This window comes from Diadema setosum, chromosome 3 (assembly GCF_964275005.1).
Source record: "Diadema setosum chromosome 3, eeDiaSeto1, whole genome shotgun sequence".
Classification (NCBI taxonomy): Eukaryota; Metazoa; Echinodermata; class Echinoidea; order Diadematoida; family Diadematidae; genus Diadema; species Diadema setosum.
In genome coordinates, this window is record NC_092687.1 from 18,265,607 (window position 1) to 18,337,695 (window position 72,089).

At 39.2% G+C, this 72,089-nt stretch overlaps 1 protein-coding gene across 1 annotated transcript; it reads right to left on the reverse strand.

The window, feature by feature from the left end:
• Positions 1–9,343: 9,343 nt before the first annotated feature.
• Positions 9,344–37,343, reverse strand: LOC140246660 (uncharacterized). Its single transcript, XM_072325998.1, has 10 exons — positions 37,124–37,343; positions 34,863–35,050; positions 18,720–20,506; positions 16,591–16,747; positions 15,616–15,790; positions 15,211–15,304; positions 13,704–13,978; positions 13,030–13,212; positions 10,281–10,527; positions 9,344–9,630 (listed from the first exon to the last, which is right to left on the reverse strand). The coding sequence occupies exons 1-10, from the start codon at positions 37,341–37,343 to the stop codon at positions 9,396–9,398; spliced, it is 3,561 nt and encodes a 1,186-aa protein (XP_072182099.1). The 3' UTR covers positions 9,344–9,395.
• Between the last annotated feature and the right edge of the window lie 34,746 nt (positions 37,344–72,089).

The window sequence follows — 72,089 nt, forward strand, 5'->3', positions numbered from 1 at the left end:
GGATACACAATCTGGAGATAATATTTCTGTTTTTATTACTTTATGTCACACGTCTTTCTCAATAGTACATAAACTTGCACATGTTGATAAATTCATAAGAAAGTTACCTTTACACATAAAAACTGCACATTATATATACATATATATGTGTATACATATATATATATACACATATATACATATTTATATATATGATTGTGCTTTGAAAAATCAAACACTTGGACACTGTACTCGTATACTTATTCATTCTGGGACATTCTTGCCACATAATATACACGGATTGAAATCGATACAGTGTACCAACATAATGCTTACATTGTACTTCAATGTACAACAAAAAAGAAAGAGAGAAAAAAGTGGTAACTGAATATTATTATTTATTTTTAAGATACGCATTCACTAAAACACTGTCATTATTGGTTTCACACAAATAACATTCTTTTTTTGATTTTTGCCATCTCTCTACTGTTTGAAGATAATCATTTCATTGCATTTTTTCCCCTAACCTTATCAATGCCAGTCTTCATATTCACAAACTGAACTGGTTCATTTATTCCGGCAAGAATTTCTGTAAAGGTTGTTTTATATTGATTGCATAAATTATCAATGGATAGATGTCAGGTCCTGTCAGGTTTACACACAGAAATATCCATCTGTCCAGAGGAGTTTTTAAATAATTCTTTTTTTTTAAATTTTACAATACTAATACCTATCATTTGGCTTATTCACAAACTGAACTGGTTCATTCATCCCTGGAAGAATTTTCGTAAAGGTTATTTATCGAATGCGTAAATCATTAATGGATCGACGTCGGGTCCTGTCAGGTTTACACACAGAAGAAAATCTGTCTGTCCGGAGGAGTTTTGTAATAATTTTTATTTTTTATTTTTTATTTTTATTTTTTTATTATTTTACGGCTCTCCTCCGTAGACTATAGGAGGGGATTATGTGAAGCCAGACAAAGTCTCTGCAAAACATATCCCCGACAACAAGATACAGACCGATCTTTTCGCAGAAACACACATTGTGCCAGGAATATATTGGCCAAGCATAAGAGATCTTTTAAAACACAACACTGCTGCCAGCATTGGCGTATACTTTCTTTATAGGGAGTGTGAGATATATTTATATATTATACACCTGTTCAATGTGTAGGGTCTATGGGAAACATTGGTATAATCTTTTCAATAACTTGCAGGTTGTTGTCGTTAATGTTGTTGCAGTAAGCATATACATGTGTCTGAATACATGGTAGTGTGAGGTACACTATTCTGTAATCTAGTGTAGTGACCTAATTTAATTTTTCCTAATTTGCTTTGTTAAATTAGGAAAAAAAAGAAAATGTTAAAGATCCTGACAGAATATCTTTTTTTGGTTTTAACTTGGCAAAAATCCTTTACTAGTTGTATACTTTTGAATATTTGTTTTTATTGTTTCTGTGAAAAACTTTATTGAATTAACTTGAAATAAATAAGACAGCATGGCAGAAATTAGCTTTTACAAGACAAAGCGCCAGCTCTAATTAAATCTTATGTCAGGGAAATGGTTACTGTGAAAACTGTACTCATAATTTCCCTTCTTTGTTTATTGAAGTGTCTTTAATACATTTTGAGTTCATCAGTGAAGTGTGCTGTCATTCATATTCTACACTCATAATACTAGTCTTGGGCATATCTTATTTTGTTTTCATGGAATAAAGTGTTTATAACCTTTCATGTAAGCTATCTTGAATATGAATATACTAAATCACCATTGCAAGGAATTATGATATATACCTATGTACTATGGAAAACAGATCTTGCATATCTCATGTGTGCTTATATAAGATGTTAATTTTTCTCTTCATGTATAGGTTTGTGCCCAGAAACGTTATCTGCCACATTATCTTCACTTAAACTCATACTATCAATGCACATGTGTGGCTGAATTTGTACGAGGACACTTGTGACCACCGTTTCTGCATTGTATCATGTGCGGCCAAATATGTTGCTGCCTTCTGCTGCGATAATATTTGCATGATTTTTGAAAATGAGTGTTCATAGCTACGTACCTGTTATCATCTGATTCAAAACATGGATGTCTCTAGACTCATCAATGAATGCTAGAAATGAAACCTTTAAAGGACAAGTTCACCTTCAGAAACATAAGGATTGAGAGAATGCAGCAATATTAGTAGAACACATCAGTGAAAGTTTGAGGAAAATTGGACAATCGATGCAAAAGTTATGAATTTTTAAAATTTTTGTGTTGGAACCGCTGGATGAGGAGACTACTAAGGCTCATGATGTCATATGAGTACAACAGTGTAAAGAAAATGTAAAGAAAATTCAACATATTTTCACTTTTTTCGCACAATAAAAGAGCACTTGACTTTCCACTTTCTAAAGACAATGGGAATAATATTACCCATAACATATGTCAGTAACAAGTCAAGGGAATGTGTACTTTTTTCAAAAGATGAAATTTTGTGAAATTATTTTTATATTTTCTTTATATTGTTGTACGCATGTGACATCATACACTGCAGTAGTCTTCTCATCCAGCGGTGACTACACAAAAACTTCAAAAATTCATAACTTTTGAACGGATTGTCCGATTTTCCTCAAACTTTCAATGATGTGTTCTACTAATATTGCTACATTCACTCAATCCTTATGTTAATGAAGCTGAACTTGTCCTTTAAGGAAGATGCCTAATGGCAGAGTGTGGGAGCATGTACATGTACACTTTCATTCAAAGTCCCTTTACAATGTTTTCATTGCCTGCTTTAATACTGAAACTTCACACATCATTGGACATAATCAAAGTGGATACACTGGAAATCGAGTGATCGATGTGTAAAACTCAAAAGCATCGTCTAGAGCAGGGATTCACTTGCTATAGCTCAGGCTTAAATCAACATTGACACTTACATATGCATTGCATACATGAGGGAAACTTTCAACTGGTTTCGTGGCAGCAAGAGTGATTACTGGGTGATATTGTTTACCAAAAATGAACAAAACTGATACAGTGTATTAGATGATTCCACTTAATATCTTGTACAATGTAAATTTTCAAACCCAAAGTGACATCACAATGAAAACAGAAATTACCAAACAAATAAACAATGGAATATTTTACACGCCTCAAATGTTCAGAATTCAGCTTGTCATTACTATTTAAAGTTCTGTTCATTAGGCCTATCCATGATTTTGTGAGCAAGAGAACTTAAGAGAAAGAATTTTGAAGAATCTGTGTATTTCAACCCACTCATAATGCAGCTGTTTTGCTTAAAGGGGATGGCTAGTAACTGATCAGTGGGAATCAGTGGGAATGCTGGGGATGATTGTTCCAATCCTTGTGGGATTCATTTAAGAGTACATTATAAATCTCTTGTTGTGAGAAAATTATTTGCCTCAGAATGGTCTCATATTCAAGTACTGTAATGTGCAGTTTAATGTTTCCAGGTTAGCATGCCTGTGCAGTGACATAGCGATGGCCGTTCACGATCGCCCAGTCACTGTACAGGCATGCTAACCTTGAAACATTAAACTGCACATTACTTGAACATGAGACCATTCTGAAGCAATTGATTTTCACTCAACAGTAGATATATAACGTACTCTTAAATGAATCCCACAAGGATTGGAACAATCATCCTCCAGCATTCCCACTGATTCCAACTGATGAGTACTAGCCATCCCCTTTAATTTCTTGTCTCAATGAGGAGCGATACCCTGTATCAAATCAAACTAATCTTTTCTAGTCTCATTATTCATACATCATTTTGCTGTATATCTCGTGAAATGCATATATGAAATAATAGATACATCTTGAAAATCATCTCGAATCTGTTGAGTGAAATACAATCATTCTATGAGTCGGTAACCATGATAAATGAAGTATAAAATGCTCTTCAAATTGGTTTGGTAAATACCACATAGCTTTCATACAATATCTGAAGATAATGAATGTAGTAATCATTTCAATGAACATAGCAATTTTACCCTGATTGAAGGTAGATTTCTTTGACATCTGTCTATAGTTCTTTTGTTTTTCAACACACAAATTTGAATTCCAAAATATGCATTCATTGATAAAATTCAGACATCCGTCAGTAACAAGAGATTTTCTGATTCTGGCAACTGTTTAAACTATTATTAAAATCAATCATGAAAAAAACATTTACAGTTCAAACAAAATTAGGAAAAGTTTTTAAACTTTCTACACAACTCAAACTTCACATTTACATCTCCATAGTAAATGCAATTGAGAATGCAATTCAAATGAATGTGAGCTTTGTATTGTACATCCTGTGTTGGAAATATTCAACCTGCCAAAAAGTTATTTACCACTTTCTTAAACGAGTACTGTATATGCCATACATTTAGCGAGTCTAATTTTTCGCGAATCAGGACTTTCCGACAATTTCAAGATTGTGGAATACAACGCTGAATGGAGAGATGAAAATTGTATGTGTGCACGTCACATTCATGTCAGGATCAGAGTTCAAATTTTCATGTGAATTTGTATTAGCGAATAGTACCCGACTTGCGAAAATTGCAAAAACAGTAACCTCGCAAAATATTTGGCGTATACAGTGTGCAATGGATTCCAGTAAACATGTGACTCCATATAAAAAATGTGCGACTTATCATCCACACGCAGCCTAAGGCTGAACACAGGAGCCTTGTCGAATCATTTTCTGTGAAGATCTTTACAGTCACACATGAAAAATGTCAAATTCTTGAAGAAAAGAAAACAGATACCACCGAGATGGGCTGAGTCCCAAGTTTATGTGAATACATCAGATTTTACATTTAGGCCCTGAACTGTGATTCTCAGAGATACAGTGTAAGTTCGTAAGATCTGGTTTGTGCACGTAATTGGCGTAATGTTCATAACACTACAGCAACTCGCTGCAACTAAATTCTAAAGGCTGCAGACACAGGTGTGTGTGTGTATTTTGAACAGGAAAATGAAAGTCTATATTTGGTATTGTTTGTTTCCAACTAAATAAAGAAAGTAAGTTGGGCATGTACAGAACTGTCAAAAATCTCAGTCGTATCATATCTGTCCCTAGTTAGTCTTACATGTCATGTAGGTTCCTTGCATTTTCTTTCAAATAAACATGATTCAACTGTAAATAATCTCTGTATGTAATCTTAGTTTTTCCTCTTTTTTTGTTGTTGCAATTTTCCTGAATTTATAACATAATTGGCTTTAACCAATGCCTTTTAAACATTAAGAAACCTGTCCAATTCACTCAATCCTAGATAACTGTACAGTGCCGATCATCTCTGCTAGCTACAGAAAAAAAAAAAAATCTCACCATCAATAATATCATCATCATCATTATCATCACATTTGTACCAAATACCTAGATATGTGGAACCAATAACTAAAAAGTGCTCCACGTACATAATTTCTACAAATCATACATTTCAGACTCACCTTTTTGCATAGTGACTAGGCAGTCTCTGCCTTAAAGATCCACGTCAAATGTTACTTTCCCTTTAATACACAATATGCTCATCGATTAAAATGTCATCGGCAAAATATATAAATATATATATATTTATGCAACATTCATTGACACACATAATCATATAAACTGTTCCTAAACAAAACACGATGTGGCATTTGCACGAGAAGTTACCAAAATATATATACGTCTTTGAAAAAAATTTTGAGGATATTTGAAAGTGAATTACAGTAAAGATTGAAAATATTGCTATTCGGAGAGTTAAAAATGAGAAGTTATAAAGAAAAAGAATCTATGTCGAGACACACCATTTCATTTCACTCTGTTTTGTAAAAATCCATCCACAGTGCAGAGCTGCCAACTTTTGTAAAAGCCTTTCAGTACTATGATGGCTGAAAATCAGTAATTTGCACCTTTTTTGAGTGAAAATCAGTAATCCTTAACAGTGTCATAGAATTTATCACAGACAATGATTTCTAAAATCAGTAATTTGCTTGTAACCTTCAGTATTCTTGTCCAATTTCAGTAGAAATTACTGAAAATCAGTACTAGTTGGCAGCTCTGACAGTGCGTCTGTGTTGGCAAAATAAAGCTATTGCAAAAATCTGGGCCTTGGCAACATTCATTCTTTGAGAGATGAACATTCAAATTCATCCAGTCGGATTCCCGGTCTTTCACGGCGACTCCACAATTTGAATTTCATGACAAAAAAAAGAGGAATGGAATTTGTGAAGCAGCAAAATATATCATAATTATGAATACTCCAAATGGTAGAAAATACTCATGCATTGCAAAATTTTACTTGCCCTCTTTTATATTCTATTCTTTATTATTAGTCTACTTTTCCCATATCAGAAAGTATCATCTATCTGTTGCTGATATTAATTCATTCATTTTTTTTTTGGGGGGGGGGGGTTGCCCACAGTGATCAATTGTTTGGCATCTGTCAGGTTTTATATGATTCTTAAGAATAAAACAAAACAAAACAAAACAAGAAAGAACAAAAGGACTTACAATTGTACTTATGGAATGCTGTTTACATCTACATTTGTATTTTATAACAGTTGCGTAACTTGGGCTAGCTCTTGTGACTGTTTAATGATCATTTTTTCCTAGTACAACCACAGGACCATAACTGTCACAGCTCTCTACTCCACAAGCAAGGACTACCCCTTATAGTAACATTCATTTCAGTTTCGCAAAGACTGCATGCTGATTCCATGACGAACCTTCAGCATTTGATACAATCTGATTTGAAAAGATCTGATTTTATGTGACTGTAAAAGAGAATTCTTCTTCTTCTTCTTCTTCTTCTTCTTCTTCTTCTTCTTCTTCTTCTACTTTTTCTTCTTCTCCTTCTTCTTTTTCTTCTTCTTCTTCTTCGTGTGGCACAATGTGCCTGGTTGATACCGTTTGCCGACTAATGCTAATCACCTGGGGCAAACCACTATGAGTTTGGCATCTTTCATCCACTTTTCTTGTATGCCAGACAAAAACGTTCTGTGTTTGTGGTTCTGGGACGTATCCTCTGTGTACTTCCATAACCCTAAATTCAAATCTTTTTAAACAGTGCAGGCATTTTATAAACACACAACATCTGTGTTAGAGAGAACAGATGCATAATTGAAAAAAAAAAATATGTATAAAAATCAAAACACTTACAATAAGTATTCCATTATCTATCACTCAGCCAGATGTCATAATTTGGCAAAACTGGTAAGTAAGTTATAAATATACACATTACAGAGCAGAGAAGTCCTTTGTTTTCCCACATTCAAGAAAACTTCAGTTTTCTTTTCATTTCCATTAGGCATGAGATGTTATGATTAATGTATCAAATATTTGCACTTTGCCCTGTACAACGTGGTTCTGACAAACAAAAATACCTGTTATACACAAAATACTGAATAGTGGGGAATATTTCGGCAAGTACATACCCTTGCCATAACGGACAACAAATGTACTGGTTAGAGAATTACTCTGTGAGTAAACCACAGAAATATTGTATACAAAAACTACTAAATATCCTATAAAAACCTGCATGTTTTTCTTTCTCATAAAATGAAAGTATCTAGACAAGAAAAATACAGGAACTACAAACGATATCTTACATCCAGCCATAGACTCCAAATATGATGCACTATCAAACACAGAGATAAAAAAAAAACTGCTTGTGTGGTGTGCAGCAGTAATGAATAGGAAACAAAATAAAGTATATCTCAACTGAATGAAATCCATAAAAAAGTTCCATGCTTTAATTTCTGTGTATTTTGGTGTGCTAAGTTCAATGTGGACAAATCCTATATTGCCAAGTACCAATGTGTTAGGTTTAGAGGCTTAAAGCCTTTATTCATGAGCTAGGGTTAGATAATCAGCTTATATCTCTACTATTTCACCATCTAGTTAACTTTTTCAATACAAATGCCTTGGAATGTTCTTGTTTTAAAAGAAAGGGGGGGGGGGGGAGAGGGAGGAGGCTTACCATCCAAAGGGTGGGGGTGTAGGATGTGGGGCAGAACCCCTGAAAATCCTGTGTTTCTCTGGGTGTGTTTATTTTTTTTCACATATCAAATTTTTTCTATTTTCTATTTTCATAATGATTCTTTTTTTTTAAATAGCCAAATGTGTGTGTATTGGGGGGGGGGGGGGGATATACCCAATGTGATATACATGTATGTATCAACCTACATATAAATCTATTAGTGAATACATTATATTAATTTCTGGTCAGTTTCCATTTGTCTGCGCTTATAACCTACAAATAAATACAGTTAAAGTCCCATCATTTTCGTGGCAAAAAATGCGACAAATTTGGACTGTATCATTGTTTACTTCAAAAAGAGAAGGTCAAAGGTACTTTTAGTACCAGTGCTCCTCAACTTTGATGAGCACTCTTAAATACATTCTACCCCATGGTTTCACCTAGCCCTCATATTCCTACAGTGCAGCTACCATAACTTACCAATTCCACATGATTGAGTAAATAACCAGGGCTTATTCTTATTTCGAGACGTTAGAAAGGTTAAGAGTACCTTCAGTGCACGATTACAGGAACTGTAGGACGCAAGAAAAGGGCTTGATTGAAAATGGAATGTATCGTTTGCACAACAAAATGATATTTTGAGACTTGAGGTCAATCAGCCCCACTACACTGCTGTCATCAAGTTCAGTTTGGAAATATTCCCTTGCAACCTTTACTCATCCCAAATGCTTATCAACAAATTTGCAACCAAAGTGAAAGAAATTGTTGGAGCAAACCTTTATGCATTATTAATCTGATGTCTGTGTATTTGAAAAGAAGTGGATCATATCTCACTATTTTATGTATAACAAAAACAAATATTGAACTACAATCTGTATAAATGAAAAAAAAAAGGACATATTAACATATCCCGGGGATACACATACTGTTTCAAGAATATATTCCCGTGTGATATATGGCTAAACACAGCCTCAATGATTAGTACGGAGTATGTTGCATATTAATATCATCATTTTCTGTTATGCAAATACACTCGAGGGAAATATGAGCTTGATAGTAAAAGACTACCTCGGCATAACAGGTGGTGTATATTGGATAAAATATGATATTCATAAGACATGATTTCTAGGTCAAATCCAGTCCAGTATTAAGAATGTATTTGCTTGTTCTATCACTATGGCAGGGTAGGAAGTGCAGTTACTGAGTATATTTGTCACAATTTCCTATCAAAACTTGATAAATATATTGCATAACTGGAAGCCTACTCCTTTTCATCACACCGGTGCAGAGGGGAAGAGGTTTGAAAACTGGGAGAAAGAGAATTACTTCCAAAAACCGAACGAGGGGGGCCGGGGATGATGATGATGATGACAGAGAAATATCAGATATTTGGGGGCGGGGCTGGGGGGAAGGCGGAGGCGAGATGCGGAGGGACGAGTCTCATCGTCAATTCTGGAAGAGCTCCTCCTCAATGGGTTTCTCGATCCACGTCCCGTAGCTGGCATGGTTGAGCACGCTCTTCAGGTAGGCCTTGGCCGCGTGGTAGGGCTCGGCGCTGCGCTTGGCCTCGTGGTAGGTCCGCCACGCCAGCAGGTCGGAGCGGCCGAAGAGCTTGCACGTCTGCTGGTACTCGCTGAACATCTCTGCCTTGCACAGCTGGGACTGGAGGACACCTTGTATCCTGTGAGGTAAGATGGGAGTCAAAGGTCAGAAGATGCTTGATCATTACTGTGTTTTGAATTCATTGTTGCAGTATTTTCTTTTTTCAGTCATTCTATGTATAATGTGGTATTTGTCTATTGGCTGCCATTATAAACCTGGGAATAACATGCACACCTGAGATAAATAAACATATCAATCAATGGATATATGAAAAAAATAATTAATTCATAAATAAATAAATTACTAAATTGATCAACACAATAATCACCAATTTGCATCAGGAAACGCGGAAACTACATTCTAAAAGAAAAAAAAAGAATAAATTTGGTGAAATTTTTTACTACGTCTCTCTTATGGTATAGCAAATATTCCTGTACTATCACTGTATTTGGAATTGTATGTTTTCGTTTAATCTTTCCATTTTTTGAGCGTATAGGGACATTACGCACTATGTGTTACGCGCCGTATAAGCACTGTCAATTACTATTATTATTATCATTATTATTATTATTACAGTACTATTATCATTAGCATCATTTTTATTATTATTATTATCATTACTATTCCCGTATGTGGTAGAGTGGGGATGGGATTCATGATTCTTGACCCAATAAGGACAATAGATGTCATCGCCTAGCAAGAACATCCACTGATGACTGGATGACCCACCTTCCCTTGGTACCATCGGTGACTTCCGGCTTCTCACACCCCTTATACCAGTTGATGCTGAGGGATTTGGTCTTCTCCGTCCCGCGAGGGGGGTCGATGGCCTTCACGCACCCCAGCTGCGGGTGGTTGATGTGGAACTCGTCCGGCAGCGAGACGTTGTCCAGCTCCGTCGGGGTGAAGTTGTCGCGGGCCGAGGAGAGCCGGCAGCACACCGCCCTCGCCAGGTGGCCGTGGTGATACAGGGAACCTAAACACGGAGAGACGAATCCAATAAAGAGCAATTCGTGAAATGATATCACCGCTAAACAAGTATCTCGCATACATACTATGAGTAGGGATGCTGGTGAGGATGAGCAGAAAGGGTCTGAAAATTGTCTTCTCTAAATGTGGAAATTTTCATGTACTTTGGGTTAGTTTTCAACAGCACCAATTCTAATACCCATGAAAATATTACAATTTCTCTGCATATGTTGAATGGGTTAACAATTGCACAGTGCAAATTCTTGAAACCCCGAATATGTTGTTTAAGCTGCTCAGCACCACCACCAAAAAAAAAAAAAAAAGGATTAATCGCATGGAAATTTCGACATTTACAGTACTTGAAGCTAGTTTGCTCATAAAAGAGCCTGAAATTTGAACCTGCCTGTACACGTGTACATGTATGTCAGCAAAGAACACAGGGTCAGAATAATTATAAACCATCGATATAAAATCTGTAGTAAACTCCTTGATGAAGTATCTTCCAAGTACAACATATATTGCTATGATTATCAAGGCAATTTGACTGTTTTGTCATTGTATTTTCCTCTTTTATCCTTAATGCAACAATACTGACTTTTTAAAGTGCTAAGCTGCTAACACTCAAGTACTAGATTTAGTAATTGGACACCTAGCTCACATACATGTAACATTATTCACAGCAAAATAGTACAGTCGAACAGTACTTAGAATTACAGGAATAAAACAAAACAAAACTTTTCTGAATGGGTAAGCATTTAAAGCTGGGGTTGCTGGGGAACAAACTCTGTGTATCATGGCGTAAACACACTGTGTGCCATGTTATTCTGAAACTGCAACACGTTAACACTTTTTGAAAGCTTTCTGTTCTTCCAAGCCATGTATCTTTCCTTTAGAAGCATATTTAGGCTAATAATGTAGTGCAGCAAAGTTGAAGAGGAAATAAAATAAAATTTAGGACAAAGCTATAGCTATGTATGATACTTTCAATGTACCCCATGGCATACTGCTATCTATATATCTGCTTGCACGCTGTTGTGCCTTTGAGCAACATGTGCAAAGCCGTCAGCTGAGGCGGGCCTGCAAACGTGGCACGCAAAGATTTAATAAGAGAGAGGAATATTGCCGTTATGCATAAAATGCCATCTGCCCAGATCGACAAGGTGTAATAGACAAAGGCTGTATGCATCTTGTGAGTTAAACCAGGCAGGTGGCTCTCTGATGCAATGTGCACATGTGTAAATATGAACATGGCACTTTGGTATTAAAAGGTTCAGTAAACATGAACCTGGTGCCATACAGGTTATCAGCTGCCAGTGTGTCAACATTCTCACGAGATCATTATTGTCTACATGCTGCTTGGAATTGTATCCATATTTAGATACATTGTGAAAATTACAGTACAAGGTTTCTGTAAAAAAAAAAGTAACAAAAAAGAAACAAAAAAAAAGTTAATCATCTGTTTGGTTGTACTTGTGTCAAGTTGTGTCTGTCTGTCTGTCTGTATGCAACAGGCAAAATGCCAACTGCATATGAGCATGAGATCTCTAATATCTCAGTCAAACTAGGTTTACTTAAGATAAACTCTTGAAATAATCCAAAGGGTAATAACTGTTATATTCAACATATAATCATACGTCAGGATCATTTCCAATAACCTGTCACTGCTCATGAGATACCATTTTAACTGCAATACCACTTCTTACAGGGGTAATTTTCCTAAGTTACAATGTATATTCATGGATTAAGCAAAGCCACAAAGATTTACATTTGATGGACCTGTTAAGAAGCTAAATGAAACACAGTATGATATAGCAGAAAGCATGTGTAAAAAATCACAGTTTGATTAATTTCAATGAAGGAAAAAAGAAATGTCTTGACCTTTTGACTGTGATGTGCTATTGCACACACACAAAAAATGATAATAAAATAAACGAATGGGGACGGACATACGGACTGAAGTACGGACAACTCTAAAACATAATGCCTACGGCAGTTTTCGGGCAGAGGCATAAAAATGACTTTCCTTGCACAATGCAGCTTCATAATACCTATGTTCATAGTCAACCATTCACGTGCCCAGGCATTTACAGGGGCCGTGGAACCGAGGGGGCTGGGGGGGAGGCGGTCTTGACCTTGACAACCCCCTCCGGTCCCGCAGCCCCCCACACTGAAAAATGTCCCGCGGCCCCTGATTTAGATGGGCATGACAAGCTTCTACCATCATTCAGGAATCCATTTAAGCTAGATATTGCTGTAGATTAGAAAAGCTCAATCAAGTATGGCGATGTGCCTCATTCCAACAGAGATTGAAGCCATGGCAGCACAATAGGGATTATGAGGATTACATAGTCCTACAGGTAATCTCTATTTGTTGACAATTAATTTTCAAGATATCGGCGCAAATTAGCGAAACAAGCGCTCTGCCGGGCATGCCAGCTGGGGACACAAAGCACAATAAGAGGGGCTGAATTAATGCAAAGATTTCATTTAGACAGGTACTTTCACTCACCCAGTGTGATAGAACTCAGGTAAATGGGCTCAATGAAATGGGACAACAGCGCCCCCTGGAGTCCAAGCAGGTTCCAGCTGGCGACTTTGTCGCTGCAGCTCATGGTTCGCAGGCGCTCTCCACGCATGATCCCGTCCCAGGTCTGCACCGACTCGCGAGTATTGACCGGAATGGTGCCCTCACCTATGGTGGTCAAAGAAAATTGGGGGGGTGGAAAATAAAGACATAAACACGTCATAATTATTCCCCAAATAATGCACATTCCTTTACATATTCCTGGCCTTAGTAAAATCATCCATTTTCTCTTTAGAGGCTTTGATTATGATCAGCCTAATGATGCTACTTCACAGACTTCTCAATTTAAAACTTAGATTTCTTGTCAATTTTTGTGAAGATATAACCTCATGTACCAACAGGGTATATTTATAATTACAAATCCTTACAATTTGTTAAAACACTTCTTGAAAATTGTTAAAACAATATGATTTGTGAAATGTTTACTTTGTATCATGTATTACCTTGAGTTGGACAGAAATAAAGTATAACTGAATTTAATTGAATTATGCAGAATCACATTTATGTAGAAATGTCTATTGATGAATGCGAATTGTTATTTTGCTCAGAAAATACAGAAATCTAATCATAGCAGAGCAAAATTACGTCAAATTCCTCACCTTGTTCCATTTTCGTCCTGAGCAGTCCCTGGCTGGTCTTGCCAAACGTCGGCAGGTGCTTGGCCGACCCGCTGAAGTCCATCGTCCCCTCTGGCCCTTCCTCGTTCTCGCCGGCGTCGGTGCGGGAGAACTGCGCCCCGTCGCCGCAGGGGGCGGTGCTGATGTAGAGGTGAAGGGTCACGTCGGGCAGCAGCCGCAGCTTGCCGTCCGCCCCTTGGGTGAGGAAGGTCTCCTCCGGCGTCTTCACGTACGTCTGGAGCTGACCGTACAGAAACCTACACAAAATTGGGAATTTAATTTAATTTCATATCACATCTACTTTGACTTCTGATAGAAAGCATCTATACAAAGAAGCAACAACTATACATAGAACATACAAACAATACAGGAAAAAAGTACTTTGACATTTTTGACAAAAGAGAGAACACAACACTGGAACAGTCATCCCAGTATCAGGGGGGAATCAGCATAGACTGTTGGTCTCTCTAGTTCCGATTCCAAGATTAACAGCTAAAAATGGTTACATTAATGGAATAGAAGAAACTAGAAAACAACATAAAGGACAAAAGATATATAAAATGGTGCGAGTCAGTGAAGAAAGGTACATGTATATAGGGTCCGACATTGTATAAAGGTGAAAATTTATTATATAACTTCATGGAGAAGAAAAGAGTTTATAACTTCTTCTGATTAATGAGTTTATTTGATAACTTCATCAAATGTGATGTGTCCTTCCATAATAAAGAAATTGGTTCATCACATGTGCATGTTTTTTGTTGAATGCTAATGCACAGAAGTGCAAAAAAAGTGTGCAAAGAAAAAGCACAAGGCACTCTCACTGACATCACAATGCACAAATTTCTTTAGCACAGCATACTCAATTGGTTGCAAGGGAATGCTCAACCACTAGTTTACTGTAAATGATTTTAAGTTTGTATTCAGTGTGCTTTGAACATTTCTTTGGACATCTTGGATTTCAACCTATGAAGGAAAATGAAGAGTACTTTTTAAGACCCATTTTATAAAACAAATAATGCACAGATAAAACTTTGGTGATGTTAGTGGAGATGCAGCTTACTCTCAGGTATGCACAATGTCATGTAACATAGCCACTGTAGAATTAGATATCCTTGAGTGTGACCCACTGACACACTTTCATCTGCATGTCACTTTGTAGTAGATGAGACATTTTGCTCACAGCAGAAGAGACTCTTACTATTCCTGCTTTTGGCAGAGAGATCTCCAGCTTTGACGCCATTTTCACAAAGTCTTCTACTATTCCCGTTTAAGTTTGACTTTCTTCAACTCTAGCTGTGTGTCTCCTGCTCAAGATGCATTTTCTTTTGCTTCAAAGTCAGCTTTCTCTTTCCCAATTTTAGCTTCACACTCATAATGTGTGCACGTCTGCTCAATCAGGGTTTACAGTTTGGTAGGCAGTTAAGGAGAGGGGAATCTTTAGTTTAAAAGATGCTTCGGGTTTCTTCTTTCTCCCAGGATGGGAGCTTACCTCATGAAAGCCCTTCTGGTGATAATCTCTGCATGAGAATCGTTGACCGTCTTGCCTTCCATACTCAGCTTGTCTCCCGTCACACAGCGATTGCCTAGGCAACACAAGCAAAACATAGAGGATGATGAAGTTAAAACTAATTACTGAGATATTGCACTTCTCTTACATGACAAGACAAGTAGGAAATAAGATTGATGCCCATCGGATCAGTTTCAGCACTAAATAACTTGCAAAGAGCACCAGTGTTGCAAGACGCTGGTTTGCTTACAAATTCTCTCCTTCGCACATCGAGACAAATAAACTTTCTTCATCCGATCATCAAGACAATTTTCATGTCACACCAAGGCTACACTGGTAGCTCATCTCCTTTCCTCATCGCCATGACAACGGGAGGATGATTCCCACCTGTTCCCAAGCTGATGACGGTTCCCTCGTCCTCCTCTCCCTGCTTCAAGATGAGGGCTGCCAGCACTTTCCGGCCACTGATGCTGTCCGGGATGCCTGCAGCGAGGGAGTTGAACGTCTGATGACTTAAGGCAGCGATGCGGTCATAGAAGGTCGTCCCACTGTTTGGTGACGTCTGCAAAATTTTTATCAAAAAGGAAAGGAAGAGGAGATAAAAGTCCGGAACTTGTGCAGAGCCCTCTCTTGGCAGACCCATCATGTGAATGCAAATACATTGCAAAATATTTCGTTATTATTTTTTCATTCATTTAGGGTGCTAATTCAAACTTCACATAACTTCACATGCATGTGAGATTTGATTATGAATCATGCCACGAAATGCTCCCGATCACTTAGCAATGCATTTCTCTCTGGATTTGAAACACAGCATGTCTTTTTCCCTCTGAAGATATGCCAAAGCGCAATATTCGCCAGAAATACCATGGTATTCCATGAATCATGATGGTACCAAGTAAATTACCAATGTTTTCTATTACTATGGGGTTTCCCTAATAAGAATGGTGCCAACAAATTATCATGGTATTTCATACCTCAGTCACTATGATTTGAATGCACTTACTGTTTCTACTTTGGCAAAGAAAGATCTTGATTTACAGGTAGGAGAGCATTACGAGAAATGAGTCAATATGAATCCACCTGAATGAGTGTACCTAAAACGCCTAAAAATAAAATGACAAGAAAATCCAACTACTGTAAAACCAGAAATATTCGGTGCATGAAACTTTTGCACATTGGAGCTGATGGCCTGCCATTTTTCGTGGCACTTTTGCAAATTGCCACTCGCATTCAGTGCATTGCGTAGACAAAACCTTTCACATGCATTTATACTTTAGCGAATCTTCGCTTCCCACGAAATTTGCAAAAGTTTCATGCACGCAAGAATTTCTGGTTTTACAGTATGTGGAGCTGACTTACGGAAACAACCGGCATGGGAGTCAGCTTGGGTTGAAGGGAGCCCTCTGCCACCAGCATGCGGAGAGCCATGTCAGCCGCTTCGCGCCGGCCGTCCTTCTTGCTGCGACTGGTGACGTGCTGGAAGCGTCGACCACCCACACACGCTGCAAAAACAAACCTGGATTGGGGGAAAGGGACACAAAAACAAAAGGTAGAAACTTAATGGCTAATACATCGAGCATGGGAAGACTTTTAAACCATATATAGAAAAACTGATGTGGAAAGAATGAATTATATCATTACTTTTATGATTTGGATTTGAGGAGAAGGATGAAAATGATATACATTTTTGGCTCACACATACAGCATTGGAGGACTTTCATACTACAGAAAACAAAATGTATGGAGAATAAATTATACCACTGCATTTACAATTTCATCTGTATGGTTATTCATATCTAATCATCTTTTCGTGTCTATTTAATCACTTAATAATTTTTCTCATTTATTTCCTTGTGTAACTTTGTAAACCTTTTCAACTTTCTCATGTCATTTTTTTTTTCTTTTTTTTGGGGGGGGGGGGGAGGGGGATATTCAAGAAGGTTTAGATCAAAAAATCTACTTCATCATGAAGAATTTTCATTCTACCCACGACTTACACGAAGTGGAATTTGTTTGAAGACAATGATGTTGAAAACATTTTTTTTTTGGTCATAGAAAGCTAAGAGTTCAAATGCACTGTTTAACAATATTTCCAGTTTAGAAGATCTGATGAGCTGTATGATCCTACATATTACTAGAGTGTCTGAAATATTATTGTTTAACCCTTAAACTACAAAAGAAAAAAAAATGGTTGAAACTCAATGCCATCTGCTGCAAACTGGGGAGTTATTTTCATGCATCTTACTATCACAGCGTTCAGTCTGGAAAGTTGACAATTTATGATAGTGAGTCACCATACTACTAAACAGCATCTTAAATTTCAGTGGACCCACTAATATGAACAATTTGTCCAAATCAGAAATTTAAGCTCCGTTACAGCCACATAATATCAGCTGGTAGACGTGCGAAGTCTAGTAAATGGGATTATGATAACTTGGAGTCTGTAAAATCATCTACCACCCTCATCAGTCACTATAAAGGCCATCTCTGCTAAGTGATTGTGTTTTCTCTCCCCAGTTTGTTTGTTTGTATGTTTGTTTTTGAGTACATTTGCAAGAAAATTATGTATAAGGACAGGGCATTTGTTGTCTTTCTTAATCCCCAACAAATCAAGAGATGCATAATGGGAAATAATATCCAGATGTTCATGGAAATTGAAGACTTTATAATAAAGCTCCTAAATATATGCCCAGTACACATTTCAGTCTTATATTTTCACCTGCACACAACTCGCCAAATTTCATGTCGTTACTTTTGTCTAGCCCCTCAGCACCTGCCCTGGGCACACTACACTGTAAGTATATTTTTGTTGAACCACATTATACAAAATGATGGCAATTAATCTTGCACAAAACTGCATATTCTCACGCTACTCACGAAGGCAGGCCATAAAAGGTACCTGCACTACATTTATATACCGTAAAATCTTCACAAATGAGTGTAGCTGACCCGATTACGGCCTCTTTCAGCTATGGGCATCACATGAAAGGATAAAGAACTGTCTAAAGGGAAAGAAAACAAATGCAACAACATAAAAGTACAGAGCACATGAGATAAAAGATGAACATAGCTTGATAATGTTAGTGTATACAGGGTAGAAATTTCTCTCAAGAGATTTTTTCATGGGTAACATAGTTGGCAAAGAAGACTTCAGAAAAAAAAAATCCCCAGATAAAATGTTCCACAAAGAAAGCATAATTTGATGCAGACAAGTAATGTGGAGGCATTCCTGTCGACCCCCTACCCACTACCATGCCCCCTTCGTTCTTTGGACAAGTGGGGTATCCTTAGAACTGCACCTCTCAACCTTTTTTAACCCTAGGCCCACTTTGGCCCGTGTAGTTATTTCTGAGGCCCAGTTATACTGAATACAGATCTCTTTCATGTAATTTTCAGCCTCTGTTGCGGCCACATCTGAGAGAACTTTCGTACTCCGAGTGAATAGTGCAGACTTGGAGGTATCTCAAATGCAGAATGGGTGGAAGTACCTTGGGTTGTGGGGTGGTCCAGACTGCTGCAACAGATCTATGGAAACTGGAAGATGCCTGGCCTGGGCGTACTCCGTCAGCGCGCTGACAGGGTTCTTGTTGATGGCCGCGAACATCTCGTTGTTGATGGCTTGACCCGAAGACGACCCTGTTGCCGACACGACGTGGGAAGACTGCGGCAAGGGGCTGGGGGCAACAGGGTTGTTGCTGTTGGTGGCAAGAGACGGGGTGGCGAAGGAGTTGGAGACGTAAGGCATGGTAGTGGCACGGATGGGCGCGACCTGAGTTGGGATGGTAGGGGCGAGACCGGCTCCTTGGCTGTTTTCCCAACCCTGGAGAATGGTCCTAGGGTCTGGGGGGATGACTCCAGGAGAAGCGGTAGAGTTCAGGGGTTGAGCAATCAGGACTGGACTTGGTGTCACGCTGGTGACCTGACTGCTCACCTCCGACGGTTTTGTCACGCCATTCAACCCGTGCGAGTTCTTTTCCTTCGCGATTGTCTCCCGTCCCTTCTCGGTGATGGACCACGTCGGGGGACTGTCGGTTACCTTGGTGACGTAACCCCGCTTGGCCAAGCCATAGAGTGACGGATTCACATCTTTGGCCTTGCCACGGTTCAAGCCAACGTTTTGCACAATGTCCAGTGTTCCTTGGACCTGTTGGTTGCTGAGAGCACACAGTACCTTGATCTCCATGTCAGTTGTAGACTGCAGGAGAGCGGAGTACTCCCCACCTCCGACTGGGCCCGGGGCGCCTTGTGCACCATTTCTCTCGCTGCTCATAAAGGCTCCCCGGTCACCGCTGGACGAAATCAGTGAGTGGGGACTTGGGGGCACTTGGACCGGCGCAGCCTGGGGCTGGTCCGAGTGACTGCTGAAGCTGAAGTGAGGCACCGTTCCAGGCTGTGGTGTGCTGGTCGACGGACCAAACTGAGACCCCTGGGTTTGGACCGCATTCGCCTGCTCAACTTCCACCACCTGCCTGCCATAGGGGGTAATAACCCAGAGAGGGGGCGATTCACACACTTTGCGAACAAGTCCTTTCTTTTGCATACTAAATAGCGTCGGGTTTATCTCCTTTTTGGTGCGGTACCCGAGCTGCTTGGCTAGGTCATTGGAGTGAATAGAGTCCGTTTTCTCCCTCAATGCAAGCAGTAATCGGTGGTCCATGCCATTAGGCGTGTACGGTCTTGAAAAGTTCTGTGCCATTTCATGCGGCGGTGGTGGCGGCTTTGCATACACTGTCGGCTGCTCAGTTACCTCCGAGTCGTCACTCGAGCTGGAGTTATTTGAGGGCGACGGAAGGGGGTCCACCACAGGGGTGGGCAAAGCTCCATTGTAGTTCGTTGTTAACAGGGGCGGGTGCGCCCTTCCCGCACCCCCGTGACTGGAATGGTCAGATCCCTCGACGACAGGAACATCACCGCCGCTCTCCATGTCCATGCCGTTAACCTCGACGCCCGGGTGCGTCCCGTCGCCAATATCAAGTGCCTCCTGAGCCGCCGTCTCATCGGCACCCTGTACAGAGTCACCGTCGCCGGCGGTGCCGTGCAGGGGGCCCACCGTCACCTCGCGCTTGAGGCCCCATTTTGGAGGTGATTGCGACACCTTCAAGATAAGGCCGTTGCGCTGCATCCGGTAGAGGGTTGGGTTGACGTCCTTGCGGGAGCGCTTCCCGAGGGAGCGGGCCAGCTCCAGGGTTTCCATGGCGACATTGCTCTCCCTTAGCTTGCTGAGGATGCTGTTGACGAGCTCAGTGTTTGATCCCATTTTCCGCTTCGAAGAACCCTGGGTACGATAAGAAGATGAATACAGGGCGATATTTAGTGGCAGTCTCTCACATGGCCTCACTCTCAATCTCATTGGATGTGAAGCAAAAAAATGTTTCATTTTTCATCTGTTAGTCAGTCTAGCATGCTATTATGGGCAATATTTTTTTTTTATATTCTCAAATAAACATTCTCAATATGCAAGTATCATACTGGAATATAATTTTGAGTAAATAGCTGATAAATATCTGATTATTTTGACAAAATACAGACATATCTATACTTCATACATGGCAAGATGCATCAAGAATGAAATGCTCATAAGGTTACAGCAGATGTATGAAGATCACATGGATGTAATCACCGATATAGTTGCATTTCAATTCTGCAGCGTATAACAATGAATGGAGAGAGTTCATAGAATTCACAGCATTCATGTGAAGTTTGTAATAGATGTAAGTTTTTCGCAGCCCAGTGAATGTATTAAAAGTGATCTGCCCAAACAGTGGGCACACAGAATGAATACAGGCTTGTCAGCAACAAGATGCGCATGAACATACAGAGAGAGGCAAAAGGTCACAAATGCCATGGTGAAGAATTGTAGCATACTGGGTTTATATATTATACAGTTAATAGAGGCATAAATATTGCATGATTTGTTAGCAAGACCCATGGTCCCAAAGAAGAAGATTCTCTTGTACAACTGAACTGTGTACATGTACACAAAGCACAAGTCTCTTCCTGAGGAGCAATTGTATTACTGTAAAACATTCGCGGCATGAAATTGTCGCGAATTGGAGCCGACGGCCTTTTTCGTGGCATGAAATTTTCGCGAACTGCCACTGGCCTTCAATGCATATAGTGCAGACAAGAACTTTCACGGGCATTTTAATTTCATGAATCTTGGCGCTCGCGAAATTTGTGAAATTAAAGTGCACGTGAACATTCCTCGTTTTACAGTAACCCATTGAGGACGAGCTGATTTTACCATAACACACGTTTCCTGTAGACACCTGCCCAGGTATTCTCGACTCTAGTCTTCAATGGCTTGAATTAGACTTTCATCAAAAGGGGCACTTTCCCCCATGTATGGATGTGGATGCAGTAAATGCAGATACAATAGGGAGCTTTAGATTTTAGACGCGCGGACGTTCATAGGGAAAAAAACATGGTCTGAGCGTGCGCAGTAACTTGACGTGCGCTACTGCGCACGCTAAGACCATGTTTTTTTCCCTTTGAACGTCCGCGCGTCTAAAATCTAAAGCTCCCTAATGGTGAAAAACTCAAGGAAACCTTGAAAAAACAAATATGAATGAATGAATCACGCAATGGTTAAGATTTCTTTAAAGATTTTGATGTTGTTGTGTGATGTCCTCTCTATACATACTTTGTGAACAGCATCCGATTCAACCAAAAATTTCACTGAGTGTTTCACTCATCTTTCTTACATTCACTGCATCCACATTAGTACATTAGAGGACACTCAACCCAGATCCCAGTCTGCATCATAGCATCTTATACCACATAGTTTATTTCATAGAGCAGATTATCACAATCCCAACCAATAACTGCTGTTAGCATGGTAAAAGCCAAGACATATAACAAGCCAAGCTGTTTTTTCATTCCTTCAAGCTCTTTTTCACTTTAAGTTTAAAACAATCAAAAAATACATAATGAGCTGCATTCCCCATTGCAGCAACCAAGCCGTGTAACATATGAGCTTTGAGTATTATATATGAGTATATGAGTATTGCAGTTATCACCATGGCAACCGAGTCTTTTTTTAGATAGCATCTTGCAATAATTGCATCCATCTCCGTGTAACAGGTCCCAAGTTGTTTGAGAAATGCTGCTTTCCTGATAGAATTACTGTGCAGCCATATGCTGTAAGAATATTTGGTTACAAATGGCAGTTTCATTCTTTATCTTTTTTTTTTTTTTTTTTTTTTTTTGCTGCAAAAGGTTATGGAATGAAAGTTGATTTTTGCTTTTCTGTTTTTTTCAAAGTAATCACACCACACCATAAACTCCTCATCGCTCTCACAAAACATTTGGTAGAATATCCCAAGGAAAGATTCTACCTTTAAAGTACCGGTACCTGAAAAAAAAGGGCAAAAATATACATAGATATGCACATATATGTGTGTGGGCATGACAAACCAGTACTGCAATATACTTTGTACATGCTGTACAGCTCATGTCAAGTGACTGACCTGTCAATGTAATCTAATGAGGATTGCTTTCTGAATGACTCGAAATGCATTCAGCATCGTGTACAGCATCGAGAGAAAATAATATATACAGTGAGCTTGGGGAAAATCTGGTGAAGATAAAATGTGGCAGATATAATGTGACAGAATGCACTTTGCGCATTGTGAGTGGCACAGTTGAAGATATAACTTCATCTACAATAGCCCCTTTAAGCTGATTAAATGTCAACTAGAATCTGCCAAGCTCATTACAGCAGCCCCAGCACAGAAGAGGAGAGAGAGAGAGAGAGAGAGAGATAGCTAATATTATGGGTACATTATATTGATGAAAGAGAATGATGATAATAGATATATATATATATATCATGAAAAGAGGAATATATGAATATAGGAATATAGGAATATGGGAATATAGGAAGATAGGAATATAGGAATATAGGAATATAGGCAGATAGGAATATAAGAATATAGGAATATTAGAAGAGTATAGGAATAAAGGAATAAAGGAATATGAGAATATATAGGAATCAGGAATATATAGGCATATACACATATGGACAGTCATGTAGAAAGTGAGAGAAAGGGGCAGACAGACAGACAGACAGACAGAGAGAGAGAGAAAGAGGGAGGAAGAGAAGAAGACAGGAAAACAGAATGGTTGGCCTTAACATATAAGCTGAAGATATGGTGAGACATAAATGTCCATGAGGAGACATATTGTGTGTCACAAGGCAAACTGACAGCAGCCGAAGAAATTTACTACTACACAACCAAGAAAGAGAGATAGTATAGAGGGAGAGGGAGAGACGGAGAGAGAGGGAGATAGAGAGGGAGGGAGAGAGAGGGAGAGAGAGGGAGATGAAGAAAGGAAGATATAGAGGGAGCTGGAGCTAGTAAGAGTATGTCTTGTTTATGCATTAGCATGCAGTTTGCCCCTTAATCAAATATGTGGGACAATGCACTCAGAGACCGGTCTCCACACAGAACCGGGAGGCACAGACGGAGGGGAGACCGAGACGAGATGGGGCTGGGAATCGAAGACACGGGCACGATAATTAATTCAACGAGCGAGGTGACGAGATGCAGATAGTTGCAACAGACAACAGAGGAGCCCGGGACAGACGCTTCCTCAGGCCGCCGCCGCCGAGCTCTGCCGCCCCCCTCCACCGGTCCGCCGCCGTGTAGTCTCTGGTGGGGGAGTGCTGTTGCAAGCCCCTTCGAGAGCTAGCTTGCTAGTTGAGGAACCTTACGCAGCAAAATTGCATCTCCCCAACAGAGGGGGTATCACACACCTAACCTTCATCACACCACCACCTCCTGCGTGGTTGGTCAGAGTCATCTGTGAATATGGGGGGGGGGGGGGGGAGGAGGAGGGGTGGAATGGGGGTGTCTCATGGAATGGGGGTGGGGTGAGGTGCAGCGTACCCTGTGATCGGTCACGATTCGACCGTGAACTCTGTCTTGCCTTTAAAGGCAAAGTGAAAGAATCCCCAAGTGGCTGATCGGAATACAACACAATCTCAACCATCTTTTGCCACAATATTGCTTGGCTTGCATCTTTTCTTCTCATCTTTTGCTCCTCGGCAAGCGATAAGCATTTGATGTATGTTTGCCAACCATTAAAAGTCTCTAATTATATATCCCAACCTGTAACCAAGTCCTTTTCTTGTCAAAGGCATAATTTATCATTTGCAGATGAAACAAAAAACCAACATTAATTCTTTAAAATAGTTCTAAAATGTGAGTTAGGAATAGAAACAACCACTGTAAAAATTTGAATCCGTATACTCGATGTTAAATGCTGTTAAATACGCAAAATGTGAACAATAGTAATAATAAAATGTTTCCAGATTAAACCGTCTACAGTTATGGTTTATTGAGAAAAATGCTGATATCTCCATATATTTTAAGCTTTATTGCAAAAATTTTATATGGTAGGATGTTTTGTGATACAACAGACCTACACATCTGCATCAAATATGATATCTTGAACATTTTAATTGATATCAAGGTAGACAACAGTCCCACGTAAATAATGGGGAGATTCCAATGAACAACTAGGGTGATAATGTTACATACATATCAATGGAAAAAAAGAATCAGGAAGACTTCATGTCCTCAATTAGAATGAGTATTTAGTTAATTAATTTGCTAGGATAGTAAATTCTTTTCCAGGGAGCGTCTTGTAGAACTAGGGAGACTTGGCAGCTAAATGTTATAAGTAAAACTTATAATATCAATATATAATCATGATAATATTTTGATATCATAATTACCTTGTAATCAACACATGATTCAAAGTCAAGTTCATACTGAGCTTCTTCAACTTCATATCAACTTTGAAATTAGCTACTTTGATGTGAAGACCTAAGGGAGAGTAACTCCAATAATAGTCCAAGTCAAGGAGTAAGGAAACACTGTTATAGCACACTAACTTCACGTTAATATAAACACATCAAGATTTCTTTTGGCTACATCTCTTGTGAATATATCCAGGATACAATACCCCTCCTCCCTCCTCCCTTGAACCACTTCATCACATGTCATCATCAAGTGGTGCTTGCCAACCAGAAAATACCAGACGTATTTGTTGACAATAATTGCATGTGAATGAGCTTGTATTTAAGGAGCAATCGGCTTCACCTGCCATTAGTACAAGTAATCATCTATGCTGGGGTAACCGCACGAACATAACTATAAATGGAACTGATGGGACTAACAGGTGCATAGTATCAAAGTCTACAGCATCTAACTCTACTCACATCATTGCCATTAACAATGTGACATGAATGTAAACTTTATTCAACCTGTTTGTCTTTAAAGGGAAAAGGTGGTGGGATTCATGCCCACCGTATCATATTTCTACACGACATGATTCTATTGCAACTGATTGACAAATTGCCCTTTATCGATGTATATAGATAAAGCACCGATCATTTAGTGTTTCAGTAGCAGCCACAATAAAAAAAAAAAATCAAGGGCATGCATACTCCTTCATAGGTATGTATGCCTGCGATGTATGCCCGTGATGTATGCCTCTGATGTATACACATGATTATTCTTACTCATATGCTGTATTGTGATATACAATACAGAACACACACACACTCTCTCTCTGAGGGAAATTGGTTGCATTCCAGAGAGTAACGAACTGTAACTTTTTGCAGTATTTTGTACTGCCCCTTCTTTTTTCTTTTCTTTTTTTTTTGCAAAAAAATACTACAGGTTTCATGGACAATACTGTTGTTTTGTTTTTCTTCAAAAAAAGTGTGTTCTTGCACATGCCTATTGTCAGAAAAGGTAAAAATCCCATTTTTCCATTTAAACAATGCCTTTTCAGCCCTCATAATGCTGCAATGATACCAACACAAGGTCAGCATCTCTGATAGTGTGTGTGCATAATGTGTCCATCCAACATCCACATCACGTCATTCTATCCCGCTCTTGGCTGTGTTGTGTCATCCACAGAACACAGACGCATTTCCCCTTCTAATACCTAGCTAGGGAGAACGATGTGGGTAGATTGGGGTAACAGTTGCGATAAAGTATTAAAGGGATTGTATAGTTTTGGTCGAGACCTGACTTCAGGTTTCTAATATTTTTTGTTGGGATAGTGGGAAACCTTCAATTTGAAATGTGAAAGAGCATGTAATTCCAAGGGGAATTCAATGTTTATTTGATGAAAATTGCTTTTGAAATGTGTAAGATATCTGAAAAAGAGCAATCCTAATAAAAGGTATGACCCACTTTTTATTGCGATCACTTTGTTATACTAATTTTTTGGATGTCTCAGCCATTCCAAAACTGATTTTCAACAAACAAAATGTGAATTCTTCTTAGAATGGCATGCTCTGTACTATTTCATAAAGAGGTTTCTTGGTACATTGTGTCTCGCAAAAAGTTAAAAGCCCAATCCTCGTCTCCACCAATACTATACCATCCCTTTACAGGAGGATGAGAGAGGATGGTGTAATGTTGTCACTGATGAGGTATTTATTATGTAATATGCGTCGGAGCCTCGGCTCTCAGCAGTAATAAATATCCGATCAGAGTCACGGCAACACTTGGGCCATCTGAAGTAAAGAGAAGTTTTTTGTTTTGTTTTTGTTTTTTCTCTGCAATAGTACAAAGGATTGATGTGTTCCTACCTATGTAGTATCTATCTTTCTCACACACACACACACGCACACAAACATTCTCTAAGATGCTTCCACCGGGGACATGAGAGCTTCCTCAAGGTTACCAGGCATACTTCATTCTTTGTTTCTGACAATAACAAGAACAAGAAAAGAAAAAACATTTTCCTTAATTCTAATAAATTGACTAACTGAAATTAAAAACCATCAAAAATGATATTCACATTCAGTTCAGTAAGAAATTAGCTCCATGGCTTAATGAAAGGGTGCATGTACACAACAATCAAGGATACATTAAAAAAAAATTCAAAATTTCCCCATTTGAATAGTGTGATGTGCTATTCGCCTACATGCAGGCACTTAGTTGTATTTAATATGCTAATTTTTGCCACAATATTCTCTTAGAACTTGAAGAATTTTTTCCAAGACTGTGGGACGGGGTTGATTGTAATGGGTGTCAATTGTTCGTGGCAGCACTGACCTCCTCCAGCCTCCCCCGCCAAGTGACACACACATCAGCAGACGATCCATGGAGTGGTATCACCTTCACTCGCCGTGGCAACCAACAGACTAATCTACCAGTCACCTGAGGAGACTACATTTTCTGGTTCATGGTTCAAACCCCGTTATCAGTTTCAAAAAGTGGCATTGAGGTCTGCCGTTCTCAAATCAAGGAAGCAAGCAGAGAACAGAAGCTAAGGATACAATCCAACTAAATCCCCATAGCATAATTGAAGTGCCATGCATAGCTGAGACACCAATTTGCAGATTGCGAACATGGACGAGACAGCATCTATTATATGCATATATGCTTCCAGTGAATGAAAGAAAGAACGAGAGAAGAGAGAGAGAGAGAAGGAGGAAAGGAGGAAAGAAAGAAAGAAGAGGAGAATGAGGAATCCTTGTCTCGTGTCAGCATTCAAGGAACTTAATCTGCCTGTGCATGGATGAGCTAATTTGCTTCTCAGTTCTGGTATCCATACACCAAATGATGTGAAGCATGGCAGAGAAGCTGATGCGTCCCTTTAAACTGATAGTTGCTGACGTCAATGTAAATCCAAGTCATCTATAGTGTGCATGGAGTAAAGCTATACGCCTTGATCAAGCTCGCTACTAAGTTAACAGCCTACTCTCAAGGCAAATACAATGTAGTACTCCGAGACTGTGAATACTACCCCAACAAAGCCTACTCTCATTGATAATAACTGGAATAATCAAATTAAGTCTAAAGCATATTTCACTTAACCACTGATTAATAAGGATAAACATGAATAGCTATAATGGCTCCATCTAAGAGGAATAAGAATTTGAAGAAAAACAACAAAATAAAAGACAAAGTATGAGCAGTCTGAAAATGAGGCTAGCATTATTAGCTTGGCATTTGTTACACAGCATGTACTAGTGGCAAATATAGCTTCCATCCCATGAGACAGGGGGAAAATACAGCTCTTGAAAACAACCCCTCGAAAGAGAGAACACATACCCCCATTATTGGTATGGATCGATCCTTCATCATGAGCAAACACATGGGCGACAGAGGATCGACTGCTCCGTGGACGGGGGTGGGGGGACACGCCGAATGAGCTTTTCCTGCTCTCTTGCTCTAATTGACCCTTTCATTCCCTATCCCTAGCTGCTTGTATCAATCTGTCTGTCCGTCTGTCTGTCTGTCTTGTGTCTGTTTATCTGTACATGTGTGTCTATCTATTAATGTGTCTGTCTGTCTGTTTATCTGTTTCACTTGCTAATAGTTTATATCACCAAAAGGACACAAACTCTGATCCAGCTCAGCAAAATACAAATTGGAATCATTTCAGATAACCCCACCTCCCAACACTCCCCAAAATAAATGTTACATATATCACAAATCTATATCTATCAGGGTTTTTTTGTATGCATGAGTGTGTTTTTTACTTCCTCATTCTATCAAAAATGAAATATATTCATATAAAAGGAAATATTTGACATATCCTAAATGAAATGTATGTACTCACGAAACAAAATGGAGTTTGCCACCTACATCAGTATCTAACTATCTTTCAATACAACACGTATTTTCTGTAAAGATGGATATTTTCGTGCAAGTAATTTTTCACGCTCGACAGAGTGAGATGAATTTTGCATGTTTTTAATTCCACAGAATTAAGACATTACATAGTGGCATATATAACAAGCAAAAGATATTTGCAAGCTTTTATTTTTGCACTAGTTTTGTCTGTCGCGCAAAGTGCACGAAAAAAAATTTCCACACCACAAAAAATTTCCCCTGTTACAGTATTAGGCTTGTTTCATGTACACACATAACCATGTGTAATTGTATTTCAGTGGTGCATGGCATTATGCTTATAAGTGCAATTTTGCTTTAAAAAAAATCTTACTGATCGAAGACTGAAAAAATTTTGCAGAGTTCTGTGACCCTGCTCCCATGAAATACACGCATTATTTCCTCCCTGTAATAATTCTATTCTCAGACTGTAATTCGTTATTGACTTAAGTACTCACAGCATTATCAATACAGCTCTTACAGGCCTGGCAACACAGCTTAAACACAGCCCGTAGGGGGAGATTTGGGTTTTACCTTGTTGCCATGGCAACCAACATGACCACAGACAAAACACACACACATACACACACAAACAGACACTCTCATGAATACATACAATACAGGGAAGGTCATTCCCCCCTTCCGACTGGTAGACTCTTAATTCCGGCGCAACCTGCGCTACCAATTTGCCCGCAAATTGCAATGAATTTGACGACGACTCATCAATAATGGATGCCCAAGAACACCCGGGCCCAATGCACAAGCGTAGTGTAACAAGGAGGGAGCGGTAATTTCTATTAAAGTAACCCATTCTCTGCCAAACAAATCAGTGCCTTTTTCTGGAAGCTATGAGCAAGACAGATGGAGGAGCTCATTGACCAGCGGAATCCGTAATGGTGAAATTACAGGTCCAGTTTACCTTTGGGAGCAGTCATTTGAAAAATGTTCAAGATCTCGCCTTTCATGCATATGTGTAGGTCTGGTGTACCACAAAACACCCTCCCATATAAAGGTTTTGCAATGAAGCCTAAGATATAAGGAGATGTCAGTATTTTTCTCAATAAACCGTAATGGTATACCATATTATAACTATTGTTCACATAATACTTAGCATCAATTTTACTGATTAAAATTTTCACAGTGGTTGTTTCTATCCCTAATTCACATTTTTGAACTATTTTAAAGCACTAAAGCTGGGCGTTTGTTTCATCTGCAAATGGTAAATTATGCCTTTAACACTCTAAGGGACCTCCACGTCAAAATACCATAAATGTTGCCTATGCACAGGCCACCATTGGTAGGTGACGAGTTAAAGAATAAATATCCGGTATGATTTGAACAGGCAATATAAACCCCCGGGAGTTACTTCAAGAAACTTTACCGCACGTTTTAATTTGAGTTTAATGAATAGAGTATCTAGATCACACCAGCAGACGAGCATAAGTTTTCTCAGTCAGAGGTATATGAAAGTACTACAGTCTTCAAGATTTCTTGTGTCTTCTTAAAATAATGATGTGGGCAAAATCATACAAGCAAATTAGATGAGTTGATAATGACTTTGCCTCAGAAGTCTGGTACACACCTGTAGAGACCGTTTTTAAAGGGGATGGCTAGTAACTGATCAGTGGGAATCAGTGGGAATGCTGGGGGATGATTGTTCCAATCCTTGTGGGATTCATTTAAGAGTACATTATATATCTATTGTTGTGTGAAAATTATTTGCTTCAGAATGGTCTCTGATTCAATATGCCAGGTTAGCATGCCTGTACAGTGATAGGGCATTAAAGTGCACATTAATTGAATATGAGACCATTCTGAAGCAAATAATTTTCACACAACAATAGATATATAATGTACTCTTAAATGAATCCCACAAGAATTGGAACAATCATCCCCCAGCATTCCCACTGATTCCCACTGATCAGTTACTAGCCATCCTTCTTGTAAGCTCTGCAGGTGAAAAGGAATGGCAGGTCATGACAAAATAGACCATTTCTGTATACATGTACTACAATTCATGGATGTTTCTTTTCTTACAGTCTAGTAACAAACCATCTTTATTAGTCAACTGTTCCCTCCAACTAATTTTCCTGGGCAGGAATTCACTTAGCATTCATCAGTTGTTGCTAGGTAGAACAAGCCTCCAACAAGCTCTCTAGTGGTTGAGGCAATCTTTTGTGAAAGAAAAAGCATGCACAAAATTTTAATACGGAGTGAAAAGAGGTCTGAGCTTTCGATCCTGGCAGAATCTTCGTCAGAGGCAAAATGATTTGCCTTCAACTAATTTCCCTCAAAAAAAAAAAAATGTTTTTCAAAAATTTGAATACAATACAGAAATAATGTATCAGGACTCTCTTGCACCTCAGAGGAAAGGGGAGATATTGGTGGGAAAAGACATAACATTTCAGGAAAACAAAACAGCCAGCTCTGATGAGGAATTTGAACTCCCAGGTGAAAACTGATCAAAGTCCAACCTCAAGATTTGGTCGAAGCTATAATAGCAATATGCTCTGCATGTACCTGAAATCCGTCTTGCATTCAGAGCACCTGCAAAAAAGAACTGTAGCCTCTCACCCACTGGAAAACGTCTTCGCAAAAAAACAAAATGAGAAATCAAATGTCAATTGTATTCCTACATGTGTATGTCATAGCTGTAGCAGCAACTTTGATGATACTAATGTTGCATATACATCAAGAAAAACTGGTGAAAACCACTGTATTTGTTGCTACTTCTTGGGGTACAGGTTTCATTTCAATGTTCTGTGATCCTTTCTGAATTGTGTAAAAATTGATTTGTGTCCTTGAAATGAAATTATTTCCAGGGTTCTCCCTGTTTCTTGACATCTGATTTCCTTTCTAATTAAAAATTCAGTGAGCATACATACACAGGTGTAGGTACTGCAGCACATACTGTTTTTCTTGTAATATTCCTTTGATGCATTGTTCATTCAGGGCACTCCCCTAACCATATATTTACATGGGGGTGGGTATGTACTGTCAACTGGGATTGTCCATTTCATCTTTAGTCAACTTTTAGCAAGATTGCAGCAAGTGATTGTGGGGACTGTAGAGGGAGCCCTTTCATTTCTCATGTCTCCAATTAGACAAAAATCAATCAAGACTACGTGTACCTTAGCTGCATTCTTACATGTGGTAGCATGGGTTCATATTTCGATATATATCTGCTTTCTGTACCTTTCTGTATTTCTGTGTATATCTCCCTATATTTCTCTCTCTCTCTGTTATATTTGTCTTTCTGCATTTTTGTCTAAATCTCTCCATATCTATCTATTTCTCTGTCTGTTACTTATCCTTTTCAACCTTTCCATAAAAAGGTCATCAACATGCAGAAGATGTTACACAGACAAGAACAAAAACATGACATGCTCTGCTGCATGAAAATGAATTGGGGATCTTTCTCATCCACCTCCCAAAATAAACCCAAAACAACAAGAACAACAATCACAAGCTGTAAAGAGAAGAAGAAGAAGAAATAATTACAAGAGCTTTTGATTGCCATACAACTGCACCTATTCATACTACATCGAGAAAAGTGGTAGGCCCTATACAGTTGAACCTCTCGTATCCGGACAAGTCGGGACCGGGGCTCATCCGGATAAGGGATTTGGCCGGATACGGGAGACTCAATGCTTTATACATGTACATATACATACACATGTACTGATGTAGCCCATTGTAGTACCACATGTAGTAATGTGTATACTGCAACCTTTTCATTGTTACACTCAGTAACAGACCCCAAAATAGAGGTGTATGTTAATGTTGGAAGTAATATGTAATTCATGTGTGTTTGTGTAGGAGTTCTCAAGGAGTTGGGAATCCCCCTTTCCTCCCGTAATTATAAAAAAAAAAAAAAAAATCACGGCGAGATTGCGTCCGTATAATAGAGAGATCCGGATAAAGGGAGGCCGGATAAGAGAGGTTCAACTGTACATGTATGGGTATGAAGTTTATGGCATTGTGTGACAATATTTCCTGTTCCAAAAAACTTGACCTTTATGGTCCTATTAAAGACACTCCCACTGAATGAAACTTCACAATTCCACAACCTTCATATCTTAACCAGTTGAGAATGAGCTGCTTTTGCTTCAACACACATTTCCCACAAATACCTGCCCAAGAAATCAACGACTTCACTGATTTTGATGAGACTTTTACCATCTACTTTATCTGATTTGATGCTAACACAATGTGTAGGTCCAGTGGATAAGACCAGAGATTATCACTCATGAGGTCCTGGGTTCAAGTCCCTGGGCAAGGCACTTTTATCCACATGGCCGATAGTCTCACGGACAGGGACTTGAAGAGCTCTGTCCTTAGCTTGCTTGCTTGCTGAATACAAGCACTCAGTGTTCGTTGGCAGTTGCATAAATCATAATAAAAAAATCACATTCAGATTTCAAACATGGAAAGTGAACAGCACCTTAATATTGGAGAACAGAACTACCAGTGTATTGCTAAGATACTGTGCAAACAGACCCGACTGAACTGAGACACATCTCCGACCAACATTGTTACAGGATGCCAGCGCACAATTGATACGTCTCCTCTTTTCATGTGTGTAAACACAGGCACACATGTGCACACAGACTTCTACAATGACATAACCATACACATCCTGGGAAAAAAAAGGCTGAAAACTGGACAAAAGAAGGAAATGGGTGTGTATTTATTCAATGAATATTTGCCACCAACTTTTGACAGAACAGTTTCAGTCAACCATTATTTTTCCTATTTCCTTCTGATGGAACAGAACCAAGAAAAATTGCTGAGAAGTTGCTTTCCATATGCTCTGTTTGAGCGGTTCCGTGACATTTGCTCCTGCAGAATGCTCCCATGAAATATCTGCATGCTAAGCTAAACATAAATTCTACCAACAAACATAACCCTAACCCTTCTTCCAACATCAAACTATTGAAACCTTAAACCCTATTATCACAACCCTAACCCTAAACCCAAGTCCTTGGAGAAAATAAGACAGGAGAAATTGTCGCGGGAGCAAACGTGGCGTCACCGTGCAAACCGTTCCGACCAAGATCGCCGCCGGCTGTCAGAAAATTCACCAATGGCAATAAAATGCCTCGGTACTGCATCACAAAACATCAGCACATTACAATAAATGTTACTCTCTTTTCTGGCCATTTGTATCCAATCCATGTCTGCGGGATATTTGACAGAAACGACAATATGTTTGATATATGATATTGCATCCAACCTTTTCTCCTCTCGTTCAGATTGTCAATATTCCAACTCTATTTTCTCTTCACGTCCTTTCAAAGAGCACAACTCTCATTATGTTCAGTATATTTTCCCCCCGAAGCACTCTTTGCACAAAAGTAATTTTCCTTTGTCCGAATCTATAGTACGCAAGGAGAATGACACTTATCTCATATCAGACTCTGACAATGTCATTAGAATCACAAGTGGGGGGTACATGACTAATGTAGAATAGCATGCGTCAAAACAAGTACACTGTCTACAGCTTGGCTTGATGCTAACAAGACAACCTTGAATTCGATAGCTCGTTTAAAATGTTGGGGGTAGGCTTACAGTCCCAGTTTATATTTAGGCCAATTACTGCTACATAAAGTGTGACTGCCTAGAATTACTTCACGAATGACAATTAGCATGCAGCTGTTCCCAGCGCCCCCCCCCCCCCCCCCCTTCATGCTCCCATCCCCAATCATATGATACAAAACAAAATATGATATCTGCCACGGAAGACTGACTGCTTCTAGTCACAAAAGCCTGTGTAGTCACATTGATTTAACACTAGAGATTCTTTGTCTATAAACGGGGGTTTTCAAAGTCAAACTGGTGCAAAGAAAAGGGGAAAGATGTGGAAGGGAAAAGACGTGGAGGGGAAAAAGGTTGGGGGGGGGGGGAGAGAAAACCAGCCAAATTGTCAGATGAGAGCAGATGATCCCAAACTTTCCCACATCGGGTATTATATGGATGGCTCACTCTGAAAGGGAGAGCAGGGGTGCGTGCTGGCGACTTCTGGAGGAGAGTAGGGGTGCGTGCTGGTGGCTTCTGGAGGGGGACAACAGTGCAGATGTTTAACTCTCTTGCTATCACTGTCCACCTGATTGCACATGATGTCACTGCCATTTTGTGGATGTGGCCCTTGATCCGCCTCTGGCACTGAAAGGCTAAGGATCGATGGGACCATTTGAGGGCACAGCCATAAAAACCACTTGTGTGAAACTCTAAACTGTCAGGAGATCAATAGTAATTGTCATTGTCTTATCATGCTCCCTACAGGTGATACCAGAATGCATCAAAACTTTTGTGGCATACACAAGGAATACACACCTAGCTAAATTGCACTGTTCATTATTCAGATATTTTAGTGCATCATCACGCCCCAAGACAACAACAAAGACAACCACTTACAGCCAATACATATGTGTGTTTTGCAGTCACTTTTATGTATTGCAAGCACATACTGTAAAATGAGGAATGTTTGCTTGCATTTAAATTTCACAAATTTTGCAAGAACAAAGTTTGTGAATTTAAAATGACACAAAAGTTTGTGTCTACATTGTATGCATTGAATGTCAGAGATAATTCCTGAAAATTTCAAGACACAAAAATATTGTAATTTAACAGCATTCAAAGTGAACATGTTAACACAAAATACTTCTAGTATACTCCCCCCCCCCCCATGACGAAGACAAAAAACAAAACAAAACCTGAATCAATATGAAGAGTTTGTTTGCAAAAACCGATAAGTCCATTTTTGAAGATTTTGAAGTACGGTCTCTGTCATAAAGTACAGACTAATACCTTTTAAATGATATATTGGTCATTACATATGAAGGTATACTTTGGAAGTTATGGTCAAAAGAAGCAAAAATTTTCTTATTATTCTCTTTATTTTTCTTGACCTTTAATCGCAAATATCTCCATTTGACAAATATGGACTTATTGGTTTTTGCAAACAAACTCTTCATATATTGCTAATTTGAAGATATCAATTTCCCATTTATAATTCAACAAAACTGCCGATTCTTGCAATAACTTTTCACTGCCATGGTGTACTGGTAGTTGCTTCCCCATGCACTCATATTGCCAATTTGAAAACTTAGATGCAGCAATTGTTTCAAGAACAATTATCAAATACTTACAGTGAAGAAGTAAAATCATTTTCCTCATCCCCCCCCCCCCACCCCCGAAATCACAAATTTTAGAAGTGTTGTATCATGCATCAACAATTGGCCTGCAACTGGAATGCTTCATACGAAATCAAAATTATGCCTATCAAAAGTACATCAATTATGGAACTCTGGGGGGAAATAGGAAAAAAAAAAGAGAGCAATATAAGGCCATGAATATGTTGAAGGAAATAAACACTCTATCACGTCCGCTCCGGCTTGCATCCTTGAAATCAAGCAAGGCAGAGGGGGTGTTACTCCCGGTATCTGGGTCAAGTTATGAAAAGTTTCCCCCCAACGACTCTGGTAGAAGACCATGGTTTCTTCAGAGTGCAGGCAAACTCAAGAGTAGCAGAATTTTGATGCCACACGAGAGCAGCTTCATCACAGCACCTGTGCTACCCATCCCCACCCCATCTCCCCCCCCCAAAAAAAAAAAAGAAATCCCTGGCTTTGGATTTTAATCAAGATGCACTATTCGTGGGTCATGTATGCTATGAAGAGAACAAAATGGATAATATCATTTTTTTTTATGCAGCAAGGGATTGAGCAGTACATCAAAAATCACTACCGACGATGTACTCTCGTAAAAGCCCTGCGTATCTAAATTTAATGAAGTGCATTAAAGGGAGTGCATCACTTTTTTTTTTCTTTCGAGCCTTGCTTCCGGCTTTTTAAAATTTCTGCTTTGTTTGCATATAGCAAAGTGGAATTTTTCTCTCTTTTTTTGCTTCCCATTAACTACAGGCTGAATTTAGCCAGACACTTCCAATCAGTGGATTGATTGCTTTGGCTCAGTGCAAACTATAACATGATAAGACAATATGATAATCAGAACCATGGAATAGGTCAAATATGATAAATATTGTACGGATAATAAGAAAGGTCAAGAGGTCATGACTTGGGCATGATTTGCTCGGCTTGTTGCGGGCCTTTACATTGGTTGGGGTCAACGGCATTTTTCTATCACTTGAGAAGAATATGAACATCAAATCCCACATCATGTTAGCCTGTATCCAGACACACACAATCTCTCATTTTTCCTCATCCTCTTTTTGAGGAGCAAACCTTCCCCCCTTCTTATCCCCTTCCCAACTCCATCCGCCCCTTTCCACTTGGATGATCTGGCATGTATCTTCCCCCTAGCTGCATCCCGACTTATGTACTCTTGTTCATCCTCATCATCTTCCATATTAGCAAACCTCCCCCCTCCCCTACCCCCTTCCAAACTCCACCGGCCCCTTTCCTCCTGGATGCCCAGCCATGTATCTCGATCCCCTACCCTCATGCTCCCTCATCTTCTTCCAGATTAGCAAAGCTCCCCCCTCCCCTACTCCCTTCCAAACTCCACCGACCTCTTTCCTCCTGGATGCCCAGCCATGTATCTCGATCCCCTACCCTCATCTTCTTCCAGATTAGCAAAGCTCCCCCCTCCCCTACCCCCTTCCAAACTCCACCGGCCCCTTTCCTCCTGGATGCCCAGCCATGTATCTCGATCCCCTACCCTCATGCTCCCTCATCTTCTTCCAGATTAGCAAAGCTCCCCCCTCCCCTACTCCCTTCCAAACTCCACCGACCTCTTTCCTCCTGGATGCCCAGCCATGTATCTCGATCCCCTACCCTCATCTTCTTCCAGATTAGCAAAGCTCCCCCCTCTCCTACCCCCTTCCAAACTCCACCGGCCCCTTTCCTCCTGGATGCCCAGCCATGTATCTCGATCCCCTACCCTCATCTTCTTCCAGATTAGCAAAGCTCCCCCCTCTCCTACCCCCTTCAAAACTCCACCGGCCCCTTTCCTCCTGGATGCCCAGCCATGTATCTCGATCCCCTACCCTCATGCTCCCTCATCTTCTTCCAGATTAGCAAAGCTCCCCCCTCCCCTACTCCCTTCCAAACTCCACCGACCTCTTTCCTCCTGGATGCCCAGCCATGTATCTCGATCCCCTACCCTCATGCTCCCTCATCTTCTTCCAGAGCTAGCAAAGCTCCCCCCTCTCCTATCCCCTTCCAAACTCCACCGGCCTCTTTCCTCCTGGATGCCCAGCCATGTATCTCCCCCTACTACCAGCTCTCATTGGTGTCTTCTCCACTCGCATTCCTCCTACTCCTTTCCCCCATCCTCTTTAAACCTACATCCTGGTTCTTTCTTCCGTCTCCGTCAGTAATTTCCCATTGTGGGAAACACACCTGCCTCATTCCATCTGACTTGTGTTGTATTTCCTCCGCATATGACTTTCCTCTTTTTCTCCCCCCCCCCCCCACCCTTCATTTTCCCCTATTCTCCAAAAATGACCCCATCAAATTTTTCCCCCGCCTCTACCCTCAAGCCCTCTGTTCCTTAAATTATATCTCCATCTATCCTTCAATTCTGTCTGTTAAACTGTTTACATCTATCTAAATCTCTCTAGATCTATTACCTATTTTTCTATCTAAGTCTATCTATCTAAAATCTATCTATCTACCTATCCATCTAAAATCCATCTATCTGTCGATCTATCTTTCTACCTGACTACCTATATCTCTATCTATCTATTTATCTATCTGTAATCTATCTATCTATCTACCTATCTATCTAACTATATACCTATCTATCTATATATCTTACTCTTTATCTATCTGCCTACCTACAGTATCTTTCTATCCATTTACCAATCTACCTATCTATCTATCCATCTTTCTACCTATCTATCAATCATTCTATCTTAAAGGTACTGTTTACCACTGGGAGCAGTGATTTAAAATGTGCTTGAGATATCACATTTGATGCATATGCATAGGCCAGTCGTATCACAAAACATCCCACCATATCAAGATTTCGCAGTAAAACCTAAAATATACGGAAATATCACTATTTTTCTCAATAAACCATAACTGTAGACAATTTAGTCTAGAAAAATTCTTATTATAACTATTGCTCACATTTTTTGCATATTCAACAGAACTTAACATTGATTATACTGATTCAAATTCTTACATTTGTTGTTTCTATCCCTGACTTACATTTTAGAACTATTTTGAAGCATTGAAGCTGTGATTTTGTTTCACAAATGATAAATAATACCTTTAATGTCTCTCCCTCCTGACTGATCTACATATCTCTCTCTCTCTCTCTCTGATTCTCCCATAACTCTGTGTGCGCTAATCTCAGGTCAATGTCAACATGCCACTCTCAGCCAGCCTCCAATAACAAACAAAGCCCCAGACACCGGCCAGCTACAGGTGTATTCCATTCCTAGTCTCTCTTCAAGTCTTTGTGATTTATATGACATCAGCTAGGATCACCAGATTGTATAATGTTCCTATATTAAACAAACATTCATGGTAACAGCAACAAACTGAACAGCTAACATGATTTTTTTTTTACATCACTTCTTCAGGGGATCACATGATTTCATGTCAAATTACTTGGGGGAAGGGGTCACTTGATAGGGAACATTGGGAAGCAGTTTGCTGCTCCTCAACCAGCTTTTCTCATTAATGTATCGACTACAGAGCTATGAGATCAGCACAAAGTAGTGAGGGAATACCACTGCTTCCTATACATACACTGATGACAATGCTTCCATCTTGCTGCCTGTGCAATCCAGTTTGTTCCAATCATGACCTTTCCAAATGTAATGCTTGTTTATTTTGTGTGATTCTTTTTGGCAAGAACTGTTAACGGAAGAAGTAGCTAAGATTTTTAAGAAGAAGGTATTTAGATACATTTTGACTGCTTTATGTTATTCATTTCCTTATAATATGAAGTAGACATTGATGATTTTAAAGTCAAAGAAGACTAAAAAAAATAGGGCCCACATGGCTCTCATGATCCCAAGGAGCAAAGCAAGCAGAATCTTATTTGGTTCATATCATTGTAGTTTGTCACACAGAATCTTATTCAATTCATACCATTTGGTTCCTGACTACCATTTGCCTTTCAAATGAAGATAACTGATAACATATGATGGCAATTCCTGATGACCCTTGACCATGACATACTTAGAAAGTGAGTTACACTGAAGGCCTTGGAGTAAGACTAGGTGGCCAAAATGATTTGAATAGCTTCACACCCCCATTCAATCCTTCCTACTCACCTGCTCAATGTTGACATTTGATATTCCTTTCAAGCCACCTGTAGACATAGTCTATAAATCCAGACCCATTGTCAGTAATCTCTCCCCACATTACTGATGTCATCTACAGGACACCCAAGCGATACAAATCATCGAATGCCCATGGACTGTGGGCGAAACAACGCTCAGCAGTCATAAGGAAATGATATAAATAAGCTACCACCAAAAATAAGCAAATCTGAGACGACTTCCAATAATGTGAGCCACGTGTGGGGTGCATATTGAACTGGTCAAAAAAAGTAAAAGAGGTCAGATTTTCCTACCAACACTGGACAATAATACATCCTCACGCATTTGCTACTGATTAATATTTCGTCTGTTGAGAATGAGAAGGGAGTTAAGTTGTCTTGAACACTATGGGTTTAGTGGCAACTTAACGCCCTTATCATTCTCAACCTACAATTTGAAGATAGACAGATAGACAGACAGATAGATAGATGAATAGATGGATAGATGGATAGACAGAAAAATAAATCAACAGATAGATGAATAAATCAATAGATAGATATAGATAGATTGGTAGGCAGATAGGTGAATACATAAATGAATCGATGGATATATACATGTAGATGATAGATAAATAGGTATAGATAGATTGGTAGGTAAATAGATGGATAGATAAATGAATTGACTGACAGAAAGATGGATTGATAGATAAATATATAAATGGATAAATAAATAGATAGATTGGTAGGTAGATAGATGGATAGAATTAATAAATGAATTCATGGATAGAAAGATGGATAGATAGATGGAGAGAGAGAGAGAGATGAATAGATGAAAGACAGATGAAAACAAGAAATTAAAAAAAAAATCTGCTCACTTTTAAGTCTCAGTCACATTGATAAAAATTTAAGTCTGGTTGAACACCTAGTCTGAGCCTATCAACTACGTAACATTCACATCGGCATTTAACGACAAAATCATTTTGATTTTATCTGCACACAACTTACAGACACTGAAAAACAAAAATGACAAGATGTAAACACTTATAAAAGTCTTTTCCACAGTTTCAGACTGATCACGACAAAAGCTTACAACAGCTTCAGGTGACACAATGTAGTAGGAAAGGTTAACATGTCATGCTGCCGAAAATGGAAAGTGACCTACGTTGGGAGAATAACAGAGATATATCATGTCCACTTCACCTTATACCTTGTGCTAACAAAAGTGGAATTCACGCAGAGTGTGAGATGTGTAAATTATGCCGGACGCGGAGGAGATACTTTGGGGAGGGTGTGTGCATTTCACGAGTGAATTTCACGGGTGAATTTCACAGGTGAATTTTCGCGGGTGAATTGCCGAGTTGAATTTCGAGAACTAGGTCTCCGGGAAGAAAAACCAATATGCCTGTCCCTTCTCTGTCTTTTGGTGCAATCTTCTCTTGGGAGGATCAAGCTAATCCAGGCCATGTTAAGGGGTTAGCGAGGAAGGGGGAATACAGAGGAGAGGAGAAGATGGGAGGAGGATTTGGGGATAGGATGAGAATTTGGGGTAAGGATGGAGGGGAATAGGAAAGGTTAAGAAGTAGGAAGGGGGAAGAGTAGGGGAAGAGATGGGAGGTGTGGGAGAGGTAAGGTTACGGTAGGGCAGGGAGTGGTGGGAGGGGTAGAGGCAGGGAGCCCACCTCCCTGGTAGAGGGGTGTGATTAGTGGTAGGGGGCTGAGAGGGGCGTGTCTAGTGGTAGGATGAGGAAGGGGTGAGGGAAGAGAAGGGGGAGAGATGGGAGGTGGGGGAGTGGTAGGGGTATGACTGGGAGTTATGGGAGGGGTAGAGGGGCAGGCTTAGTGACAGGAGGAAGAAGGGGTAAGGGTGAAAACATCAATTCAAATGACAGTTGGTGTTGTTTTTTTCACATTGCAAGGATTTTATCTGCAAGTGACTCGCCAAAATCAAAGGATGTACAACCTCTTCTGCTAAAACTGCACAATTTCTGCTGAGTTGCAAAGAGAGTCTTGAATACGAGATGGCACTCGGACAAGAATAGTGTAAAATTCAAGATAGCACCTCAAAGGACACCAGGGAAGGAAGCAAACACTGCAAATCTTCCTGTATCTTCCTACATATTCTCAGTTTCACAGAATCACATAAACAAAAGACCAACGAAGATATTCCAACATAAATATCACGTTCTTGGCAGGAAACTGACATTATAGGCTGATCTGTTTACATCATTTGTCGCAACTTCGTCTCTTAGAGCCCAGACGGATATTTGTGGGATAAAAAGACATTTCCGCCAGAATCCTCTGACAAAACAATGGAACAAGAGATACTGCAGAATAGTCCTGAAAACTCTGGAGATTTTGAGAGGACCAGCCACATGTTAAAGCAAACCAAAACTCAAAGAGAAATGTAGATTGAGTGAAAGCAGTAACATTAGTAGAACATGTCAGTGAAAGTTTAAGGAAAATCGGACAATCGATGAAAAAGTTATGAATTTTTAAAGTTTGGGTGTTGAAAACACTGGATGAGGAGACTTCTAGAGGTTATGATGTCATGTGTGGACAACAATATAAAGAAAATATAAAGGGAATTCCACAAAAAATCTTTTTTCATGAAAATCACACATTCCATCAACTTGATACTGACATAGGGTAGCAATTATTCCCCCTGCTTTCTGAAAGTGGTTAGTCAAGTGCTCTTTCATTATGCTAGAAAAGTGAATTCTGTGTATTAAGTCTATGGGCATAAACATTTCATAGTTAGTCTATCATGAGATAGAGCAAAGAAAAGCCTTTCAAGTGATGCCTCCCTTGTTACATAACAAGGAATATTCTTGAAGTTATGATTAAAAACATCTCATACCTTCTTATTATTTTCTTTGCGTGTATGTGCATATTTTCAGCATATTCCAGAAAAAATTTCTCAAATCAAAAAGAACGGAATTAACTCATTCTGCTAAAAAAAAACCTCTTCATTTATAAATTGCGAAGCTGTGAGAGATAGTCATGTCCCCATTTCCCACTCTAAACTTCAGCACAATCTCAGATCTTAATATTCTTTGCAAAAAAATGTGAAATGGGTCATTCTGCCCACAACTTCAAAATCTATCCAAGTTAATCTCCAGATGCCAAATGGAATCACTGGTGATGTCTCAACAAACATAAATACACTTCTAATTCTCCCCTTCACAGGGAAAAACATGTTTACTACTAAAATCATCTTTAGCATTTCTTTCAGAATTTTCCCCAGATTGTTCATTTTGCTTTTTTGCAACATTTTTGCATCATCATCATGTGCCACGTCTCTTGCAGAGTACCTCCAATTCGACCCCGCCCAACACCCTGGTGTTCCAAGATAAATGGAGGAACATACCAGGGTATGATCACCTCTGTTTATGTGAAATGTGAAGAGGGCTGGATCGATGGGGGTTAATATGGTAAATTTGTAACCTATTTTACCCCGTCTCCCAGTTCTCTCTCCCTCTCTCTCTTTCTTGCTTTCTTCCTCTCTTACTGTCTGTTTGTTTGTTTGTCTGTCTATCTCTTTTTCTGTCTGTATATGTCTGTCTATCTATATGTCTGTATATTGTCTGTCTTTGTTTCTGCCTGTCTGTCTGTCTGTATATTTGTCTGTCTTTATATCTGCCTGTCTGTCTGTCTGTAAATTTGTCTGTCTGTCTGTATATTTGCCTGTCTGTCTATTGTCTGTCTTTGTATCTGCCTGTCTGTCTGTCTATTGTCTGTCTGTATATTGTCTGTCTTTGTATCTGCCTATCTGTCTGTGTGTCTATCTATCAGTTCATCTGTCTGTCTGTCTGTCTGTATGTCTGGTTCTTCTCCTCCTTTTCCTCTCTCTCTCTCCCTCTCTCTCTCTCTCTGGTTTAATATTTAGATGCCCTCTCAAATATCCATTTTTCACTATCCCACATATATTTCATTACTCTTGCAAAATATGACAGTATTTTCTAGTAACTGTTTCTGATATTTTTCTTCTTTATCAGTCAAACTCCTTTCTACATAATATGCATCCTCTCACACAGTAGCAAAAGCACATATTGTCGTGTGCCCAGGATAATGACGTGAAGGCACGCTATTCAAGGAAGGTGTGCCCAGTGTCTATGCATGTAGCATGCATTGTATGGAGGTATGTATGTATTATGTATCAATCAATGCATTTCTACATTACTGCCTTGCTGATACTGATACACATTGGCATTTGATCTATCAGCGGGGACAGATTTAGGAATATGTCATAGAAAATCTAATTCATCAGCAAAATCTAATTCATCAGCAAAAATCCACCCTGATGCATGGAGTCTGTAGAGAAATAGCAGGACACTACTAGCCTTGGTTCAGGGCACAAACTTTATTTTCTATTTCATTCTAATCATACTTTTTCTTGGGGAAGGGGTATCTGGAGGAGGGGTTAGCTTAGGATGGGAATCACACTGTGAAAACAAATAGAATCCTTGTCTGCCCACACTGCTTACTCATTTAAAACTTGGCCATTAACTACTGCAGGGTTTGGTGAGCTGCCAGAAGTGAGGTTAAGGGTTGCCACGGTAACCGGAGACGGGAGAGAGGAGTCAGATCAGCGGGCATGATGATGTGGCTTGGGATGGTGATTCAGAACCAAGACAAAGTTGATGGATTGCCTTCCGTAATTCTGCCGCAAATAATGTTGATCCAATCTGTAACATGCAGTATCTCTCATTCTATAAGCCTTTATCTATCGTTAACGTATACATCTATCGATCTATATCTCTATTTATATCTATCTCTCTGTCTATCTATCTATCTAACAATCTATCTATCTATTTATATCTATTTGTATCTATCTATTTGTCTATCAATCAATCTATTTATATCAATCTGTCTTTCTATCAATCTATCTATTCATATCTATCTATCTATCTTACTATCAATATATCTATCAATCTATCTACATAATATGTAGATAGATTGATAGATATATTGATAGTAAGATATTATCTTTTCATATATCTACCTACCTACCAATTATAAAGTAACTTCCAATTTTTGTATACTTTTTTAGCGACATACTATCCACCTATATCCCTATCTGTATACTCTTGAGCCTTGAACAGAGAAAACCATGTGAAAGACAGAGAGAGAGAGAGAGAGAGAGAGAGACAAAACAAGAGAGAACAATAATCGGTTAGTCAGACAGACAGACAGACAAGATATTATAGAAAAATTATTAATTCACTGAAATTTATTTCTAAGAATTCAGGGAGCGCATGAGCAGGAATAGGCATGAAAAAGGAAGGAAGGAAAATACCCCTGCAGCCATCGAATCAAAGATTTACAGTCCAAGCGGAGATGACGACGAGAGCTTCTCCACAATCAATTCTAAGTAACGGTTGCCATGGCGATTTCTTTTTCAATGTCCTCCGAGGAGGCATCAGGCAGAGTACGGAGGACAAGTCATGAGTCATGCATAACGTAAGAGATCAAGCATGTGAAAAAAAAAGGAGAAGCTTGAAAACCCCTTGAAGCCTTCATTCACACACATGATTGCATATGTTTCCTCCTGCAAGAGTCTTTCACAGCATGAGCTAATATTTGTCCATGTTATATTCTCTCCCCTCCTAGATACCCCGTCCTACCATCCCCACCTCCATCCTCACCCCCAGCCCCCTCCCCCCCCCCCCCCCACCCCACCCTAGTTAAACTAAAGACATCCATCCATCACAGTTGATCGCAGTTGCTCAGGTGCTTGGCGTAAGTCAACACTGCCGTGCCCACGAGATGTGCAAAACACAAGCTACGGTTGCATGGAAATTTGCACTCTCCAACTTCTGCACGAGCAATGTAATCCATCAATGTACACACACACAGCATAAGCGATACCTATGGGTTACTACCCGGTATTCTGCATCTAATCAACAGTATTCCAATGAATTGAACAGCCTCCGCTATGTATAAGCCATAGTTTGCATCCTTCACATATTACTTTGATTCTAACTGTTAAAAGAAATAAATTTGGGGTACAAAATGGAACCAAGTTATCTTGGTACACATAAATTTTCTAGAAAATAGCCTACATACTATCATACTTGAGTCATTAAACTATTTGGAAGTTCTGATAACTCTCTGTCTTTAATTGGCAGTTTATGTCAGAAATTTACACTATCAAATACAAGGAAAAAACTGTTAGATGACACAGGGAATGGAGGTACTAATCAGAGATCCACAAGATTAAACAATTGTGGAATATGTTGCTATGTTTGCCTCCGCTATGGGCAGAACATTTTGTTATATTCTCCCATGGTATAAAACATTTGTGCAGAGGAATGGCAAAACAATACTAAATCAACAAACAATGACATTGTGAGTACAATTGACAAAATAAATTTCAAATTATGTCTCTGAAGTACCTAAAGATGATTGCCACTCCAGGCTCTGCGAAGATTGTTTAGCAAGTTCAAGGTATAATTATCAGAATACTTGGCTATGCCATACGATATTGCACATGAGCAACTTTATTGCTGGATTATAGAGAATAACATTCCAACCTCATGGTATGGATGCTATTTTGGGGAAGTTACAAAATCCTCAGACTTTGTCTTGAAGAGCGATTCAGAGCTGAGACACAGGTGACAGATCGCCTTCTGTAATTCCATCCTAAATAATGGTAATTTCATTCAATATGTATCACACTGTATCTCTCAATCTATTAACCTACTTATCTATCCATCTATTAATCTATCTACCTACCTACATGTACCTATATAAAACTGTATTTTACATATTCTCTTCAGCATTTTTTCTACCTACACCTGTATAGAATTTCTTATATAAGTATCTTTCTTTCTATCTATATAATTACCTATCTACCTATCTATCTACCTATCTATCTAGATCTATCTATCTATCTACCCATCTACTTATTTCTCTATCTAATAAAAGTGTAGCTATAAACTTAGACATATCTATCCATCCACCCTACTAGCTATATATCTATCTAACTCAGTCTATATATCAATTTATCAATCCATCCATTGACCTATTTACTCTATCCATTTGTCTATATACCCTCAATCTATCTATCAACCTATCTACATACATCTGTCTATATAGTGTTTAATCTTAAATAATCATCATATGAAGAGCTTGTTTGCAAAAAACCGATAAGTCTATTTTTGAAGATTCTCAGTTACGGTCTCTGTCATAAAGTACAAAATAATACCTTTTAAATGATATATCGGTCACTACATATAAAGGTATGTTTTTGAAGTTATGGTCAAAAGAAACACAAATTTTCTTATTATTCTCTTTATTTTTTTTTTTACCTTTAATCGCAAATATCTCCATTCTGCAAATATGGACTTATCGGTTTTTGCAAACAAACTCTTCATATAATATTTTCTTCTCTCTTTCACTGTCTGCATTCTGTATCAAATCAGTTTTACCTCCCCACTGTATTTCAAGGTTTTTGGAGCCAAATAATTTATATGTCACCCCCCACTTCTCATCAGGTATCCGTCACACAGTCTGCCTTGCAACTATGGAAACTGTACGTGACCTTTGACATGAATGTCACTAGCCAATGACTAACCACACCCTTTCACGAGATTGAAAGAACACGGATAATGATAACATCATTACAGTATCTAGGTCCATGAGCACAGCACAAAATGAAAAAGAAAAAAGGATACCATGGCTTGCCAGGGACAAAAAAGCACACACATATGCAAAGGTGAGAGAGGAGAAAATATTTACTTTCTCACTTCCCGCTAAAAAACCTGCCGGAGCGTTCGCGGGCGATAAACGTGTGGCGTCCGCGGCGGCTGACGACTGAGCAGACCAATCCCTGGCCAAACACCTCTCTTCCTCCCCACTAGAGTCCCCCCCCCCCCCCCACAATGTTTCTCCACCTGACTGCACTGCATCTATAGGCAAAGTCCGTGGGAATATTCTTCTCGAGTCGGAAACACGGGCTCACTGCAGATGCTGTACACACAAAGTGATTGTCACTGCCTTCTATCGAGACAAAAATCTCCAACAGATCAAAAGATCAATGAGTCCACCTCTTCATGTTTAAAGACCACAAGTGATTTAGTCAACCACACATGAAGTCAAAAGAACTTTTTTAAAGTTAGAATTGATATTTGAGGTTTATAGCGAATATCAATTGATAAGTGGTCAAACCTTTTAACCTGTCCAGGACGAGTCGTGGGTCTACTCTGGCAGGTGTCATGCGTGTTGTAGCAAAATCAGTCCATCCTCAATGGGTTAATGGCCCAAGGAACTGAGCTCAACTTGCAAGTATTCCATCCAAACTTGACCCAGTTGACCTAGTTGTAAGTCCACTCAGGTGGAGCAATGTGCCTCAGTCCAACAGGCTGGCCATGGTAACACAATAAGAATGGGGGGGGGGGGGTTGGGGGTTGGGGGTTGGGGTGGATAAGTAGGCCCTACCGGTAATCTTTTTTCATTGGCCAATAGTTTCTAGACTTCTGTGCCAACTGAGAGAACAAGCTATGGCAGTGTTTTATAATGTGCTTCACTGCTGAAGTGCAGCCCGTATCAGAAATACCATCATGTTCTCTTGGTGATCAGATATTCTTCCTTGCATTCTAATCATTTTTCGTGAATGAAATAAAACTTAGGTCCACATGGTTTTCCTAGTTGAAAAGATTACCTCGAAGTTTTAAGCTTCAATGGATGGCTCGTAGTTTAGCCCCATGTAGCTGCACTTCAGAATGAGCAATCTTATAGATAAGTCAATGATTAGAACCACCAGATTTCTTAGGGTTTATGCTCTATCCATGAGTGGCAGGGGGTCCCCACTCGTAGATTAGCATAATGTGAACACGATAATCAACAAACTTGAAAGTTAGCATGACCTCTCCTTGAATCCCAAATCCCCATTTCTTCCGGGTCAACCTGCAGTGCGTGTTGTACTCTATATTGTATCACCACACATTTATCACTAGCGCTGAGAATAATATGTGCTTCTTATGGTTTTGTGGTTCAATCATTGAGTGGGACTCTTCTCGAAAGTTTAATCTTGAAGACTAGGTGTCAAATGGATGCACATCATAGTTTAAAACTGCAAGCTAGTATCACCGAAGTCAAAACTTTGCAAAGATAGCATAGTGTGAACTATAAAATGCAACTGCATTCATTTTGGTGAATTATCTCATTCACACATTCAGTCTAAGTAAAATCTGCTGATATTCTTCCCCTATTGTTTTATCCATCTCCCCGCTGATATCCCGCTTGTATGCTGACGGGGTTCCTACTCGTTTCCCCAAGACCCTCCAAGCACCCCTACGGCAATTCCAGGGTTGATTCCCCACATCATGTAGCGACGGTGGTGGTGACAGCACTATAATCACAGTCACATGGATCTGCTGCAACTACTTGAATAAAGCCCGCAGCCTTCTGGTTAGTAAGTCACCTGACCTTCAACTAGACTCCCTGTACAGGCTGGGCATTGGATTACAGAGTGTGAGGCTGCTTATTTTTTTTTTTCCCCTGCAAAGTGATCGTGTTCACAATTTTATCTCACCACAATATCCATCCTAATAAATCCACTTCAAGGCAAAACTAATCAAATCAATTCATAAGTGAGCGCGCATCGGGATTCGTTGGGCGTGTAGGGAAAGGCTAGGGTCATAAGAAACACATCACACTGTGAGACAATTCATTATATCTCCCTAAAAATGTCCATCAGTCTATATAGTACATTCTCTTCCATCGTAGAAAGCCCTGAGGGGGTCAGTTATCACTTTCCCTTGCACACAGCAGCATAATAACATTTTACTCGTGATTGATATATCACGACAGTGATAGGAGATAGGTCCTTCTGGTTGCCAGCATAATAACGTTTTACTCATGATTGATATATGCGACGACAGTGATGGGAGATATATTGGCTGCCGTTGTTTTCACATGACACATTTACGATTCGCTTTCTCTAGCAGACATCTTTGCATACATGTATGTCCATCCACCCTACTACTAGGGCTTCTACGGTACATAGGAGTGAAATTATCAGGCCAACTTCTCAATGCACCTGTCAGATGGTGTAACACCCTCCTCCCGCAAAGGTCGTCCGCATCCGCCACGCTCATCATGTGATGGTATGCGGAGTGGATGATGGAGGGGGGTAAGCAGTCGCCAAGCTTTGATAACACTCTCCCACACTCACAGGGAGTAATTATAGAATGGAAAAGGGGGGAAAGAAATGCACACACACACACACACAAAATGAAGCTATACAAAAGTTGATTGTTTCTTACCATGCTGTGTGGTATACGAGCAGGGAATCCCTTTTACAGGCGCTGGATGGACTCACAACACAAAACTCTCCCTCTCTTCCTCGTTATCTGAAGATATGATATCCTAGCTTAGCTGGTCCTCTGACTCAACTACCACCAAGAAGAGCTGCTATCCTCAAGCTGACCCTGCCTCCACTCTCCCTGCAGCTGCAAGCATCTCTGCCCCTGTGAATCCCCTTCTGCTCCCAAGCTCAGCTCTGGCGCTCCATGCGGCATAGGGTAATCGACAATCAGCAGACGACACTACCTATACACTATAGACACACACACTCATGAGCACACACGCATAATAATATACACGTGTGTGTGTGTGTGTGTGTAGGCAGCTAATGCAGGTGAGAGTGAACAAATTCTCAGCAGAGAGCCCCAGGACTGGGTTGGTGGTTGATCTCAGCCAATGCTTGCATTAGCGACCTGTTTGCACCCTAACTGAAGTCAGCTGTACAAAAGCGCCACACTGGCAGCACGCTGTAATACAGTATTATGCACCTCTCCCAACTGAACAGGAGATCTGCAGAGGCACTTTTGTAGTCTTTCCTCTCAGACCCTTTAAAGATGTGACAACCAACCTTTCATAGGCGGGTTCTGTGACACTGCAGATTTCAAGCTGTGAGTGCAGTTCATGTATTCTCACAAGAAAATAGAATTATTCTCATGGGGAAATCATAATTACGTGATATCCTCATGCAGCTCATGATCGAGACATTTTCAGCACAAGAAGAATGTGGATAGATTTAATCCTGTAGCATTCACTAGTAACACTACAGTCATCCTCTGAGGAGGCTTACTTTCTCACTAATGCCACGTACCTCCCACGAATTACTTGGAAGGGTCTGAGGAGGAATAATCATGCGCATTAGACAGGAAGGAATCTGCTGAGGAAGAACCATGGGTCTGCTCTGTTATTCTCTCAATCCATTTGTGTTCATACTGTCCTATTTTTTTATGACTTAGTATCAACAATAGTGTGTGATCGCAACTACCTGAAAGGCTATGAATGAATCGGTGTGAACGAGCACACAGTCTGGTCATTAAAAAAACAATAGGACTCAGCATATTATTATTATTTTTCTCTACGGGATCGTTTGATTATAAACAACACTTTTCCTGTTTGGGTAAACTCCTCCCAAGCTGTAGGCCTATGTGCATGTGTGTGTATGTGGGGGGGTGTATATATCACATTGTTTAACATCAACATCCTCCAGGCTGAAGAATTATCACAGATAAAGGCCTATTAAAGTTATTCCACGCCAGATTCTAAAATTCCCATCGATGCTATACAGGTCTAACTCATAGCTGGTTCTCATTGGCCTGTGGAGTCAAATGACAAACTCCACACAAATACATAGCGAGTATTTGCCAAGGTCTACATGGAAAATTCACAACATCATATCAAAGTGCCAGGTTACATCACAGAAAACATCCAACACTCTCCTTTCCCTCTTCATTCAAAATATCAGTTATCATTTCCTCTTCTTTTTCTCTTTTTTTCCAAAAAGAAAACAGAAAAATATTTGGGAAAAATAATCAAATACATTGCTTTTCTTTTATTTGTGATGCATTCTTTTTTTTCCCCAAACTTGTTTCTTTTTTATTAGAGGTTGCTTTGAGATTCCTCAGTGCACCCAAAACAAAAGTGCACAACCACACCCAGCACAGAATATGACAAGTTTGGTAGCAAAACGAATCAACTCCATTCATGTTAACTTGAGTCATTTCCGATTAAAGCTACTGAAAAACAGAGAAGACAATAAAAAAAGATATGGAACTTTTTCAATAGCTTCAAGAATATTACTTGTTCTGACTGTATTAGGTGAGATATCTTTGGACAGATTTCATTTTGCTCTATCTGATGATGGTCTTTAAAATGTTTTAAAAATGGGGCATAGCCCACTTTGCCATCAAACTTTTTCAAATCGGATGTTTTCTCAGGAGGAAGTCTGGAAGTGGTAACACCAGGGAAACACAGCTGGGAAATACTTCCCAATACAGTCAGCTCTAACTTTTGTAACGGCAGCCAAATGGGTGCTACTATGTATTGCAGGAAGTACATGCATCATTTAACTTTGTGTATTCTGACATTAAAGATTCACAAGTGCCTTAACCTTTTCTGTGTCGGGGATTTTGGACAGTGTGTACAATGTTTAGGGGTTTTCTTGCCTTGAATGCCAGTGACGATTTGTGAAAATTTCATGACACAAAAAAGGTTGTTGGCTCCAATTCATAAAAATGTTATGCCACGTTACAATATCACTTACCCAATGCAATTCATTGCATAGATAGGGTATATGGAATAGAGACTCTGGAAGCATGTAGGACCACACAGCACACACTGGAAGCTTTATAAACAATGCCTTAAATCTTACGAGGAGCGTCCTGCAGAATGTAGGAGACCTGTCAGGTGAGAACGGGGCCACCAATGCGGAAGGAGGCACCGAAATGATCCCTGAAATGTATGACTCCTTTGACGGTAGTGAGATCACACAAACAGAAGTATAACAGTGATGTGCAATGTGGAAGCAGAAACACTAGTTCTGGTTCTCATGAACACTCCTCACATGCAGTTTACAGGTTGTACAAGGACCTGTTCACATTCTACCAGTTTTCTCACCACGATAATAATATGGCACTTGAAAGTGTCCAGATGAAATTGGAATTGTCCAAAGACAATATGAAGTGAGGTCAAGGAAATTGGTTTCAGTTTCCATGAGAAAATATCAAGAGAGGCTCATATTTCCCATACAATGTTCTCATAATCATATAGGACCTATCCATCTGGCCAGCTGAGCATTGCTCAATGACTTGAAACTACTTTCCATAAGAACAATAAAGACACAAAGCAGCTAGATTTGGGATTCATTTCAACTTGGTCCATTACAGAATGATTTTGAGTCAAAATCTATACTCTTGATAAGCAGGTTTAGAACAAATGTTAAGAGGACACATTCTGTGAGATACTGGTCCTAATGGAATATATGAAGGATACTTGGTAAATACGTGTGAAATGTCAAATATATAAATCATGGAGCTTGCATAAAACTCTGACAGATTTATCTTTGTCTATTTGACTCCACTGGGTCACATATCCTGCATTTAATGTGGTTTGATTTTCAAGTGTGAATGTGCCTTCCTTAAAAACTGGGGGTAAAAGTTGGCCAGATGGGGGAAGATGGCCAAGGCTAAAGTTTTGTTTTGTTTTGTGCTTTATTTCCCAGGCAACGCCCACTGCCCCCATGGCTCCATTAACTCAAAACCATCTTGAACTTGGGGGGGGGGGGGGAAGTAGGCTGGTTGAGATGGAGTCTTTTTTCCCCAAAAATATAAACAGTTTCATGCTGTGGGAATCTAAACAAGGGGATGTGCAAATCTGCAATAAAAAGCAAGTTTATATGTCAGCTCTCAGTGGTATAAGGTAACATAAGCCATTGTTCAAATATTTCATTATTAGTTCATCACAAAGGCAGAGAGATTTTATTTTACATTACAACTGGTTTCGACCTTTCAAGGTAAATCGTAAAGCGGTTATTAAATGGATCTTGGTCATTATCACAAGAGTCAAAACAAATGATACAAATATAATTATCTCAATGTGACTTGCTTCCTTTTGCCAGTAAAGGGCCAGTCTAAACAGTAATGGCTTTGGGGTCACATCTGATGTCAGAGCTACAGCATTTTATATAGACTTGATACAATGGCATGAGGTTGTAAATAATTATCAGATATAGTCCTATGCCAATGGTGGCATTTTGGGTGACAAAAACAATGGTGGCATTTTGGGTGACAAAAACAAGAAATATATTCACCCTAGATCATCCCTAACAATAATATCTCTAAAACAATATAACATGTGTCTGAAACTGCAATTTTGAAGGTCACATTCACACGAAACCGACAACCTTAACCCGTTGAGGACGAGTCCCGAGTATACTCTGGCAAGTGTCTATGGGAAATGCGCGTCATAGCAAAATCAAACCATCCTAAACAGGTTAAATATATTCAGTCAGAGTAATGACACTGCCTGCATATTTGTATTATTTTTATCATTATTATGATAACAGGTGTTCATTCAATTATTCTGTCTCAACAATGATCGTCAAAGTGATCTCAACGTAACATTTCCTTTTTTTTTTTTCCAAAGCATATCAGAGGAAGGACATTTTGGGACAGCTGTCAATTAAAGACAACCACATCATGAGCTGGAATCTGTGCGAGCAGGGACATCAACCGCACACTTACAGATTCTGAAAAGCTGGTCTGATTTGAATTTAACATATTCGGAAATCCCTGTAAGGAATCGTGTATGGCTTTACATGCAGCGCTCACACTGCCGAAAAATCTTGGCTGGAGTTGAACATTAACGATGAGTGTACCCTTTCATGCACATTTTTCGCTGATGAGCAATTCTTTTCTAGCAGGTCTGTGCTGGTTGTGTTTCTCTAATATACCATCATGGCAAATGAGTAGATTGATTCAATGTGGTCAACCATCTCTCCCCTACCTGGTCTTCGTTTGTATAGCTTTATTGAACAAATCGGAAGGGATTTTGATCAACACTTAACCCGCTGACGACGAGTCTCGAGTATACTCAGGCAGGACCAAGGGAAATGTGTGTTGTAGCAAAATCAGTCCATCCTCAACGGGTTAATGTACCAAGGGCAACTTGTCTAAGTAAAATATCAATGGTATTTTTTTAGTCATTGGGTTTGTGAGGGTTAATACTAATCGATTCATTGTAACACGCGCTTTTACTGATTCACAACATTGTGGCAATATTGCCTTCAGTGAATAGTGTAAGGGGTCTGATTTGTAAGACTACTCATTGCATCATGGGGGTTGGATCTCCCCATGAGAGAACTGTCAAGGATCACAACAGAAAATGCTTTTGAAGCAAACAAGGCATTCATCTCCACTGTTGTTTCTGTCAAGCACAACAGACAGGTACAAGGTAATGGTAGCCTCGTTCACAGGCTTTCAAACTAATATTTACCACTTTGGAAACATTGAACTGTGGCAAAGCTAACACTCACATACAATGCTACATATCATTATGGAAAAAGATGCTGATAAGGGCTGGTTATTGGTAAATAAAATATACCAACAACAAACGACCATGCAGCTTTTCATATACTGTACTATACGCCATATATTTAGTGAGTCTAAATTTTCGCGAATCAGGACTTCCTGGTGATTTCGCGCGTGGTTGAATTCACGATCGTGGAGCCGTGTACTAAATGGAGAATGTATACATGTACGTCACATTCATGTCAGGAACAGAGTCAATATTTTAGCGTGTCTTTAATTTCACGAACAGCACCTGACTCGCGACATTCGCGAAAATAAACACCTTGCGAAATATTTGGCGTATACAGTATCAGTTATTCTGTACAATGTGTAGCCTGCATGGTCAGCCATAATTCACTCCTTACACGGCCCTTCGGTAAATTTTAAGTAATGGGAGAACAGAAGTCGACCAGCCACGGACAAGGAAATATACCCAAGAAGTTGTAAATTATGCATATAGATTGGTAGCCACTTGCCCACTTGAGGTGACTTATAATGGATGGAGAGTGAAAGGGGGCTTTATTTCTAGCAGCTATCATGGACACAGAATCACTTTGGCAGGAAAGGCAATCAGGTTGTAAATTTGTGCCGGTTCATTGACATTGCAGACGGATTGGTAGTCGCAGAAAAAGGGGCAGCTCCGAAGAAGAGAAGATATAGAGAGAGAGATGAGGGAGAAAGAGAAATGTATATATAAATATATATATATAGAGAGAGAGAGAGAGATGGGGAGAAAGAGAAATGTATTATATATATATATATGAAGAGTTTGTTTGCAAAAACCGATAAGTCCATTTTTGAAGAATTTGAAGTACGCTCTCTGTCATTAAGTACAAAATAATCCCTTTTAAATGATATATTGGTCACTACATATAAAGGTACATTTCTGAAGTTATGGTCAAAAGAAGCAAAAATTTTCTTATTATTCGCTTTATTTTTCTTGACTTTTAATCGCAAATATCTCCATTTGGCAAATATGGACTTATCGGTTTTTGCAAATAAACTCTTCATATATATATAGAGAGAGAGAGAGAGGGGGGAGAGAGAGAGAGAGATGGGGAGAAAGAAAAATATATATATATTTATATATAGAGAGAGAGAGATGGGGAGAAAGAGGAATATATATATATATATATATATATATATATATATATATATAGAGAGAGAGAGAGAGAGAGAGAGAGAGATGGGGAGAAAGAGAAATATATATATATATATAGAGAAAGAGATGGGGAAAAAGAGAATTATATATATATAGAGAGAGAGAGATGGGGAGAAAGAGAAATATATATATATATATAGAGAGAGAGAGAGAGATGGCGGAGAAAGAGAAATATATATATATAGAGAGAGAGAGATGGGGGAGAAAGAGAAATATATATAGAGAGAGAAAGAGAAGAGGAGAGGAAAAAAGAAAGGGAGTGGAAGAAGGGAGAGTGAAGAGAGAGAGAGAGAGGGAGGGGGTGCGAAAGAAAATTCATTTCTGTGACACTATAGAGTGTGGAAAAAGTACACAGTATTGCAACATTACAATATCAGTGAAAAAGCGAATAAATGTAGGGATGGATATATTATTCAGATGAAAGAAGTGGAAGACATACATGTGAAAAGAGACAGGTCAATTTCATGTTCTGCTGTTTTGTTTTGTTTTTACTTCTTATCTACTTTTTTTCCTGCTAACTCCCCTTTTTTTATGTTTCTGTGACTTAGTTATTTTAATCACCAAAATCGTTGTAAACAATGTGATTCTTTATGATTGTTCTAATAAAACATGAACATAAAAGAAAAATAGAGGAATTACAAGATTGGCAATGCCCAAAATTATCAGCCCTTTAGACAATCCGCTTACCCAGATATGCCTTGGTGGGACTATGACATTTATGGTTTATGTGCAGGACACAATCTTGCTTGCACAGTATGGCAGATACTGCAAAAGACAGGTGTTGTATGCAGGTTGAATATGAAAACCTTGGAGCATTACCTGTGATAGTCCCTAATTTAAAAGTTGAGGTACCATATAGGTCTACCAGTATTCTGGGAGACCCAGATACACAAATTGAGATTTAAGATAAAGCAGGGGTTTGGGATTAAAGACTATGTTGTAATAATGGACTCATCACATGAATGCGGAGTGCTCCTAACTTCATTATCATACAGGCTTTACATTACACACGACTGTAAATAATACTAGACACTCACACCAAACCAATTCAGACAGCATGCACTTCAATCTCTGGGTGGAGGGGGCGCTCTACAAGGTGATCTAGTCTAGATATTCAGTCCCATTGGACCTTCTGCCACATTACTGGATTAATTAAAAGGCATGTGCCATTGGGCCGCGTGTGAATAAGACAGGAGATGCCACAGTTAGGGGAGAGAATCAAGACCCAATTCACATTCTCCAAAAAAAAAAAGCATTGTCTAGCCCAGATTATTATTTATATAAGAATGGGAACACATGAATGTACAGCAGTAATAAGTGCAAATGAAGACTCCTCTCACATCCAAGGACAAAAACAAAACAAAACAACACAACACACACAAAACTAAGATTATCTGGCACAAATTTGTACCAGATCGAGGTCTGATTCACATTCGGGAATAAATCATGCTTCAACATAGACCATCTACAATGTAGACGAGATAAACATTTTCACAAGATGCTAGCATTAAAACATACCACTCTACAACTTTTGTTTGATGTTACAAAGGCACAATACGATTCTTGGCTGTGATATGCAAATCTTATCAAACACTTTGATTTACAGCTATCCCAATGTAATGGCTTTTTATGACAACTTTTATGAGCACTAGAGAATATCCTCATAAACCATTGCATGGGTCATATTGATCATATTCAAGACCCAAATCTGTTTGGACAAAAGTGAAAACCTTTGAGGTATTAAATTTCTCAAAGATCATTATCACTCAAGATAATCATGCTCCGGCCATCACCCAATACTCGATGACTTCAGAACATAATGTGTTCACGATGTCTCGATTACGGCCTTTGAAAAATGTTTCTCTGTTATGCTGTATTTATGAGAGCTAGAATTAAATGACACTACTTATACAAAGAGAATATGGGTCATTAAGCTAATGACTCACAATCACTAAACCTGATATTGCTATTCTGAGATAACATATAATCATCTCAACCATCATTATACAAATATTGGTAATTACGGTGACATTGACGATAATAGTACCGGTACTAACAATGATACTGACAGTCCTTATCTTTTTTTTTCATTCATTACTCATTATCATTTCTATCATCAGTATTATCACCATTATCAATGTTATCATCAGTATCATCACTATTATCATTATTTGTAATCATTTTTACCATCATTGTTACCATTATCGTTATCATTGTAATCACCATCACCATTATCATTGTATTAGTATCTGCCATTCTCAATACTATCTTCTCATAATCCACATCAATCATCATCATAAAGGGTACAAAATTTCCCACCTGTTCAAGATAATTTACTAATAAAAGATTTACAGTGATAAAATTACAGTGGCGATAACAATAACAATGTGTTCTCAATAACCCATGGCAGCTCCCTCAGTGTAAGCAGTTCTTCATGAAAGCCCTGTAATCATTTTAACTCCTGTGCTGGCAGGTATACCCCTTTTCTTCTTCTTCTTCTTCTTCTTCTTTGAACCTGGGTGAAGGGTTATATTGAATAAAACATTCTGTGTCCAGTGAGATGTATGGACCAGGCAGCCAGCTTACTCACGATTTCTCATTGCAAGTGTAAGTTCACATCCTACGCCCCATTCACAAACAAAAGTTATCATTATCAGATAGCATTCAAAAGTTTAGTTTATTTGCCACTCTCCACACAAAGCCTCCCCTCCGCCCCCCCCCCCTAAAAAAAAGGAAAAAAAAAAGAAATGAATAAAATCATTAGATAGCAAGCAAAGCACTTGTAATCTCATAACTGTGCATCCTTAATGAGTGTGACAATCAATTTTGGGTGTTTGTGAAAGGGCCTTTTGAGCTTGCTTAACTTCAAGTTAACCGGAACTTACCTAGCTTTGAGGATCAAGGGAGTTCAACTTTGATCATGAAAGTTATGGTCTGTGTGAACACTCTCTCACTGTCTACCAAATCACTGCTCACTGGGAGTTACCTGGATACTCAATACCACAAGATTTTTGGTGTGGTTAAGCAGTAGATAGGTTGATGATACAGAGTAACCCCTTGTGGTGAGATGTAGTTTGCCACAGATGTGAACGCAGTTATCAGCAAGCTCGTGGTTAAACCCACCCCTGGGAGCAACTGAATAACTGCCCACAAATTAGCACCTTGGAATATTTCCATTCAAGCTGGCCTAGAGAGCATGCACACATGAAACATTGCCATTGTGTGCTTTAACAAACTGAGGACAAGCTGATTTAATAGCTATTTACATTTAATTCCAAAAGATACCTGCCTGAGTATTATTGAGATTAGTCTTCAATGGGTTAATATACCCAAAAAGTGTTCGAACACAAAAACAGATAAAGGCTATTTTTTTTATTTTTAAAGTAATGTCATCTTTAAATTGAGATATACACAGTCTTTTCAATGACATTGCACTTTTTACATAACAGGTATTTCCACATTCTGAAAATATTTGAAGATATAATTGAAATGAATCACACATATTTTGATAATTTTCTTTGTTTTTCAAAAGCTTCAATTTCAAATATCTCAAATTAATAAAAAAAATAAATACCTGTTTTTTTCAGATTGAACTCAAATTTTTGTTGCTTGGTGCCATATTTTTTTATCACAATTTTTATCTTCAAGAACATAAACTCTCCTTCTATAACTCTTTGTTGTTCATTTATACTCATTTGTTTCTGTTGCATGATTTTTAAAAGCCTCTGAATCGCTTGACTTAGAAAGCTTCAATTTTTTCTAGGTTATCGCAAGAATCAATATTTTGAACACCCTTAATGTCGGGGTGTGTATGAAAGGAACTACAGGCACAAAGGCAGCAGGAATAAAGCCAAAATCAAACTTACAACTGGCGGCATTGTCAGTAGAATTCCCCTTTTGTGAGTAAATGAGTCGGTGATGCAAAGAACGGCTAGATTACACACCAGACTTTGGCGATTCTCTCTCCCAGAAAACGAAGATGCCGTTGCTGATGTAATGAAACTTGAGGACGTTGCCATGCAGTCACATGATGGTATAAAGTCAACACAAGACAGGCTCACTTACAAAACACAGTTGATTTCAAAAGTTGCAGCAGACTAGGGCCCTTGACATGCAAAAGAGCTCATGTGCATACATTGTACACACACACACACACACACACACACTTTATATCCGTAGAAACCTGATCACTCCATGTTCTTATGCATGTCCACTCATCATACACTACACACCAAACCTAACCTCTCTAAACCACTCTTTCTATCATTTTTCTCTCTTTACATACATTTACATATTGATACCAACACACACATGCACACACATACACACAAAAAAAACGCACACACAGCAGAACATAGCACTGTAGCCAATTAACATCGAGACAGCGTTACTGCCCAATGAAGAATGAATAACTTTCCAACTGAGGCATGAAATAGGCTCCTATCCCATTTAATCGTTAAATATTCATCAAATTGGCAGCAATCAAGGAGGGGGGTTAAATATCCCTGGATGGTGCGAATGTGTGTTTGGCTATTAAAGTGTGCGTGTACATGCATATGAGTGCATGTGTGTCTATGTTTATATATCATCAATATAACAATACACACATCACAAATACTTTGTATCTAGAGATACATTCACAGTTGACAGACTCACTGAAGTTTATAATACTGTAAAAGTGGTTTCTTTCCCATACAGATACTTCTGCGGTTTCCATCGGTGCCGACTTTTTCGCGTGTGTTTATATTCGCGGTCGGCAAAATATGTGAATTCACAGTCCACAAAAACTGTTTTATTTTGCACATGAAAACCCACACTATAATCCAATTATTCTTTTATTTATTAAATAGAAATTATAATTAAATGCAGGCTTACCTGAAATCCCGTCTCTCGAGTACTTTATAACATGCTTGTATCTACAGTGCGCGGTATCGCTGTGTGTGTGTTGACCATACTCATACACTCAATGAGCGGAATCTTTGTGTGTGCTTGTGCGCAATAGCATTGTAACAAGCGGCGAGTTCAAAACATTTCCTTGCGTGGTTAATTTTGCGCGACTTTTTAAAACATTTTCGTGTGATGTTAAATTCGCGGTTCAACCTCAAAGCGCGAAAAGCGCGAAAATAAAACCACCGCGAAAGAAACCACTTTTACAGTATGAGCAACATATGAAGGAGCAGTATACTGCTCAATGGTTGATATTATTAAAGCGAGTATCATTGTAAGCTGCATGACAGACAATGAAGGTATTACCCCTTTCAGTGCCAGGGACTTTGGACAGTGTGTGCAATACTATGGGGTTTTCTGTGTCTACTGGCACCCAAAGCACACAACGGGTTATCACATGTACCACATCACTTCTCGCCTCATATTTTCCCCCTTTTTTGTTTATTTTTTTTTTTTTTATCCAAAACATAAAACAAAATATTCTCTGCCTAATTTTGAAAGGCTGGTTAAAACGATGGGCCTCAGTGTCTCCAAAAGTACATTTTCACTATTCACTATTCACTGCACCCCTCAGTGAATAGTACTATTTTGAAATCACCCCTGCCCATAGTTTTAACCAGAAACTATTAAGGCAAAGTACTGTAAAACATGATATATTCGCGGCATGAATTTTTCGCGAATTGGAGCCGACGGTCGTTTTTGCGGCATGAAATTTTCGCGAACTGACACTGGCATTCAATGCATATAGTGTAGACAAGAACTTTCACGTGCATTTTAACTTCGCGAATCTTTGCGCTCGCGAAATTCGCGAAATTAAAATGCACGCGAACATTCCTCGTTTTACAGTATATCTGTACAAGAGACTTGCAACTGGCATATATGCTCATTTGCTTTTTCATTATGCTAAAACAAACAAACACACACGCACACACACACACACACATTTTGAAAAACTGTTCCACTGTACCTTAATGATGACTGACACTGTGAAATGCTCATTTTGGGGACAAGATATTTAGAAACTTCTGATCCCCCTGGCTGCTGCTTTATTTCCAAAGTCCAAACAGGCACCCCAAGAAAGACAGGAACCACCTACAAATGTAATAAGTCCTCCACTAGGGGATACCATGCAGAGTTCTCATGAAGCATGTGGCTTGCTGCCACCAGTGTCTGTCCCACAGACTTTATCAACTGCTTTAGGAAAGTATGCCTGCTTATAGAATATGATTCACACAGATATATTACCATGCAAATGCAGCCACGGGATGGGGAACCGAGTGTAAGTGGGATTTTTAGTTTACATTCTGATTTTGTTTTCATAGCTGGGAACTCTTCAAAGTGCATAGGAAAACAAAACCTCACAGATGGGCCAATACTATATAGCTGTAGGATGAAACTTCACAGTAGAAACTGAGACAAAGTGGATTTTCTCTTTAGAAAATGGAGATGTAAGACAGGAAATAACAGAGAAGTTAGAGCTTGGTGTGGTATTACAGACTGTGTGAGAGTGTAGGCGGGAAGGGGGAATTGTTTTCTACAACACACTTCCTACAAACTCCATGTCCACGTTTGCCAATGGAAGAGTGAGGGACCTACAAGAAGGGGAGGGGTCTACTAGAGAGGAGGGGCCTAGGGGGGGGGGAGGAGCCTACTGGAGAGGAAGGGCATAGGGAGGGGATGGGCCTACTGGAGAGGGGGGCAAATAGGGGAGGGGATGGGAGTGGCCTTCTGGAGAGGAGGGGCATAGGGGAGGGGAGGGGCTTACTGGAGAGGAAGGGCATAGGGGAGGGGATGGGAGTGGCCTACTGAAGAGGAGAGGCATAGGAGAGGGGAGGAGCCAAGGGATAGAGGTATTGAAACATGGGGGTAGGTGGGATGCAAGAGGTGGGGCAATCACAGAACATGAAGGGACATTTTGAAAATCGTTCTACTTCTCTCTCCCTACATGGAGGAGGGAGGGACATTTTGATCTGGAGTCTCTCATATTAATCCCCTAATAACAACTGTGTGTCTTTTTTTAAACAGATTGCAAAAAACAACTGGAAAGAGAGTCTATCCTCAGGACTGATGATTCCCCAGCACTTCCACTCCATATGAAAAATGAGACCACTCCCAGAAATTGATGCTAACAAAGTGGAAGAGTATCACAACAACAACAGCAACAGAAATTTTTTCACCATAGCCAGCACTGTGTTTAAGGAAAATGACATAGATATGAACAGTGGCATAGATAAAAAAAAAGTACATTAAAGGTTCTGTTTACCTTTGGCAGCAGTGATTTGATAAATGTTAAAGATATCACTTTTGATGCATATGTGCGGGTCAGTTGTATCACAAAACATCCTACCATATAAAATGTTTGCAATAAAGCCTAAAATATAAGGAGATATCAATATCTTTCTCATTAAACCATAACTGTAGACGGTTTAGTCTGGAAACAGTTTTATTATAACTATTGTTCACATTTTGTATATTCAGCAATACTTAACATCAATTATACTGGTTCAAATTTTTACATTGGTTGTTTTTATCTCTAACTCTCATTTTAGAACTATTTTGAAGCACTAATGTTGGGTTTTTGTTTCATCTGCAAATAATAAATTATGCCTTTAAGGGAGGTGATCAAATAGAATGGTAAATGTCAGGTAAAAAGCTTTGGCAAATGAATATTGGGTAGAACACCAATAAAAAGCTTTGGCAAATGAATATTGGGTAGAACACCAATAAAAAGAACAAGTCACGATAACTGTCAGATGGTGTAAATGAGGAGTACTTTGGGTAAGAAAATTTCATGGAATATATTTAGCTCAAGCACACTATTATGAAAGTAATAACTCACATGTTACTTCAAGTTTATACTTCAGTACTATCATAATTTGTAAAATCATAAACAAGGAAAGTTCACTAGATTTAACCTCCTGCAAAGAAAACATGAAAAGTTTCACCTTTTGCAGTATAAGAGGAATAAACATATACTATGTATTGGCAAAGACATACACAAACACACATAGAAAGTGGGACAGATTTTTAAATGAGGTTGCTTGGGCGTGTCCTTTTCTTGACATAGCCTGTACCTGTTACATGAGAAAGCAGGACCAATCAAAGGGAATCGGCAACCTTGACTTAACCCATAGAGGGCAGACCCCCTTCACCATGAGGGGTCCTTGTAAAGACACAAGACACCCCATCTTTTTTCTTTGTTTTTTTTTTCTCTTTGGTTTGTTTTGCTTTATTTTTGTCTTTTTTTTCCAGATGAGTAGCTAGTCTTTTCCCCAGGCCCTCACTCTGCTTTTAGCAGCAACAAGATATGAGACATCCCATCCTTTTCCTTTGTTGTTGTTTTTTCTTTGTTTTTTTATGGGTGTTTTTGTTTGTCTGCTTGTTTGTTTGGTTTTTTTGCCTTTTCTACAGATGAGCAGCTAGTCTTTTCCCAAGGCCCTTACTCTGCATTTAGCACCAACAATTAAAGGGAAGATAAACCCCAAGAACAATGTGGATTGAGTGAAAGCAGCAACATTAGTAGAACACATCAGTGAAAGTTTGAAGAAAATCGGACAATCGATGCAAAAGTTATGAATCTTTAAAGTTTTGGTGTTGGAACCGCTGGATGAGGAGACTACTAGAGGTTATGACGTATGAGTGGACTACAATATCAAGAAAATATAAAGAAAATACTACAAAAATCCATTTTTCATGAAAATTACAAATTCCATCAACTTGATATTGACATATGTTACGGGTAGCAATACAATTCCCCCTGCTTTCTGAAAGCGGCTGGTCCACTGCTCTTTCATAATTCTAGAAAAGTGAATTTTTGTTGAATATCCTTTATATTTTCTTTGTATTGTTGTCAACTCATACGTCATATCCTCTAGTAGTCTCCTCATCCAGCTGTTCCAACACCAAAACTTTAAAGATTCATAACTTTTGCATCGATTGTCCGATTTTTCTCAAACTTTCACTGATGTGTTCTACTAATGTTGCTGCTTTCACTCAATCCACATTGCTCTTTGGGTTTACCTTCCCTTTAACACAGAGATGCTCCGGCTCAGTTAGTAAAGTGACTGCCTTGCAATCAAATGGCTCCTGTTTCGAGTCCCTGTGAGTCTAGCTTAGCAATGCTGTGTGTCATCATGTTGTCTCCTCCAGTTAAGAGGCAAAAACAATCTGTCCCTCAGATAGGACATAAAACTATTCTGATTTGGAACACGACCTAAATCACATTAATTCGAGCAATTTTTACAAAAAGACACGAAGTTGCAGAGTGTGAACAGTGGCCACACACACACACACACACAAATGAAATTCAATTTTCCATTATGCAACACATGTGTTGCTAATTGTTCTATGCAAATGGTCGGAACCCAGGTTTCAAATTTTTTACAGTGAGAACAATGAATCAAAAAGGCCCGAGGCTGATCACTACCCAAATTAAAAACTTGTACAATGAGAACATAGGGTCTACCTATTAATGTGACAAAAATTAATCCAGTCAATACTTGCCATATTCTTACCCAAGCTGTGTTATCTGCAAAGAACTCTTGGAAGTAATGCATACCAAAATCAAGTCACTTTTAAAGGGTTAAAATGTGAGATAATCGAGTGAAACCCTTATAGTAAGGAATATACCACAATCCATGCAAGAAAAATGCATTCCATGTTTTAACATGCTGCTTCATCCATATCTTAGAAATATCATTATTCATTCATTTTGCTTTTTCTTCACCGTGGGAAAAAAAAGGAAAATCTATTACCTCTACTGTCTATTCATGTAGGCCTAGTGTTGTGTAGCTAAATCCTTATTCATAGGTTGTGATTATTCCAGGATTCGAGCAAATTTCATTGCTTGTATTTATAGTTGAGCTAGTCGGCACAATCTAGAATAAATCTTCAGCAAAGAGGTAATATTGAAGACCCAGTAGCGTGGGGACACCATGCAATGGGAAGGCTGGCCTGACTGCTCAGACAAGTTCGGGAAATCCCCAAATAAGCAACTGTGTATACAGCTTTATTTCTGATTTTTATGTAAGAACACAAACCGTCCAATAACCTTGACTGGAGTCGGCCGTTACCCATGAACGTATGCATCGATGCACATATTCGCCAACATGTGGCTGATAGGCGCTATTTGAGGTTTTCAAATGTCCTCGGTGGGCAGTGGCTACAATCCAACCACCCATGTTTCCCCAGGTTCCATGACATTTGCTACTGCGACAATTGCTCCCAGGAAAGTTTTGCACGCTAAAACCAATCATAAATTCTACCCACAAACATAGGCCCGACTCACCCTAAACCCTATCCTAATCCTCATATCAAACTAAACCTAAACCCCTATCACAACCATAACCCTAAGTCCTTGGAGAAAATAAGACCCCGAGCAATTGTCGCAGGAGCAAATGTTGTGTCAATAGTTATGCTCAGACGACAAGCCTTAACCTCGAGGTTAGGAAACCTCGAGGTTAAGCTTGAAGTTAGGGACCGTGAAGACGCACTCGTAGTTAGCTTACCTCGAGGTTAGCTCGATGTTAAGAGCCACAAGAAATCTTACGGTTAGCGCTATAACCACGAGCCGCGGGGGTCCCCACTCGTAGTTAAGCACCGTGTGGACACAAAAATCAACGCACTCAAAGGGGCAGGAATTTAACCTCGAGGTTTCGTAACCTCGAGGTTAAGATTTGTTGTGTGGACTTGTCATCTGAACATAACTACTGTTTCCCCACACTACCATGAAGCTACGTAGGCTTCATGACACTACCAAGGCTCAACGTGTCAGGTCCTCAGACTTGCAGAACTTTCAAATTGGCAACACAACCTTGTTGCTTGTATCGACCATGTCTGAACACCCCTTCAAATACTCACTGAACATCATTTGTGACTCTGCATCACAAAACCAGCAAAAAGTGGCCAGATATGGATTTTCAGTTAAGGGCAGATTCTGAAAGAACAGACTCTAAGCTTTAAAATGATGTATAACTCAATTCAAATGGACTCTCCTAACCTATCTAAATATCGGAAAGAAAGCACACACTCTGGAAAAGTGTAAACCGAGAAAAGAGGCTCTGAATTACAGGGTCTATCTGTCTATTCAAGCGCTTAATCTTTACCAAACCATGCTAGCTGTGCGATGAATGGGACAAAAAACAGGATGTAAACCACCGGAGCAACAACAATGAAGAGATTATCAGATTAAGTTGAAATTTAGCGTGCTTTATCAACACATTCTATCCATGATTAATGCCAACTTTCAAAGCAGTAGCATTATCCCTTCAAAAGTTATCAGACATGAAAGTGAAGAGTGTGCAAAGGGTTATCAAGAAATGAAAAGGGGCCTCCAAGACATACTTGATCTCACTACTCTACAAAAAAGGGTTGTAGAAAAACTGCTGAAAATGCACTTTCCCATTCATTTTATGATCCCAAACTTAAGAATAATGTAGAAGAAGGGTAGCTCTTTCAGAAAATATGAAAAACTTAATATTGACTTGGTTGACCCGTTTCTTCTTTTTTGAGTCCTCATGTAAAATCAAGGGGTGCGACTTTTTGTTTGTTTTGTGATGCACAGTCACATTTGGTTAGGCTGAAAACATGCAAACTTGAATCATGTTTCACAAATCATAAGCAAATCATACAAAAGAAATAGTTACCAAATAATCCTTCTAATAGTTTTGAATGGAATGAAGCACATAGAATAACGAAGATATACCTTATGTCATGACAGAAAAATCTATTAGAAAGAAGAGACCAGATGATTTATGAAAAATGAATCTAAAATCAAGAATCAAGATATTGAGCAGTTATCATCTCCTGGGGTCGATAAGACAAGAAGGTCTGAAAACAAGGACTATCAACAAACTCAACCTGGCTCTAGAAAGTGATATGTTGACACAGAAAACATACCCAGGTTCCCAACAGAATTGAGCAATTACACATGTGACTGATCCTCTTTCGACATAGCATGAAAGTAGGATGTAGAACATTGAGAGAGGGGGAAAAAAAGAGGTTAGCAGAAAAAAAAAACAGACCAAATTTCACTGGCTGCCTTGAACATTTACTTGGGGAAAACTAGATGTTTTCTGACTTATATGAAGTTACTACTGCAGTTGCAGCAGCTGTCTCAATTGTGATGTTCAAAGAAACTACCTCTGAGTTGAAAAAAACAACAAACAACAACAACAACCAACATCAGTATCAACATTTTCGCCAAAGCTGAATTAGAAATATGACAGCAAAGAGCCAGCAAGTCTTATTTTCCAGGAAAGATAGGCCAAGGGCAAATATGCCTCAGAAAGAAGCTGAAAAATATAGCACAGTGACCCCCATTCTAATGAAAGCATTCCAAGGAAATATTAGTCAAGTTTGAGGAAAAAGTCAATCGGCGGCTTCAAAAAGTCACGGAATTTTTAAAGCTTTCGTTGAGTTGGTTTAAGTTTTGAGTTTAATCTATTTAATTGTGCAGATAAAAGAATCAATTGGCTAAAGGCTGCTTTTCAGCAAAGGTGATGAGATATGAAAACAACTACAGCAACGCAAATCAAGTTCAGTTTTAAAAAATACACATAAAAAGGAAAGTCAAAAGAAGATGTATACATGCAATGAAATCATGGGTAAAGTATTAACTGCCATAGCTAGACAAGAAGGATACAACAATTGGTTATAATGTCAAAGTGGATAAAGAATGATATAACAAAAATATAAAGAAAATTCAAGTCTAGATATTTATACATACATATGTACATATACCTGTGTGTGTGTGTGTTTGTGTGTGTATTGTTGCCCTGACATTTTCATCAAACTTTCTTTTCATTATATGAAATTTGAATTGACATATTTTTTTTATCACAGAGATAGAAAAAGAGGGTAATTATATACGGCAGAGAAGGAAATATGGACAAGCAAAATATGACATGTGTTATGGTTCTGTCACTCCAAATTTGTGAGCAGTTTATGGAGAAAGTGGTTGACAGTAATAGGGTAACCTTTCACCTTTAGTGGCCATATGGTAGCTATGGCTGTGGGATACGGGAGGTGGGTGTAGCACTGATCACAACACATAATATTCAAACCCAGTCTGACAGAACTACTATGACTGACATCCATGCCAACTGAGAGCAAAAGGGACGTTGATGCAGGTGCAAAATATGGAGATAAGTCTGCTGTTTCATTTCCTGAAACATCTGAAATGTTTCGTTGGAAAAAAAAATTCTTACAAACATGTCATAACTAGGTAAATATTTCTACTCCACAATTTTCCAGCACAATACCACCATGTGTCCAAGTTGATGGAGTAAAGATAGAATGATACAGGATAATTATTGTGGTTATTATAATCATGCATTCTCACATTAGAGCCACAAGAATACACAAAGTCCTGTTACCATTTCTTATTCAAGTTTTACGTCAAGAAGCTTGCGGAAATTCTCGAATTGATTCTGTATCACTGCTTATTGCTGCTTGTATGGAATCTTTAAAATGCTGATGTGCATTATGTGGGATTAAGGATTTAACCAGGACTTTTTGCATATAATGACTGAAGTGATTCAAAATAAAATGAATAAAGTGCAGGTATATCTGCGTCATTTTCAAGTTGGATTTCATGAACAGAGAAAAATTGGACAAACTGAATGGTGGCAGATGTTTAATAAAACTTTCGTGTCAAAGGAGAAAATAATGATACAAGAACGTATTTTTTCATGTTTTCCTTAACGGTGGTAGAAACAACACACAAGCCAGTAGAGACCATAGTGTATAGCAATGTTTTTTGTTTTTTTTTTATGACCCCCTCCCCCTGCCTATTTTGATCCCCTTCCCCCATTGGTGATTCCTACCAAGTTTAGTACGTCCAGCAACCTGTTTGAAGAAGAACATGTGAAAGTTTGCGCACTATGCATTAAATATGACACACAGTATGGACACCAAATGGTGAACGGTCGCAATGGCTAGCTTAAGCCGCGTGGCGCAGGTGAGCTATAAAACAAATATTTACTGTAGCCAATAAATAATTCAGCATGTTCCCTTTGAACCTTTGTGAGTTTCATTCAACATAAGACATATGAGATACTATGGCATCACACAGGATACACAATATGTATTTTCACCCATGATTATAGTTCGAGAATTCAGGAGAAGTGAGACAATTTTGCAAGTGGTTAACTTTGGGATTGAGACCAGCTGGAGTGAACTATAAGTACGTATAGAGAACTATAAGTACTATGATCCCCTTTCCAGAGGTAACACAATCCAATTCCTCACCTGCAGATGATATGCATAGCTTTTGTGGTACGATAACATTTTGGCATGTTCTTGATATCTGCAAATATCAGTTGACTTGATAAATAATAATGATAAAGATAGTAATAATGCAGTCTCCTTTATCCAGGGTAGCTAAGCAGTGTTCTCACCGGGCCCTGCAGTCATTATAATCAGTGAATATAAACACAATATCAAACAATGTGTGCAGTATTCAACATACCTTTTCCTTCATCTCTTTCTGATTGACGATCTCTCATGGACACCCACTGGGAGTTATATCCACCTTTCCAACACTAACTGAGCAAAACATCCCTCCAAAAACCTTGTATTCCTCTCTCCTGATATTTACAATCATGGAATTACATTTGTATGTCTGCTTGTAGATACAGCAAAGTCTTTGTCACAGACACAACAGGAATCTAGCCCAGGAATAAAAGATTGAGTCCAATGGTACATGTAACGGTTCATACGCGAGATCCTCCAAATCTGCCCCTTGTTCCAGAGAGTTATTCATGGATTTAAAAGATATGTACATATAGATATCACAAACATATCTCCTTCTGGGAAGTATTTCAGACTTAGCCTTCACTGTAGTTGTGCATACAGAATGTGAAATGTCACGTTAGATCTGCTCGCTCTGGGTGATTATCGTTGTATTTGTGCAAACATCGCTTGCCGTGAAAAGGAAAAGACAAAGTCCATGTTCAATCATGTTCTCTTGGGAACATAGAACAACAATGGCGCACATTAACAGCCACACAACTATTGGCAAGGCTGGGGACATAAGAAAACAGAGAGTGTAAACATGGCATGTCTTCACCTTTGAACTCTGTCAGCGAGTACTGGGCTCCCACGATAATGGGGCAGCACTTGAGTAATTGCCGGGGATGAATTTCAGATATAGTCCGAGGAGGGATCATTCACAATGTATACACGCCGAATACGTTGAGACAAAGATTGTAGTATACGGAATGAATCACACAACATCCCTAGATAACCTGACTATAGTCAAGGTCTCTGAAATCTTTCCAGGGGGAAATTTAGAAATGTATTGCAGAAGCTGAGCTATCACCTACTGTTCCAGGGGAGAGATGCCACTGAAAAATGTTGGGCAATTTCCAGGTTTCTGAGAGGGAATTCCCATACCTTCTGTTCCTGCCAAATGGCTCAACCAAGCTATACTAGCTGCACAGACAAGGTGTTGGAACATTCCCTTATCTTTCCTCATTGCATTTTTTTAAGAAC

Excerpts from the sequence above, each read along its gene's own strand:
- LOC140246660 (XM_072325998.1), bottom strand. The coding sequence starts at position 37,343 with ATGAGGGTAGGGGATCGAGATACATGGCTGGGCATCCAGGAGGAAAGG. Across the intron at positions 35,051-37,123 it reads GGGGATAAGAAGGGGGGAAG|CCTTTCAGTGCCAGAGGCGG; the intron begins GTTTGCTCCTCA and ends ATCGATCCTTAG. Across the intron at positions 13,979-15,210 it reads ACCAGAAGGGCTTTCATGAG|GTTTCTGTACGGTCAGCTCC; the intron begins GTAAGCTCCCAT and ends AATTTTGTGTAG.